Here is a 61,572-nt window from a genome sequence, read left to right as displayed (position 1 = left end):
GGAGTCAAAACGACTTCAATTGAAGAAGTCGTGCTCCCCCTGCACGACTTCACCCTGTTCATTTGACCAGAGTTGAAGTCGTGCACCCCAAAAACGACTTTAGGGTATGGTAATCGATTACCACACATCTTGTAATCGATTACCATACCGTTTTTAATAAAAAAATAAAAAAAAATTGAAATCGTAGGGGGGTTCACGACTTCAATAAGAGAAATCGTGCACCCCCAACACAACTTTACTTTCTTTTAATTTTTAACTTTTATTACTTAAAATCATTTACAATTTCTAAAAAATATTTTTAAATGTATTTAAAATAATTAAAATTATATCTAATTAATAATACATTTTTTTCAATATTATTAAATAAATAAATTTCATACTTTTAATTATTTTTGTAATTAAATTAAATTTTTTATAAAATAATTTCAATTAAATAATTTATAACTATAATTATCTAATTAAAAATTCAAAAAAAATTATATTTTATTATAATTTATTGATTTTAATTTTTATTATTATAGTATGTTTTTTTACAAAATTATAATTAATTAATAATAATTTCTTTCATTATAAACTATTTAAATTAATAAAATTATTAAATATAAACTAATTAAATTAATAAAAAAAATTAAATAACTATAAAATCGTGGAGGGGGTTAACGACTTCTTGAAGTCGTGCTCCCCCCACACACTTTCACTTTATTATTTTTTTTATTAAAATGATTTATAATTTTTAAATTATATATTTAAACGTATTTAAAATATTAAAAATTATATATAATTAATATTTAAAGTTTCTAAATATTATTAAATAAATAAACTTATTTTTGTTATTAAATTAATCACATTTTTTAAAATTATTTTAATTAAATAATTTATAACTATTATTATTGTAATTACATAAATTAAAATGCATAAATAATTTATAATGAAAAAATTATTATTAATTAATTATAATTTGTAAAAAAATATACTATAATAATTAAAACTAAAAAAATAAATTATAATGAAATATAAATTTTTTTGAATTTTTAATTAGATAATTATAATAATTATAGTTATAAATTATTTAATTAAAATTCTTTTATAAAAAATTTAATTTAATTACAAAAATGATTAAAAGTATAAAATTTATTTATTTAATAATATTAAAAAACTTTAATTATTAATTAAAGATGATTTTAATTATTTTAAATACATTTAAAAATATTTTTTAGAAATTATAAATGATTTTAATTAGTAAAAGTTAAAATTTAAAATAAAGTAAAGTTGTGTTGGGGGTGCACGACTTCTCTTATTGAAGTCGTGAACCCTCTCTACGATTTCAATTTTTTTTTATATTTTTTTATTAAAAACGGTATGGTAATCGATTACAACATGTGGTAATCGATTACCATACCCTAAAATCGTTTTTGGGGTGCACGACTTCAACCCTGGTCAAATGAACAGGGTGAAGTCGTGCAGGGGGGGCACGACTTCTTCAATTGAAGTTGTTTGGATCCCCCACGACTTTCCCATTTTCGTAATTTTGGTTGAATTTGTCCATTTCGGTAATATTAAAGGCAAATATGCCTATTTTGGTGCAAAAGCCAAAACCCATGAGTGTTTCTTTCTTTATCATCTCCATCCACTGTTTTGCTCCCCGCCACCGGCCAAAGCAAGCCGCAAGTCCCATGTCCAGTCAGTGCCGTCGGCGTCAATGTCGTCAACCATCAGAGGTGTTGCCAGCGAAGCGACTCTTCCTTCGTCTCCATCTTCGCGCACATCGCGGTACCAGCCTCAATATTACAGGCTCTCCTTATTACGGGCGACACTTGTCCTCTCTTTCTCTTTCGTCGATTCCTTTGTTTTAAGATGCATCATAAAACCTAAATCAGAATTAGGCAACCCCTACGACTCCACACCAGTCGACCAGAAGCCCAGCCACAGCCGCGATCCTATCGCCGACATCGTTATGTTCTTCCTCTTGACCCAGGCGTGGGTTCTCTGTTTGGGTCGCGATTCACAGCTCGGTGTGAGTTTGGAGAATGAAGATGACGCACAAGTTATGATGAAGGATGGCTTATGAAGAAGAATGGAGGTGGGTCTGGTTCTCCATCTTTGCGTATGCCTCTTTGTAAATTGCATTAGGATGAATGAAAATGGATACTAATGTTGAGTTTTTGAAGATGATGGTGGACGATACAGTTTGAGGATGATGGTGTTATGCTTGGGTTGGGATGAAGGAGTATGGAGATGTTGGTGAAGCCGAATGTACTGGTTCTTGTTTGTTCTTTCAGTTGTGTTGTTCTGGAAGATGGAGATCATTGCTTATATTTTTTTTTAGGCTTAATACCCTATTTTATCTCTAGTTTCGCTCGAAAATGTTAAATTAGTCCATCCTTTAAAAAATGCGTCAATTACGTCCTTACTTAATAAAATTTGCATTAATGAAATCTCTTCCGTTAAATCCGTACAAACGGCGTTAATTATTTTTTTCTTTCTTTTATTAATGCCGTTTGAATGGATTTAACGGAAGGGGTTTCATTGATATAAATTTTATTAAGTAAGGACGTAATTGACGCACTTTTTAAAGGATGGATTAATTTGACATTATCGAGCGAAACTGGGGACAAAATAGGGTATTAAGCCTTTTTTTATTGACAGGTGAGTATGGAAAAACATCGGATATTCATATCCGATTTAGCTACAATCAGAATTTCATATTCGATATGTTAATTTTTTTTATTCTAAATTATTTTTATTAATTATTTTTTTCTCTCTTTTATTAACGCCGTTTGTATGGATTTAACGGAAGAGATTTCATTGATATAAATTTTATTAAGTAAGGACGTAATTGACGCACTTTTTAAAGGATGGACTAATTTGACATTGTCGAGCGAAACTGGAGACAAAATAGGATATTAAGCCTTTTTTTATCGACAGGTGGGTATGGAAAAACATCGGATGTTCATATCCGATTTAGCTACAATCAGAATTTCATATTCGATATGTTAATTTTTTTTATTCTAAATTATTTTTATTAATTTTAATAAATTTATATAAATTAATTTATAATAATTAAAATTATATAATTACATTATAAATTTATACAAACTCATACATAAATTTAAAAAATATTAAGGAAGACAAAATATTATCAATTCAAATAGGATATAATGGATTGTAGGATTCCATTTCAATACATGAGAAATGAGGTGCATGAGAAATGAGGTGCACGGGTGTATGATTGGGAGAAAATGGAGTGTAGTCAACGGTGTAGAAATTGTCAACAAACATAAAATTAATAAATAAATTAAAGGTATTTTAGGAAATTGGAAGTGCAGGATGAAGTGCTTGGAGGTGTAGGATGAAACACCCAAAAAAATATTCTGATGCGCTGAAATGGGCTAAGTAGAATTGAAAAAGGATGTTGCTCCCTCCATCACCACCGTATACTTCCTCCATCTCCTCACATTATTTTAAATATAATTATATCTTTAAGTTAAAAAGATTTTTACTTTTACCCTATTTTAAATAATTTGAAACCCTAATTTTACTTTTCTAACACCCACCCACGAAACTCTCTTTCCCTTTCCCCATTTCCGTTTCACCTCCCCACCTCCCGCGCTTCCATTCCTTTTTCTTCAGTTTTACAAAATCATTACCTTTAAAAACTAATTATATATCACATCCAAAATTAAAAATTTAAATATAAACTAATATAAATATACATTATTAAAATACATTAAAAATATATTCAAAAATAATAAATCAAAACATTTAAATTAAATTATTAAAATATCTAATAAACTAATAAAACAAACCCTAAAAAAATCGAAACCTTTAAACGGAGGTGACATCCTTTAACGGATGTCAACATCCGTTGAAGAATGTCACCTCCGTTTAAAGGTTTGGGTTTTATGTCATGGTTTATTCGAGTACACACCTGGAGGAAGCACAACACACACACTACACCACTCCACGCACTGCACCACGAGAGCGACCCTGCACCACCACGAGAGGGGACTGCTTGATAATTCTTTCCACCACCACCACCAACCTTTGCAACTTGTAGTATCTCACAACAGACCAAAGAAAGAGAGAAACAAGTATAATGTTAAAATGAAAGAAAAGTATTTTACTCATACACGGTATTACAATAGGTTATTAGTAAAATAGGTTACGAAGGGGTAAAATTAAAAAATAATAACCCTAAAAATAAAATTTTATTGAGGGGCAAAATAGTAAAGGGGAGGTGGAGGAAGAAAGGTGTGGTGGTGGAGGGAGCAACACCCATTGAAAAAAAGCTTGGTGCTGGAGTTGGGCTAAAACCCTTTTTGCTAATTAAATGAAACGCAACGTTTCATGCTGGTTCGTCAAGGCAAAGTGGAGAGGGTTCAGAATCACGTTTCATTCTAAGCAGATAGGTTAAAATCGATTTGGGGATTTCTCTCAATCTTCTCAACCCTTAGAGCTAGGGTTCATCAACGAGGAGGAGAAGAAGATTGATGTTCAGACCAGAATCTTCTCACTGTGGACGAAGCCCAGAATGATGTTTAGACCAAACGAAGACAACCCAGAAGATTGATCGAACTGGAAGCTGGTTAGAGGCACATGCGAAGCAGTTGGCAGTTGAAGAACCTAGACAAAGTCGGTTGAAGAATGCTCGAGAAGCTTCCAAGTTTGTTTTCAATTCTTCCCCCTTTCCCCCTTTCTTTCTTTTTCTGTTTTTGAACTTCCCTATAAAAGGGAGGTCTTGTAATATAGAATAAATGTGCACTGGGTGACAAACGGTGTACTTAGATTAGATTTTCGATTTCTCATGCTTAATGTAGATTTTCAAAGCTTTCGTAGAAGTAGATACACTCTCTTCTTTATTGGAGTTCTTGGATCATTTCATTGGGTGACAGACAGTGAATTTCTGAGGACTCTGGTATTTTGTATTCTTGATTTCAGATTTTAATTCAAAGTTCATGTTTTGATTCGTTCAAGTTTATATGTATTTGATTGCCTTTTCAATTCAATTTACATTTCTTGCATCTGCCATTTTTAATTTTCTAGCACTGTTACTTTTGGATTCTCATTTTTTCCTTTATGTTTCTTGCATTTATTCTACCCAATTTAATTCGCTTTTCTGAATTTTAAGTTTTTGATGTTGCTAGTTCTTGTCTTATGTTAAAGCTATAATTCTGAGTTAGATGTGCATAGAATTGGGGGATTGAATGAGAATTGCCACTTTAAGTTCTGAAACATGAACTAAAAAGACCCCAAAGAGGTCTTACTTTTCATAATGTCTTTCTAAGAGTAATTGAGATTCTTTTGTCCATTCTAATGCACATGTGTCCCTGAATTTTGCTTTTACCTTATGTTTTAGTTTGTCATTTTTATTTCTGGTATTTCTGTTGAGTAGATCTTAGGTATGTTTAGTTTAAATGTTGAATTCCCTGTTTTCTTTTAATTGATTTTGTTATATGAAGATTTAGATTCATCTCATATAGATAGTGTGCATTAATTGATCATATGTTTCATGCATTATTGTTCTGTCTGCATTCATTCTCATATTTCAATTTTGATTTCTTTTGCTTATTTTAGTGATTCATAGATCTTGGTTTTGTTATTGCATTGCATGAGTAGTAGTGTTCATTAGTTTAGGTTATATTTTCTGCATTTAGTATAGGTATCATACATTACGTTAATAATTAGTTTCTTTCTTTTAGATTTCATTAATTTTTTCTTTTCCCCACCTAGTTTTAGTTTTAGTAAATAAGTAAATAGGTTTTAATTCTACAATTCTATTCTTAATAAGTACCAAGTCCTTGGATTGATTCCCTAAGTTTCCCCTATACTACATTAGTGGGAAATTTAGGTTTGTTGACTTTTGTGCGACCAAAAGCCTTTAAACAATATTCTTTTAAAGTGCAGAAAACTAATTATGAATCTAATATGAAAGGCTAAATGATGGCATACTATCCACTCATCAAAGTGTTTGAACATTATAGTTTAAGTGTAATTGGATTGTTTTTTGGTGTTGAGAGGAAATTGTGTTGTTAGGCTTTGATACTTGATGTTGGAAGTTTGTTTCATATTGTTTAGGAGTGAATTAGTGTTATGTAGGTTTGAAACTGTGTTATAGTTAACTAGAACAATGTTGATTATTGGGTTAAAGTTTTTTCAATTATTTAACTTGAGTTTGGAGTGATATATGCATGAACTATAGTGTGATAAGTTAATATTGAGTTGTCTAAGGTTAATTTGTACTGTAAAGTGGTGAAGCCAAGTTGTTGAGTGTGTTACTGAGTTGGGTTAGTGTTAGGCTGATCTGGGTTAATGTTGGGTCGGGATTGGTTGGTTGACCGAGTTAGTGTTAGGTCGGGTTAGGTAGTCGAGTTAGTTTGGCCGATTGGGTTGTATGGTTGAGTTGGAATGTTTGGTCGAGTTGTTTGTTTCAGTTGTTTTGAGACCTCAGTTAAGAGGTTTTGTAACTCGGTTTGGTTGATAGGGACAAGGTTTTTGACCTTGGCTAAGCTGTTTGTGATGTTTGTCTGGTTGTGTGGGACTTTGGTCAAGTTGTGTTGTTTTATTGTCAAGTTGTTATGTTGGTTTCCGAGCTATTTTTTTGCATGGTCGAATTATGTATGTTGGTTTCGAGCTATGTATGTTGATTGTCTAGTTGTGTGTGAGCATGACCAAGTTGTTGTTGTTGGTTAAGATATTGGAGGTGTGTTATGTCTTTTGTTTCGCTTGTAAGGCTTTGGGCTTAAGCATTGTATGGCTTATGGAAACTGGGGAAACAGGTCCTGACTGTAAGGCTTTGGGCTTAACCAGAGTATACTTGTAAAACTTATGGAAGTAGGGAAAGTGAGTATCTCCGTAAGGCTTTGGGCTTAAGCATAATGTTACTCATATGGATTATGGAAGCAGACAGAATGACTCTAAGGCTTGGTGATTAGTCAGAGGGACAATATGTTACAAGGAAGAAAATCTTTCTCTCTCAAATCTAAGAATCGCGAAAATAAGGCACTACAACCTCGTCATGCCGAGAAGAAAGTTGAGAACATCATTGGTATGGGATTTCTTCCTCCTTCATGTGATGATTTCCTGTTATTTTCATTCTCTGAAATAAACTGATTGAATGGTGATTGTTTAGGGGATGATAGTGTTCTATTGGTGGCATAATTGATCAAAATAGAAAATAAAAGAAGATGGAGGAGGGAGGAGGAAGAAGATGAACCAGATCGCGGTGTTTATAAATGGATTTTTTTGTTGGTAATTATCGACGATTTCATCGACGATTTTTTTCATCATCAATTAGCGATGAGAATTTTACCAATAAATTTTTTGTCATTGGTAAATCGTAGGTAATTTCAATTATTGAAGAATTTTAAATATTGTTGAGGAATTATGGTTGTCGATAATATTAATTTTTTCGTAATGAAATAAGAAGTCATTTTCCATTTTTGTCTATAAGCCCCATGTATAAAAGTACTAATATTTTTAGGACACGAGCAAACAAAGGAGAAAAATTTTATGGCTTGAGTGTCAGAAACCCACAAGATCTAAAAAATTAAATAGAAATAAGCATCTAAGGTTTCTGTATCAAAAAGTTCAAGTGTTTTTTAAATTCACTCGAGAATGAAGGGAATATAAGTAAATTTTCTTGGTTGATTAATTTCATTAAGGTCCAAGCTAAGCACTATGTACTATAAGGTCACCCGGTCAACCAATGACCGAGCAGTCGACCATCCAGCAAGAAAATGACCGACTGGTCCAGAACAATCATTAATTGATAATTAATATGGGCAATAATAACTATTAGTGGACAATTAAGGAAAATAATAGTCATTGATTGGAGATTAATAGGAATAATGAAAGTCATTTATTGGTGATTAATAAGTTAGACCTAATGGTAAGTTCATTATAATATTTATAAATATATGTCTAACGAAAAAGGGAGGTAATTTAACTTTGATTACTCATCTTTATTACAGGAATTATTGAGTAAATCAATAACTTAAGCGTTGAAGTGTCTTTAACAAGTACCCGCCCTTACAACTTGAAGAAGGAGGAGAGAGACCGAACAACGTAATTTGGATAATGTTGCATCATCATAAGCCCATCCGGTCTAAAAAACAATTTTGAATGCTTTGAGTAAGGGATCTCGACCCTTACCCGAAACATTTTGGTCAAATTTTGTAGGAACAAATTCTTAAAGATGAATTCCAAAAGCTAAAAGGTCTTACTAAACCAACTTACAAATAACAAAACTACAATATTCAAAGACTCACCACCCTTCAAGCATAATCTTAGTAATTAACAACCCATAAGGAGTAGTAGTAGAAAATATATACCTGCTAATTTTCCAATAACACAATAACCAACTTTGGTACTCTAGTAGCAATAGTAGCAATATCAACTGTCAATCTTCTTTCTGAAATAACTTCTCTTATTCGTCTCAAAACTTTTATAACATTGATTGACCTTCACATTTTCACATTAGCTTAAAGAGTTTGATATGGTGTGGTGGAGTATGAAACAAAGTGATATTACGTAATACGACATAAATAGTAAATTAGTCAAAATAGAGGGTGCTTGTTGAGATTAACTTTTGTATGATAAAATTTTAAACTTCAATATATTAAGCATAAGAATGTTACATTCATGACAAAATAGTACAATCACTTCAACTTTTGTGGCACTGAAGTACTAAACCAACTTACAAATTACAAAACTATAATATTTAAAGACTCACCACCCTTCAAGCATAATCTTAGTAATTAACAACCCATAAGAAGTAGTGGTAGAAAATATATACCTGCTAATTTTCCAATAACACAATAACTAACTTTGGTACTCCAATATCTATAGTAGCAATATAAACTGCCAATCCTCTTCCTCCAATTGATAACAATACCCAATGTTGGACCCAATGCCCCACATCCAGAACTAGCACCTAGTCACCTAATCTTGTTTAAGGAGTACCAACTTAAAAACATGAAATCAGAACCATTGTCCCTTTGAAGCAAAACTTTAACATATATCAAAAGTAGAAAAATAAAATATATTAAAAATCAAAACTGGTTGCCTAGTAGAGAAGATTAGAATATTAAAATTTGGAGCTTTTGGAATTCTCATCTCAATAAAAAATCTCATAACAATGTAACAACATTTTGCACACATAACACGCGAACCACAAAAAAAACATTCTATGCCAATTGCAAGAAAAGAAGAAAGGGATTTAGGGTTTTAGGATTTTATGAAATTAGGGATTTAGGGATGAACGAAGAAGATTCCTTACTAGCAAAATGAAGAACGAACGAACTTCAAAAGAACAAGAGTGGGTGAGCCAATAAGATCAACTTCTTCTGTGAGTCAGCACGAGAAGACAATGGTGAGGGCGAGAGAGAATAATTAAGGACGATAGTGAGTGAGTGTGAGCAGATGTTCTTTGTGAGTGAACAAGAGACAACATTCGCGGAAGGGAGTGCGAGCGAAGGTAAACATATTTTGAGTTTTAAATTTTAATAATTAATTATTTCTAAATCTATATGTAAAATCAATAGGTAATTTTTTTCACTTACGTACCGATAATATCCTTTGCAAAAAGTCTCGATCTAACGTGCCAAAATCACATACAAATTTTATATACGAAAAATTAGTAGCAAACTTTTTTGGCATTACCTACACAAAAATCCATATGTAACTCAAATGTTCAAATCCTTTGATAAAATCTGTATCTAAGAACTAATTTATCTATGATTTTTATGTAATTATTTGTAGATAAATCACAATTTTTTTTTAATGTAAAAATATCACAAAACATGTACTTAATCGTTGTCAAGGGATATAATTAGCTTGAAGGCCTCAATTTCTTAGATATATTCGCTCGAATTGCTAAACTTACAATAGTTCACTTTCCTTTTGTTGTTTTCTAATTTCAAAATTGGAAGTCACTTACAATAGTTCACTTTCCTTTTGTTGTTCTCTAATTTCAAAATTGGAGGCCTCAAAACAACTTGACGTGAACAATGCATTCTTGCTTGACGATCTTCATAATGTTCTTTATATGTTGTTTATGTAAGACATTCGTACTACTTCTTTAAACCAAGTTTGCAAATTACAACATTTTATTAAAAATAAAAAAATTAAAATGAAAAAGTATTTAAGAAATAGTATTTTTAAGTTTAATTTTCATTTTTAACTTCAGTTTCCTTATTTTTTTGAAAGTCTTAAAAATTGTAATATAATAAGAAGTTCATTAAGTTGATTAAAATATTTCAAAATGAAAGTTTGTCTAATGTTTTTTAAAGATATTTGAAAATTTTAGAATTTGATAAATATGTTTAAATAATAGAAAAAATATATCAATATTTGTGTATCATATTTTATTTGACTATTTTATAAATTTATTTTTGTTTTTCGTTGTGAAGGAATTTTGAAATATTCTTCTATTTTAACACGATTATTCTTCTATTTGTTTTTCGTTGTTTTTTGTCTTTTACGTCGGATTCGAGATCGACGTCATATCAGAAGACGTTAAATTGACGTTGAACATATAACAATTCGACGTTAATAAAATCAACGTCAAATTTTATCAATATTCAACGTTAATCAATTTTTTTATATTTTTTTTAATTAATTGTGATCTTTTTTTACAACTCTACGAGATCTGAAAAATAGAAAAGCAACAAATTTCAGTTTTTGATATTTTATAAAGCATGAACTATGAATGTATCAACAACAAACAATAATAAGAAACAACGAACAAGTTCAATCAAACAACAACAACAACAAATAGGTTCAACCAAACAAAAACAACAAACAAGTTCAAAAAAAACAACAAACAAGTTAAAAAAAAAACAAGTTCAACAAATAAGTTCTTCAAAACGAAAACGAAAACTAACCTTCAAAAGTGGGTTCGTCGAAATAAAGTATTGCCACCAGTGCGAGAGAAAGCAGAATGCGCCTATGAAGGACAAAAACACGAAAATAATCGATCAAAACAAATGAAAATCATACCTAAAGTAATTAATTAACATGCATTTGTGACAAATGAAAGAAAGATTACATGTGATGATCATCAAACTTTGTTCCAGAAAAGTTTGAGCAAAGAAGAATGTATCGCGCGCTAAGATAAAGTGAATGAATTTTCAATCTCCCGCTCAAATTTTTATTGGATTCACTAACCTTTTAACGTCTAACGTTGAGTCATTCGACGTTTTATATCCTTTTGACGCCAAATTCTCTAGCGAATTCGAGGTCACACGTAAATACATTTTTACCTTCGCGCCAAATATTTTCGCAAAATTTACCCAATATAACAAATTAACGTCGAATTACATTTCTAAAAAATATCACCGGTCATTTTTAACGTTGGTTATTCAGTGGTTGGACGTTGAACGCGTGACGTTATATGCTGTTTTTGCACTAGTGACATGATGAAATTGAGTGTTAAGTTTTTCTCTTAAAATTGCGTTTAATTTAATTAAGGGTTAAATATGTTTTTGGTCGTGAAAATTGGAATTAGTTTCTCTTTGAAATTTTTATATCCAATTTAGTTTCCGAATTTTAGAAATGTGTGGAGTTAGTCATCTTAAGTAAATTTTATTAAGTTTATTTGACATTTCAAACATGTTTCAGATTTTATTAAGTTTATTTGACATTTCAAACATGTTTCAGAATAATATTTGAGTTATTTTCGCTTTAATGTTAGTTGACAAAGAAAAGTGTTTGAAATGTCAAATAAACTTAACAAAATTTAGTTAAAAGAACTAAATTCATGTATTATTAAAGTTGACAAACAAAATTGAACTAAAGTTTCAGGAAAAAAACTAAAGCCGATTTTTATTAAAAATTAAAAAAACCAAAAACATATTTAATCTTTTAATTAATTAACAAAGTACCAATGGTGTGTGTCGATGTATATGTACATGAAATTTTATTTCTCTACTTTGATCTTTAAAATTATAATATGGGTTATCCACTGTAAAGTTATAATTTGTGAAACTTATAATTATGGTTAAACATTTTCAATATAAACATGTTCATGAAAAATTTCATGACAGTAAAATATAATACAGAAATGACGATATATAAAATACTTATCTTTAAATATATAAATATTATTTTAATTAATCTTAATTTGTTTCATAATTTTAAAACTATTTCCTTACCGGGGACAAATATGGAAATAAGCATAAAAGAGGACTGCTTTTTTTCCTGCACCCCATAATTTGTTGGTGCAGTTTTCAAAATTTTAAAACGAACAGTTTACCTTTTTATATCATAAAGGTGATTCTTGAATTACTTACTCTAAGCTTTTGAGAAGTTTTAAAATATGATTTCTGAAATGAAATTTCTAAAACAGATGTTTTAAATATAATTTTCGAAATGATATGAAATTTTCAAAAATGTATGAAATATTTTTTAAAACAACTCTTTTATAACAGAATGAATTTTCTGAATTGAACTTTTTGAAACAAACTTTCTAGATGAATAATGACAGTTTTTTCTAGAATGTATTTTCTTTCAGTTTCTAATATATATATTTTTTCTGTTAATGTGAAATGCAGTTAGTAATAATGGGGATGCAAAAAGGAAAAGCCTTAAATATTTAGTTATATTTCTCCTAGTTATTGCAATTGGATATTACCGACACAAAGGTAGGGTGTTGTAGCCTTTTCTATAATGAGGGAGTACAAGTAGGTAACACCTACAAAACAGGTAATATGAAAATATAGAAGGACTTTATAACTAATATGAAATCCTTGTTTAATGCATCCATTACTCTACTATTTGACCATTCAAACCATTTTCTATATTATAGAGAATTCAGTTACATTTCTTAATCATTTATGTCTCCATTCAAATAATATCATATAACGTAAGTATCACACAAACTTAATTAATATCACTTGCTAGTTGTTTTTATTGTTTTTATTGGAATTAGTCTTAGTTTCGAGATAGAATGAGATATTTTTAATCATCAGATATCTTTGATAAAAAATAATGTGTTGATAGGAGAAAAAAAAAAGTTTATCCGTAAAGACTTTTACATTATACAAAAATAATGTTCAAGAATAATTATAAAAGAATTCACACAATGAATTCTATATAGTACTTTTACATTATACAAAAAAGGTAAAATTTTGAAATGCTATCATTAAATTATCTCCAAATTGTATTGTGAAAAATGATGTTCGATTATTGTTGTGTGTGAACATCTTGTTTTAAATTAATGGGGTTACAATATTACATGTTACAAGTAACATAAATATCTAATACAGTGAAATGTGAACTTTGTGGAGACCAAAAGTAATGTAAACGGTTTTCTAGAATCTGTGATTTTCAATTTTTGTTATTATACTATACACTAGTTAAGCGCAAAGTAACTCAATTTAATTTTTACATTCTTCTTATTATATACATATAATGATTTATTCATTAGAAAATGATCTCTTCCGGAAAACAAGAGAGTAATACAGTTTTAATATTTATACAAACATAAAGATAACATAAATGCTTCGGGTATTTTTTTGCGTTTCGAAAAAAAAAAATTATTTGACACACCTAAATTTTTTTATACATTATCATTTTTTTTTTATTTTTTTTTTGAAAAAAATATAAAAATTTACACTTTTTATAACTATTTTATCTTTTTGTATTCTGTGTTTAATGAATATAAAAATGTGTCATATTGCTCAAAAATATCCAATGTAGAAGGAGATTCAATTGATCCGATAGGATTTTGGAAACAGATTCAGTCAAAAAATAATAAAAAATTTTTTAATTCAAAGTGGCATAAATAATATCTTCAACTAAAAGCTTAACTTGATAAGATTATAAATTATTTTACGTATAGATTACTTAACTTTCTTGTTTTTATTTTTTCTTCTTTTATAATAAAAACACTTTTTTGCAATAATTTGTTAAAGATAGGTCTAAAAATTTAAAAATCACGTTTGTTAGTACATTGTTCTCTGTACAACTATTTGAAAACAAAAAATACTAGAAATAAAATGAGAATTTTATAATAAAAGTTGATAATATATAAGAAATAGAAGTACAAGTTCTAATCCCAGTAATAAATAAGAAGCTATATATTTCAAATTGGCAGAAATGTTGAAGAAACCATATTAATTACATATCTAACCATCTCTAGCTGCACTTCAATGAATCCAACCTTTTGCATTTATGTTTTTGACGAATGCCACGGTTTTCAGAAGAACACAGAACCTTGAATTAAAGAGCACTAAAGTAGCCTCCTAAACTAGTAAGAGCTATCAAATCCTGTGAAAAAATGTTCATTATATAAACACTTGAACCCTTTGAATTCCTCCATCCACACATCAAAACCTAGCTACTTCTAAAATTTAGTTATCTCACCAACCCCACATTCAAAGCTTCATTTTCAATATGGCAGTCTTGTCAAGTTTTTCTCCTTTGGCCATTCTTAGTTTTGTTCTTGTAATTGGAATCATTGTGTCTGGTGCCGAAGCAAGGCCAAGGGCATTCTTTGTGTTTGGAGATTCGCTTGTTGATAATGGAAACAACAATTACTTGGCTACCACTGCACGAGCTGATGCTCCTCCTTATGGCATTGATTATGCTCCATCTCACAGACCAACCGGTCGTTTCTCCAATGGCTACAACATTCCTGATCTTATCAGTTCAGTTTACATATCCCTCTCTTCATTTTTATCTTAGACATTCCTCCTTGGTGTAATGTAGCAGAAAATGTCATAGTTTTGCATATAATATAACATAACAATGACAGTATGTATAACTATGTGGTCTGTGTTCAGGTCAGAAACTTGGTGCCGAGTCTACATTGCCGTACTTGAGTCCAGAATTAAGAGGAAACAGGCTGCTAGTTGGTGCCAATTTCGCTTCAGCCGGAATTGGAATCCTTAACGACACTGGAATTCAGTTTGTAAGTTCACTTGTTGCTATTTTCGTATGATGTTTTGTTGAAAACCTGAAGCTAACAGAATATATTGCAGGTGAATGTGATCAGAATGTACAGACAGCTGGAGTATTTTAAAGAGTACCAGAACCGAGTGAGTGGTATAATTGGAGCTTCACAAGCTAAGAGCTTGGTGAATCAGGCACTGGTTCTGATCACTGTAGGAGGCAATGATTTTGTGAACAACTACTACTTGGTGCCGAATTCAGCAAGGTCTCGCCAATACCCACTTCCTCAGTATGTGACATATCTGATCTCTGAGTACCAGAAACTTTTGCAGGTAAGAAAGAAAAGGGTTATGACAAAATATTAATAACGTGTTTTCATGAGTTTTTGTCTGATGGTGAATCATAAATGCCTACTGCAGAAACTGTATGATTTGGGAGCTCGCAGAGTTCTGGTGACAGGCACGGGACCCTTGGGTTGTGTTCCTTCGGAATTGGCTCAACGTGGCAGAAATGGACAATGTGCTCCTGATTTACAGCGAGCTGCTGCATTGTTTAACCCTCAGCTGGAACAGATGTTACTGCAACTCAACAGAAAAATCGGAAGGGACGTTTTCATTGCTGCAAACACTGGAAAAGCGCACAACGATTTCGTTTCTAACCCCCAACAATTTGGTAATACATCATCGTCACCATTATCAATCACCTCAACTATTTTTCTAATAATGCTCGCAATTCACGTCGTTAATATATATCAAGCCCCAACTATAGTTCTAATCATAAAATTAAAGATTTTTTTTTACTGAATAAACTTTTTTACTATAATAGAGAAGATAGATCATCACCTCCAACACAAAATTTTAATATTCCATTACTATTTATATATATCATTTAACTTTCTCATTTTCAGATGAAATTTTTAACTTATATTTAAATTCATAAAATGAAAAAATAATAATTTAAATATGTATTTTGAATAAAATAAATTAGTAGTTAAATGCGTGAAAGTACATCATTATAGTCATTGAGACCATTTTCTCAATTATTTCTTATAGTTGAGTTTCAAAGAGACCATTTTCTACGTACTTAAATGTAATTTTAAGGATAATTGATACTAAATAGAACATTATTGTATCTCTAAGCTACAATATTTAAGAATTATAATTAATGTGAATATTTTACATATTTAAGAACTAAATCAAAAGTTTTTATTTTTTAACAAATTAAATTGATAGTGTTTCATACATGAAAAAATGAAATACTCTTTTAGAATTAACCCCATCTATTTAAAAAGACGAAGACTAAAATCAAATAGCACAAAAACTTCATTGATCAAACATACATTTTCTCTTCCCTAAAACGATGTTCACCATTTTGATACCACCATGGCTGTCTTCAACTAAACACATCCTGTAATGGCTGTCTCCTTTGTCTTAAAAGTAAAAAATATCACCTCATTGAAAATATTAATAACTTGGATAAATGGTATTACATACCTTTTACTAAAAGTGGTATAAAATTAGAAGAAAATGTAAACAAAAGTATATCTATACGAGAATTGAATCATGAGATTTGGCATGATTTCTTTAAATGGTGCTGCCATAAAGAAATTATGAAGCAATGACTAACATTTGTGGTGTTAATTTATGTAGGATTTGTTACTGCAAAGGTAGCTTGTTGTGGACAAGGACCCTACAATGGTCTTGGATTGTGCACACCACTCTCCAACCTGTGCCCTAACAGAAAGCAGTATGCATTTTGGGATGCATTCCACCCATCTGAAGAGGCCAACAGACTTATTGTGGAGGAAATCATGTCAGGTTCTAAAGCTTACATGAACCCTATGAACCTTAGCACCATCCTAGCTTTGGATGCTATTGCCACATGAAGATATACAATAAATCCTAACACTTGTATTGGCCTTCCATGCTAGTTTGTGACATCTCTCTTTCTATATTTATAGTGTTGTAATTGTTATTCCTCTGTATAAGTGAGGAACAAAATTTAAGGAAGCAAAAACTTCTATTAAGTAATAATGGAGGATATGATGCAATCACTTAAAAGCAATAGCTTACGTACCCTCGTTCTTTTCTCCTTTCACTCAGCCACAAATTATATATGCTTCCCTTGTGTGTTGGGACAGGTACTTCCAAAAAGGACTTCTTGTAAAAGCAAAGAAAAGACAAAATATAAAGTTAATTAAGAATAACCGGTTGAAATATGTATGTGATTGTAGAAATAGTTCGCAGGGTATATCGCACGTTGTCGATTGTTCGTTTCAATTGAGTTAGAAAAAAAAAAGAATAAAAGATAAAATATAAACTTAACGAAGATTAATAGGTTTAAAACAAATATGTATGTGTCAAACTGATACAGGATATGAGTTAGCGGGAAAAAGAAACCACGTGACTCTAACAGTATACATTTCTTTCATTACCTGGCAGTAGCAGTGATGTTCGGGTTTTGTACAAGTTAAAATAAATAGTAATGCTTAGTTAGTTTCATGGATATTCATTCATTGGGTTGTAAGAAATCAGATTTCCCTGTAATTCTTATTCTTCACTAGTAAAAAAACAAGATTTTAACTCGCGCATTTGGCATCGGTTAAGTTGTAACCGAAGCAAAAAATAGCACGGTGGCATTTTTGTAGTTATCACAAATGAATATGCCTCGGTTCAAAAAGAACCGATACCTAAAACTGGTGCGGTGGCATTGTTGTAATTATCGCGCAAGGTATATGTCTCGGTTCAAAAAGAACCGATGCCTAAAACTGGTGCGGTGGCATTTTTGTAATTATCACGCAAGGTATATGCCTCGGTTCAAAAAGAATCGATGCCTAAAACTGGTGCGGTGACATTTTTGTAATTATCGCGCAAAGGTATATGCCTCGGTTCAAAAGGAACCGATGCCTAAAACTGGCGCGGTGACATTTTGTAATTATTTTTTTATTTTTTTGAGAGCGTTTAGGCCTCGGTTCTTTATAGAACCGAGGCCGTAGACCCTTATTGCCTCGGTTAAAAAAATAACCGAGGTAATAACATGTGTTTAGGGTTAAATTTCGCAAACAGAGATAGAAGTTGCGCCGCTCTTCTCTTTTCTCCCTTTTTCTTTTGTTTCCCTTCCTTCCTCTTCTCTGCTCTGATGGAGGCGCGACGAAGGATATTCAATGGCATGATTGAGGCGCGGCGAAGACGCAGTGGGGGCGGAAGGGCGGTCATTCTCGTTCTTCTTCTCTTTGTTCTGATTTGCAGGGAAGGAGGAAACTTCCTTCCGTCTCCTTTTTCTAATTTTGTTTGGGTTGTTTTATGTTTAATTGATGCTTTGCAAGAGTGGTGGAGTTTGATTCTCTGCAGGTGGTGGTGGGAGCACGTCATTCTCGTTCCGATTCGTCTAGGGTTCCGATTTCAATTTTTGGATTTTTGATTGGAGTTTCTGCTTGAGTTTTCTATTGGATTTTTTATTGGAGTTTCAATTTTTGGATTTTTGATTGGAGTTTTTGAGTGGCGGCAGAGCTGAGACCTCCAGGAACAGAGGAAGAGAAGCTGGTGGAGAATCATTCTTGTTTCACTGAAAATGTGGAATTGCGTTGTTGTGTTGGTAGCTCTGAAAGTGGGAAATCATGCTGGTGGCAGTGGAAGATGGGTGATGGCAGTGGAAGATGGGTGATGCATAAGAACAAACATCAACAACATCCTGAAGCTTAAAAAAAAAAAAAACAAGTTACTGCCTCGGTTACGTAAAAACCGAGGCATAAATCCTATTCTTTTTAACTCAGTTCACGACCGAGGCATAAAACCTACCCCTTTTTACCTCGCCGGTATATGCCTCGGTTGTAGAACCGGTGCCTAAAAGCAAAAGTAACCGGTGCAGTATCCTCTTAGTGTACTAGTGCTTTCAAATAAAATTGGAATTCACTTTTTAAACTTCTTGAATTCCTTTTTTTTTTTCCTTCTTGTTTATTTGAATATCCTATTATTTCTAGTTTCGTTTACATATAGAATCTCACCTTCCAATTCAAGATTTCATAGTTGATAATATCAATTTTCAAGCTGTAATACGCGATTGAGTCGTCTTGATTTTGGAAGATTTAGTGGTGAAGGTATAAAAAATTGGCTAGTTCATATGAAACTTTCTTTTCTGTTGACAACACCCTCAATGAGTATAAGGTGAAATTGGCGGTGATATGCTATTACTACCATTGGGATCACCAGTGGGGGAAACAACAATGGTTATTTTCGCCCATAGGCAACGGTTCCTGAACCGAAGCATATATAGGCGAGGCAAAAAGTCTACTCTCTTATGTTTCGGTTCTGAACCGAGACATAAAGGGGTAGAATTTTACCTCGGTTCAAAGGTAACCGAAGAAGTAGAGTTTTTGTTTTGTTTTTTTTTTGAACGACTTTACGCCTCAGTTCCTGTTGAATCGAGACAATATGTTTGCCTCTACTGCCTCGGTTGGGACCTAAACCGAGACAATAGAATGTTTTTTTTTTTTTTGCTTTTTCGTCAGACTTTTTGCCTCGGTTGTGACCTTAACCGATGGCATAGGGGGGCTTTTTGCCTCGGTTATGGTCATAATCGAGACGTATTCCCCTAATTTTTTAAAGAATAAGTCTGTTTCTACAATATTTCCAACTACAGAAACAGACCTGCATATAATTTTACAGCCAAAACAGTTCAAAACAATCCAGAAGCATATATTTTCAATAAAAATTATATTAAAAAATAAATGCATTCAATGTAATCATAAATCAACTTCTTAGAAGCATAAATAATTCAATGTAATCATAAATCAACTTTGAAGCATAAATCAATCCAATATACAAAGTTAAACTAATAATAATGTACAAAAGCATAAAACAATTTAGAAGCATAAACTTAGAACTTACTATATCCTAATATCTACTACATACTATTATATAGTTGAATTAGATATTTAGCTAGTGCTTTCCTCACAAGTTTAAATGACTTCTCTGGAATTAGAGTAGTCATATTGAATCTCTACATAAAACACAATGATTTCAATTAGTGTATATGAAATCTAAACTATAGAGAAAATAAAATTCAAACCTAAATATTACCGTTTCCCATCCATTGGTGTAATGTGCACGAATAATGGTCATCATCCAATACATGACGTAGTAACCACATTCATATGACTCGTTTTGTCTATTACACTACAATATATCATCATAATTATAAAATGTTAAGTAACATCATTGGAATGGTACAAAATGTAACAAAGTATGGACTAAAATACCAAACCTTAAGGGTCATCCATACAAGCTTTTTAGCTGTAGCAGATCTCCGAGACAACATTATATGCGCTGCAAGGGAACTATTAAAAAAAATTGCTTTAGCATACATTTATATAACAAAGAAAGTTGAAACATTGAGATTCTTACCAATCTACTACTTGTCTAAGAGGGCCGGAGGGGACTTCTACAATAAACAAAACCAGACAACAATGTTCTGTAGTAAGGAGATCACAAGTAGCTCCCAATGACGCCTGAAATTGGTAATAACTTAATTGTCATATACTAAAATCATAAGTGAAACATTAAAGTTAACAAACTTCACTTACCCAAGTATATAAGGGACAAAATATATCTCCTTCCCCATTGCAAAGTAGCTGGTGATGTATGCTTGCATGTCATCAAATCTATTTCCTTCATGAGTCATATAGGGGTCAATGAACCCATATACATCATTGAACCCCATCTTGTTATTGACACCAAACATATACTTGAAATGAAGAAATGATCTGATATAAGTAACTTGATAAATCAATTTTATATAAAAAAGTTCTCATAAACTTACATCATCCACAACTGAACTAGTGTAAAATTAATTTCTTCTCTCCCCGACGCAAGCTCCCTAACATCTTGCTGATGCAAGTACAATGGGATGTCAACATCTCTTCCAAATGTATTAAAATCTCATGGTACAATCATTGGCGCATCTGCAATGATGTTAAAAAGCTCGTCTAACGCACTAGGAGGATCGTCCTCAGATAAATGAGTCTTTTTCAGTGTAAGACTTCTCTCTTGACCTGTCTGCTATTACATGAAAAAATGGTTATGTTCTGACGTCAATAAGAAGTAAATATTAAAATTGAGAAGTATACAGTAGGAGTGTTTACCGGGGGGTCAGATACAACACCAACCATATGTCTAGGCCAGGCGACGAAGGACTGAAATGCATGTACCACAGTGAAAAACTCCTTTGTGGGCATAGGAAGAAGGGCATCTGATACGACAAATTCATCCACCGTGACCTTGACCTCATCTTCTACTAGCTCTACACCATGCACTACAATGGCTGCCTCATAGGTTGTGCCACATAGACCATTATATGTTTAGTTTATTAAACATATAAATTTTAAACAACATATCTAAAATTTCACAAAAATTTGCCAGCATTTCGCATTGGTCTTCAGGTTACACGAAATGAAAGTGATTATAAAATCACAATTAAATATGCACCCGAAGATCAATAAAACACAACTGCAAATTTTCATGAAATTTAAGATATGTATATTAAAATTTATATGTATTAATAAACTATGAAAAAATTATCACTTTTCTTAAACTGTCCAACTGGACAATTCAAGATTCAATACTTATAAATTATTATTACCATCTCTTTATTCATTTGTAAAAAGTACATTTGTTCAAAAAAAGTCTGGAGATAGTAAATAATTTTTGTATTGAATCTCAAACGGGAAACTAAGGCTAATTCACAACAACAATATATTCAAGCAAACAAATAATTACATAGGCAACATACAATATATTGAACCAAACAATATATTCAAGCAAACAAATAATAACATGTTCATATTAAAAGGAAAAAATTAAGAATAGGAACCTGGGAGCGTGAAAGCCGGTCAACAATGAAGAATGTTCCTCACCACAAAAATATAATATTTAGACAAAAACAAACAATACATTAATTAGCCTCATGATTCCTATCCTTCTTAAAGTTTATTTTATCACCATATCAACCAATGTAATACAAACAATTCAAAATATTATTCTCTAATTTGCATATCTTTAATTAAAAAATATAAACCAAAAATATATTCCCTAATTCTATATCCCTAATTTCTATATCCCTAATTCGAAAGTATCCTTAATTTCTATTTCTCTAATTTCTATATCCCTAATTTCTATATCCCTATCTTCAAAATTCTATTCACCTTGCATGGATGATCATTAACAAACACTACCATTGTTATTTTCCATCAATCTGAAAATGAAAAAAAAGAAGAAAATGAGCAAGCAAAGAGAACTTATTACGTGAAGAAAGGAGAACCGTGGCTGCCACGTGAAGAGAGGAGGCGCAACGACGGAGGCAGAGGTGCTGCGAGGAGGGAGCGCGACTGCAATGGTGTGGAGGCAGCACGCTGGCGATAGTGCGGAGGGAGCGCGACGGCGAGGCAGCGACATTGTTGCGTGGAATAAGGCACGAGAGGCAGCGCGAGACAATGTGAGGCTGAATCTTGCGCGAGAACACCGACGGTGTGGTGGCGGTGTGGTGGCGACGGAGCGACAGAGTGGTGGCGACGGAGACGACGCTGTTTCGAGGGCGGTTGGAGAACAATAGTGGGTCCCTAGCAAACCGATGCAATACTGTGCACTAGAGCGTCCCTCCAATTGGAATGTGAAAGCTCTTTCTGCCTCGGTTTTGTAGATACCCGAGGCAGTATCCTTGTTAATCAGAGAAGTTTCTGATGTGCAGCTGATTTATAGAGGACCTAATCTACAGTTTACGCCTCGATTCTGAGTGTAACCGAGACAATATATGAATTTCAAAAAGTATGTTAGCATATATAAGTGATAGCAGGGTGAGTTGGCAATACTTTATGCTTCGATTGCTAATTTAACCGAGGCAGTAGACCTTTCACGCTTCGGTTCCTTGTGAACCGAGGCATATAACTTTTCTAAAACTACGAAAATGCCACCACACTTTTATACGCTTCGGTTTTAGTGAAACTGATGCGTATATAACGTATTAAAAAACCTTTTTTTTACTAGTGGATGTTGCGATCTTGTATTAGGCATCAAATGTTTAGTTGCCTTAGGTGATATCACATGGAATTTTCATAAGTTGACAATGGAATTTATTGTAAAGAATAAGAAACATGTTCTTCGTGGTGCTTTTTTAGGGGGAATTAGAACCATTCGAAAACAACAATTACAAAAGACAATTTCCAATGCAGTACACTTATCCATGCTTAGTAATTGAGAGGTTGGCAACAATTGTATCTTGAATTCTCTAACTATACACATGCCTTTCAACCTAGCATTCATATAGAATATGAGAAACTTTTGCTTGAATTTGATGATGTATTTCAAATGCCTACGAAATTGCCTCTTAAATGACCAGACCATGGCCACAAAATTCATTTACTTTAGGGTGTTAATCCTATCAATAAAAGACCTTGTAGGTATGCTAAACAACAAAAAAATGTTATTGATTGGTTGATCAAAGAATACTTACAATCCAAAATAATTCAATACAATAATAACCCTTATATGAGCTTGATAGTCTTGGTGGGAAAGAAGGATGGAAGTTGGAGATTATGTGTTGATTATAGAGAATTAAACAAAGGCACAATTAAAAACAAGTTTTCAATCCCGCTTGCGGAGGACTTACTAGATGAGTTGCATGGCTTTTTCTGAAGATTGACTTGAGAGTTGGGTATAACCAAGTGAAAATGGAGGAGGAAGATGTATACAAGACTACATTTAAAACTCATTGTGGACAGTATGAATATTTAGTCATGCCTTTTAGACTAGCAAATGCTCCTGCCACTTTTCAATGGTTGATGAATTCTATTTTTCAGGATTTTTTAACAAATTTTTTACCTGTGTTTTTTGACGATATCCTTATATACATCAGGTCTCCTTCTGATCCTTCTATTCACTTGTCTAAAGTGTTACACATTATAAGAAGCAATTTATTATTTTCAAAAGTATCCAAGTGTTATTTTGATGTGTATAAGGTTGAATATTTGGATCATTTTATTTCAAAACAAGGAGTTTCTACTGATCTCTCAAATATAGACCGGTCCCTTAAACAATTACAAAGTTTTTTACGGATAACTGGATACTATAGAAGATTTGTGTCCAAGTATGGTACCATTTTTAAACCATTGATTGATATGTTAAGAAAGGATAATGAATTTTCCTGGAACACTCAAGCAAAGAAGGCTTTGCACCAGTTGAAACAATAGTTGATCCAAGCCCTAATACACTCTTTACCTGACTTTTCTAAGGAGTTTGTGGTTGAAGTAGATGCTTCTGGGTTGGGTATAGGTGTTATACTTATGTAGGATCATCATCCAATTACTTTCATTGGTAGGAGTTTTAACAAACAAAACCAATCATTTTCCACCTATGAGAAGGAACTTTTAGGAGTGGTGTTAGATGCTAAAATATGGTGACACTATTTACTTAACAAAGGGTTTACTATTAAAACTGATCATCGCAACCTTAAATACATTTTGGACCAAATACTTACCACTACTTTTCACCAAAAGTGGTTGGTCAAATTGATGGAATTTGATTTTCAGATTGAATATAAGCAATGACAAGAAAATGTACTAGCCGATGCCATATCCAGTTTGAATATTCCTCACTGTCATGCCTTAACTACTCACCAACCTGATTCTGATATGTACATTAAGATCCAACAATCTTGGCAATCTGATCTTTCCATTCAGAAACTCATTATAGATCTAGAATAACAACTCAACAACTCTTCTCACAAGCACTTCACTTGACAATAAAATAAACTCAGGAGGAAAGGTAGATTGGTGGTTGATAGAGATCTATAGCTCAAGAAAGAGATTTTATGATGGATGTCTGGTTCTATTAGTGGTGATCACTTAGGACGAGATGTCACTTTACAAATAATTAAATTAGTGGTTTATTGAAAAGGATTTAAAATACCTAAAAAACACTAAAAAGTTGAATAGTGTTATTGAAAAACTTTTCGAAAAAGAGATAATATATAAATGATATACGATTTTAAATAAATGTAAAACTATAAACTTGGAGGTGAAAAAAGAAAAAACTTGGAGGTACAGTGAGAAGTACCATTTTTGTAAATGGTAGAAATGTTGAAATATTGAGTTCTTGTTTTCACTAAAATTTTAGATGAAAATTTTGTAGTTTACTGAAAAGTGTATGATTTATATGTAGAGTTATGATATAGCTAGTATAAAATGTAACTTACCCAAATCGGCTTCTAGTACCCAGTTTTTTTTTGTAGTGATTTGAAAATTTTAATTAACTTCATTTTTAAAGGATTTAACTTTCTAATGATGTTAATTACGAGAAATTTACTTATGAATTTTTTACTGTATAAATGAATTTTTACAGTAGATAATTGTCTTATATTTTGTAGTATGTATAGAAACATGGCTTTATATAGAGCAATAAACATCAGAAAACAGAAAAATACAAAATAAACTAAAGGGTGCAAAAATAGAGTTTACATAACATACACAAGATTAAAATAGAGAAATTGCATTTTATAATGCATGCTGTATATGCTGATGGCAATATTTTATTTCATATTATTTATTTTTTCTTTAGAGGACAATAATTCTGTTAGTGGGCCTTGCAAATAAATGTTTTCGTGATACTGAATCAACAAATTTAACATTAGACTATCATTATGTGGTTTTTAGTTAATTTTTTATAAAATGTTATAAAATATTTATATTAGTAACATTTTTATATTGTTTCTTTTATAAAAAAATATTAGTAAAACTTTTTAGTAACAATTTTAAAATGTCTCTATTTAAAAAAAAATTACTAAAAGATTCATAGTAAAAATTTTATAATATCACTTCTTTACAAAAAAAAAAAAATTACTTAATATGATTTAGTAGCATGTTTTTAATATGTTATATTTTCATTAAATAATGTTATTAAAAGTATCTAGTAACATTTTTATAAATGTCTTGATGTGTAAAAATGTCACTAAAAGTCATTAGTAACATATGGCATAGTTAACATTTGATATGATGCTACTAAATGATATTAGTAACATTCTTAATTTAGTAATATTTTTCTATTGTTACTAATAATAACATATGTAGTAGTGATATTTCTAATCAAGCTCCTTCTCTATGTCTCTAGTGATCAACAAAACAAATAATAATTTAATATGTTTTATACTTTACATTCTTTTTGAAAAATTAAACAATAACGAACTAGAATAAAAAATAATATTTATTTATAGAAAAATTAGTTAATAAGATTTAACTAAAACACATGTGAGTAACAAACTCTCCACAACATAAGCAGAGATCAAAGGTTGGTATGTTCTTTTTACCATACATGTTGGGCCTTTTGATCTCATGTATATAAATTAATGTGTTAAGTGATTAATACTAGGTCATAGATGCATCTAGATTGAAGTAATGGAGAAGAATGATTTTACAAAGAAGGGTGAAATGCCAATGAATCTCAACATTGAGGACAAGCATACGATAGAATCCACTGACTCCAAAGCTCCAACAACACCTAAGCAACCTTTTTTCATTGGTAATAAATAAATAATATTTAGTGTTTTTTAGTTTTCAAATTTCTCTAACTTTTATTTTATTTTCATAAAAAAAAATAGGTGTTGCTGGTGGAACTGCATCTGGAAAAACAACTGTTTGTAATATGATAAATACCCAACTTCGTGATCAACGTGTTGTCCTCATTAGCCAAGTAAAAAATTCTCTATAATTACAACAAAAACAAGTTTGAACAGTTTTTTCGTGCTAATTTTATTGATAATTATGGCGTTGATTTGTCTAAATATAAATAATTTTTTGTTTTAAATTTTAGGTTATAATTCATTTACATGTGCTACAGGATTCGTTTTATTACCCACTGAGTGATCAGACACTGCAAAAGGTTAATGAGTATAATTTTGATCATCCTGGTGAGTACATAGTGAATCAAATTTTTGTTTTTTAGCACACTAATTTCGAAATTTGATACATAATTGATTTAAAATATAAACCAGCATGAGAATACTTGGTGTTGTTGAATTTTCAGATGCCTTTGATACGAAGCTTTTGCTCTCAACAATGGAGAAATTAAAATGTGGACAACATGTTGATATACCTAATTATGATTCCAAAAACCATAAGAGAATTGAATCTGCACGTCAGGTATTATTAATATGAATTTTGGAAAATCAGAAATATATAAAGAGATTTAATTAAGTGTTTAATTTGTTCTTTATAATTGTCAATTGCCTTATTGATATTGTGATTCATCATAATTACACTATATTGTTAATGCAAATCCTATCATGATGGATGCACTCAATGGGTTTACATTTCTTTCTCTTGGTCAATTAGGTTCATCCTGGAGATATCATAATCTTAGAAGGAATATTAGTTCTTCATGACTCAGGTGTTCGTAATCTTTTGAACATGAAGATCTTTGTTGACGAAGGTTAGTTATTTTTAATTCATTCTTAATTCATTTTACAGAATTTAAGTGTAAGTTTAACTTTCTTATTAGATACAAATACGAAAAGATAATCAATATAAGAATAAAACCTCAAAAATTCATACTCTTAAGATTTTGGATTGAAAGTTGGTTTGATTCTAAGTATGTGGAGTGACATTATTAGAGTCAATCACCATGCATATGAGATATTGTTTGCTTTCAAGCATGGAACTCCATCATGGTTTTATCCTTAAAAGGTGCCTTAAAAGGTGGAAGGAGTATTTAAATTGTCTCGACTCCTAAGCGATGTGAAACTATTAGATGTGGTAGGAACATAAACCCCTTACTTGAGGTCTAAGAAATGATTCATCCCCAATGGAAGGTATAAGGGACTCATGATTCATCTTAGAACCTTTTTATTGGTCCCATGGTGGACACTGATGTTTTGATCCCAAGTCTGTAGAGTGACATCATTAGGGTCAATCACCCCTCATTCAAGATATTGTTCACTTTGGATATTGGAGATCTATCATGATTATATCCTTAAAAGGCACCTCAGAGGGTGAAAGGAGGAAATAATATTTAAATTGGCTTAGACCTCAACTCCTAAGCGATGTGAGACTATTGGATGTGGAAGGAACATAAGCCCCCTAGTCAATTGGAGTGGTCAATCAAATGATGAGGGATGATTAACCTTAACGATGTCACTCAAGAGGGTTGGAATTGGAACATATGATCTTATCGGAATCTTGAGCGTGGATATGTGGACTGGTGATGAGATCCTAGCAGTGGCTTGAATGCTCTTGATGGTCAGGATGAAAAACCCTTGCTGCTTAGAGGAGGCAGATCCACCTAAACAAGACTCTTTGATGCTTAAATTAGTAAGAAAGTTTAGATCTTTGTGAATATTAATAAGTATGAGTGATTATCAAGTGAGTATTCCCTAGGAAATATTGGTTATATTTATAGGATTAGCATGGGTCATGGACATATGTTCTCATTGAAATAATACTTACCTTAAGTATATAATAACAAAATGACACCTGATCATAAATCATAACCATAATAGAAAACTACCGAGATTACATATGATATGTGGATAATGGCCGAACAAACGTAGGTTTAAGCTGCTTCATAATGAAGACGCTTAATAGACATTGTTGAGTCATGCTCTTTAGTATGTCTATTGGGTTGGGTAAGAACATAAGCCCCCCAATCTCGGTAGTTTGATTTGGCGTATTTGATCGTGTTCAATCACTTGGTTGGACTTGAGCCAACTTGTATAGTTTATAGGTGGATTGACTGTTCGACCGAGCTCACATGTAGATTGGTCATTCAGCTGATCTTGTAGGTAGATTTGTTATTCAGTCGATCTCATAGGGAGACTGGTCATTCGACAAAGCTTGCATGTAGATTGGTCATTCGACTGAGCTTTTAGGGAGAATAGTGATCCAATCAAGCTTTTTGAAAGCCCCATTTATAGATCAAAATTCAATTAAGCTAGCATGTAGATTGGTCATCTAGTCGAACTCGTAAGGGGACTAGCCATTAGACCAAGGTGACTTTAATTAGGCAGCCTTTATGGTAGGCTATCGACTTGGATAAACTCTATTAAGTGATGCTGACTTTAGGTAGTTTCTGCTTTCGTGCTGTCGTCTTTCAGTAAACTTTGTCTTGATGCTATCGACTTCGAGAAGGTTTCACTTTTACGCTGGTCTTCGAGAAGGGTTCACTTTAGCATTGCTAACTTTGGGTAGGTTCCACTTTGATGTTGCCATCTTTGGATAGGATTCTCTTTGATGCTGCCAAATGTACGAAAGCTTTGCTTTGATGATGTCAACTTCAAGCAATTTTCACTTTGATGTTGTCATCTTCGGGCAGGTTGGCTTTGTTTTAGCGCTACTAACTTCGAGTAGGTTTCACTTTAATGCTTTCAACTTCGTTCTTCAACAATTTTCCAACATTGTTTCTTATTTTGGCCGAGCTGACAAAGACTTAATACTTGCTTTTATATTGGATTTCATTCTTCGTTGTTACTTCACTTCGAGCGTCCTGTTTGAGCATTCTTTTTGCCACAATTCTTCAAGTCCTATTTTAAACTTGTCCTCTTGTTTTTTGTCATCTTTTTCGAATTCACCTACTGTTGAAGGAAGTGAAGGTGGCCTAGGTGAAGATCATGATGGAAAGCCTAATCGACTTGTGTATGGAGGTCAGCCAAAAGTTGACGAGCAAAGGTGACCTGACTGAAAGGGACCGAAGAGGAGTTCAAGGCTTTTCAAGTGAAGGCGGTTGAGGTGAAGATCGAGTGAGACAACTTGGTCGACTTTTTTACTAAGGTCGGTCAAAAGTTGAAATGTTGAGACCTGGAGTTGGCACAAAATTCCAACTGTGTTGTTTAGCTAACCTCTGAACTGCAACAACCAAGGGACGTAAAGACAACCTTGACAATAGAGGTTGAAAAGGCCAACGAGTGTTGGGACTCTTTAGGAGAAGGTTGATATTGTGAGTTTGGATGAGGAGAATACCAACTTTATGACTGGCGAGCTAGCGGCCTATGCTAAGAGTTTTTAGAAGGCAAAGAAGCAGGCTCCCTTCTTTAGTCCTAGTTTGGACTTGGGGTAGGGGATAACTCATGTACTCTGGTATTGGAGTGTTGAGTTGCTTTTTGTTCTCAGGCACTGAGCTATTCTTATACTCAGGTACTAGTAAATCAAGCTTCTCTTGTACTCTGGTGTTGGGATGTCGAGTTTCTCTTATACTCGGTCTAATACTTTGAATTGTCTGCTTATACTCAAATAACTTAATGTTTCTTCTTCTATTTTTTTTGAGTGACTTGATGTCTTGCCTCGCCTAGAGGGCTTTTAGTTGGTGAAGTAGCTTAGTGCCTTGTCTAAAGGTGACTTGGTGAAGTAGTTCGATTTTCTTGGTGAAGTAGTGCAATCTGATGCCTTAGGGCTTTTTTTATGGAAGTTATTTGGTGAAGTAGCTTGATTTACTTGTTGAAATAGCCTGATGTCTCGCCTGGAGTTCTTGTGGTGCCTTGCTTGGGGGGCTTTTGGTGCCTATCTTGAGCATGGAGGGCTTTTGGTGCTTTAACTGGATGGTTTTTACTGTCTTGCTTAAAGGGCTTTGGTGCCTCACATGGAGGGCTTTTGGTGTCTCAAATGGAGGGCTTTTAGTGCCTTGCATGGAGGGCTTTTGGTGCTTCATGTGGAGGGCTTTTGGTTCCTCGCTCAAAGGGATTTTAGTGTCTTACTTAGAGGCTTTCGGTGCCTTGCTTGGAGGGCTTTTATACATGTTAGAATCTCGTAACTTAAGTGTCTCGTTTGAGGGCTTTAGTTTCACTTTTGTGGGATTTTTTTCATGTTACAATCTGGTAACTTGGGTGCCTCATTAAAGGGCTTATAATGCCACGTTCGTAGGCTTTATGTGCTACCCGAGTAGGCTTTCTAATAGTGGATGTTTGTCCTTGTATTTTTGCAAGAGAAGCCTAGGGAAGGAAGCCCTCATTGCTTATTGTCTTTCTTGTTCTAGCAAGTTTTTTCGTCCTTCAAATATCTTTGTTTTTTCTTATATTCTTTATGGTTATTTTTGCAAAGTTATGCAGTGTGTGATTGTAGTTGTGGAATTACTAGTCAGTAGGCATTGTTAGCATAAAGGGGTAGAAGCGAATGACAAAAGAAATCATGGAGGACAAAAACAAAGTTTTTGGGAACATATTGTTTAGTTATCTCTTTGGATATTTGTCTTTTTGTTATCTTAATCATTTTATCAGTGGATGTTTGTCCTCACACTCATTTACACTTTGAAGCTACTTAAGGCGACCTTGGAGATTAGGTTTCCATTACGTTCTTTCTTGAATCTGAGTATTGTAACGCTGGGTTGGTGTTGCTTTTGTACTCGGATATTGCAATTGCCAAGTTTACTATTGTACTCCAGCATTGGAACGCCGAGTTGTTCCAATGCTTGTTCAATTCTTCCTATGCTTGTTCAATTAAAAATAATTCTAATGTTTAAGCAATGCAGATTCTGATGTTCGGCTTTCAAGAAGAATGCAACGTCTTGCTATTGATCGTGGAAGGAATGTTGAAAATGTGCTAGATCAAGTACGTAATCTTAATCTCTAGTCCTTGTTATCATCAATAATTGTTTGAATTCTCTCTATAGTGTTAAGTTTTGTAACATTTTTTCTTATTTTCATAGAACAATAAATATTTAATTTTTTATTTATTTTTAATTAAATATTATTTTTAGCTAGAAGTTGTATGATATTAACATTTTCTCATACTTTATCGATTTCTAATTTTTATTTTAAAGTTTTAGTGTATTTACTTTGTTTTCAAAATATACTATTTTTTTATTTTAAAATACATTATTAAAATATTTTAACATATAAAAATAAGTTTATTTTAAAGACATAGAGAGAAAATCTAACTTAGCATTTGATATGATTTTCCACTTTCAATCATTTTCAGACACTATTTCCCTATATGAATTTCTAAAAGTTAAACCACCTTCTTTTCCTTCTTTTACTAAACCAAGCAAGCATAAGTAAATAAGGCTGTGTATGGGAGTAACAAAATCTAGAAAAAAGAAGATATTTACATTATTTCTGTGTTTGAAACTGAGTGATTTTATACATCAAATGTTTATAGCTTTTTCTTCTAATTTAAAAATGTTTTGTTTGATTAATGAAAAAAAATCATATTTCAGTATTCAAAATTTGTAAAGCCTAGCTTTGAAGATTTTGTGCTGCCAACAAAAAAATATGCTGATATTATTATTCCAAGTGGAGGGGATAACGATGTAGCCATTGACTTAATAGTACAACACATACGTATGAAGCTTGGACAAAATGATTTATGCAAAATCCATCCCAATATTTTTGTTATATTTTCAACATTTCAGGTAAATTATCATAGTCCTTCTCTCTCTCCGTCAATATATATATATATATATATATATATATATATATATATATATATATATATATATATATATATATATATAATATTATCATAAGTGCTTAATGTTCTTATGTGTTTTTCTATGTTAGTGGTGTTCTATATTTAGGGTTTAAGTCTATAATGTGAGTAATTTTAATAGAGGCTCTATTACTTTTTTTATAAGATTCAAAATTTATATATTTTTTTAGTAGAACACTATTTAATGTTTTAATTGAATATGTTGTTAGATATGTTCACTAGTGCAGAACGGGCTATAGACGTCCGTTCTGTGGGTCTTTTGACGTCGGACCTCCAACGGACGTCTATGTGGGTGACGTCTATGTAGACGTCCGTTGTGTCAGGCCGGACGTCTATATAGACGTCCGTTGTGTCAGGCCGGACGTCTATATAGACGTCCACTGTGTCACGCGGACGTCTATATAGACGTCCGTTGTGAACCTCTCGGACGTCTATACACTACTGCAGAAAGGGCTTTATTAGACGGGTTATTTAGGGTTATTTACGGGTTATTTAGGATTACAGGGTTTGGACGTTTGTTTGTGCACTGCAACACGTCTGAAGAGCAGATTCGAAATGAAAATGGAGGGAGATGGAGGAGTAAACGACCTAAAACGTAGGCCAAAAACGCCGCCCAAGAACACGCTACAAACTGCACAAAAATGCACAGAAAATGACTTTTAATCGGTTCAAATGAAAGATATTTCATCACTGAACAATTTAATCGGAATAAAAGTAAGATTAAATGGTTCAAAACAGATAAAAACCAACCTGGAAATGCAAGGCGCAGAGGGAACTCTCACGGGTTCGCATAACTCCTCGCGGGTTCGCGTTTTGGTTAGTAAGTCCTTATTTTAAACGTCTTTTGAACGTCCGTCCTGGAGGGGGACGGACGTTTAATATATATAGACGTCCGTCCCCCTCCAGGACGGACGTTCAAGAGGCTGACAGAGTAGTTGAACCAGTCAGCCCCTTGAACGTCCGTCCTGGAGGAGGACGGACGTCTATATATATTAAACGTCCGTCCCCCTCCAGGACGGACGTTCAAGGGGCTGACAGGTTCAACTACTCTGTCAGCCTCTTGAACGTCAGTCCTGGAGGGGGATGGATGTCTATATATATTAAACGTCCGTCCCCCTCCAGGACGGACGTCTATATATATTAAACGTCCGTCCCCCTCCAGGACGGACGTTCAAGAGGCTGACAGAGTAGTTGAACCTGTCAACCCCTTGAACGTCCGTTAGAGGGGTCGGACGTCTACTGTATTATAGACGTCCGGCCCCGTCTAGGACGGACGTCTCCACACTCAATTATTTACATTTATGCCACCGGTCAATTATTTACGTTGGGATTTTGGTGGACGGACGAGGTGACGTTAAAGATCAATTTTGCACCAGTGGTTTCTTATAACGACTTCAATATCATCACTCATGGCAAATAATGGACTGTCCTCGTCATCACTGTTTATTGAACCGTTTTTGTTATTTAATAACTTTTTAATAAAACAATAAAAATCACTTATTATTTATTGCAATATCATTTTATATTTTATATTAATAATGGAATCTCACATGTAGAGATAAAAAAGAAAAATAACGAAAAAAGTAACAATTATCTCATCCAATTAACTAACAAATTAAATAAAAAAGAACTCAATTAAAGAGAAAAAAAAAGAATTTAGAGTACTTGAAACTTAATTAAACCTATAATATTATAGCATTTTAAAAATTACTCTCTTTAAATTTAAATTATGTTTCTGTTTGTTCCAAATTTTTTGTACAATTTGTGGTCTTTATAGCTGTTAAATACCAATGTCACGTCTGTAATACCACTACATCTTATATAAAATTAATCTAAATTATTACATTGATTTGTTTTTTAATTAGATAAAGGGAATGCATACTCTCATTCGTGATGCTAAGGCAACAAAGCATGACTTTGCCTTCTACTCAGATCGTCTAATTAGATTGGTAACAACTATGTGCAAATTGAAGTATTATTATAAATTATCTTAAATTTGAAGATTTATAACATTGTGTGAAATTTTTTAGGTTGTCGAACATGGATTGGGTCACCTTCCTTTTTCTGAAAAGCAGGTGATAACTCCAACAGGTAAAGTATTAGTAGAATAATCTCAGACAACTTTTTTGGATTAAGAATAATAGTACATTACAAGATTTATTTTTATTAATTTTAAATCAATTTTTTTATTCACAATAGCTACTTTAATAACAGATTCGATAATATATATATATATATATATATATATATATATATATATATATATATATATAATTATTCTTATATTATATTATAATAAGAATTTACTTTTACGATTGTTGTGAAGTAATTTCTGATTTTTAAGTCTAACTCATTCTTCCATAATCGGTTTGGATGATGAATTTTACATCCCACTTTATATATATATATATATATATATATATATATATATATATATATATATATATATATATATATATATATATATATTATATAAGTTTTAAATATTATTCTGATACCATAAATTACTTTCTAATAACATTACTTTAATTACTTTAACGAGGTTTCAAAATAACTCAATCAGGTTCACATGAATTTCTAAAAGTGACTCAATCTAATTATGTTTTCTTTTGTGAGTTAGATATTTTTAATCCTGTTGAATCTATTACATTTTGATGGGATGGTGAGTTGATTTATTTAAGGTTATTTCATTCTTCTAATTTATTTTATAAATTTGTTATAGTATAATCAAAGTCAATTTACTGTATTCACTTTCTTTTACTATGAGTACAATAAAAAAATTTACCATCATTAGTTTTTGAAAAATTAAATATCAAAACTATTAAAAATATTATTGCACAACATTATAATATTTAAAAAATTAAACTATCATCTATGTAATTAGAATTTTTAAATAATTATATTAAAAACCTTATAAAAAATAATAAAAACTTATAAATGTTTGTTATTGGTGGGTTACGGATTATCTTATCTTCAACCTTATACTCGAATTCGTTTAATTGTGAGTTATGTAAGTCCGGTTCAATTCAATCTCCAGAAAAATTGATTTTTTTTAATCCTAATCCAATTAAAACTTGTGTGGGCGAAGTTACATATTTATTATTCTATTCTTTTATATTTGTGCACTCCTCACAACCTGAAGTCATTAGAAAACATTTTATTCTTGAGAAAAAAGCAGAATAAAACAGTTTATGTATTTTATGAAGTACGTTTATTATGATACACTTGCTAATATCATCAACAAAAAGGTTGAAGTGGTATCTTATTGATGCAGGATCTGTATATTCTGGTGTTGTTTTCTGTAGTAGGTTGTGTGGAGTTTCAGTAATTAGAAGGTACCTAATTTTATAACTGTTTTCTTTAATCACCTTTTGAAATAAAAGATTTTGCATAAATAATTTAGTTAATTCTATATATTGCCAATAAATTTTCCATGAATTTGAGTTTAGAACTTGCTTTAATGAAGTGCATCTTGCAGTAAAAAGGGTCAAACCATGATGCCTCATAATTTGATCAAGTTATAAGTCTAAGTGAAACTGATAGATATTATTTTATCAGTAATATATATCTATCAGAAATTAACCATTTGTTTCAACAAATGTTAACACCTTCTTGACTTTAAATTAGACCTTGAAAATTCTTTCAGTCAAACATTGGAAAATATAGAACAATATTTTTCCTTAATTTTATAAATACTTGTGTATTACCTTATGGGAAATTTTTTATTCAACAGTTTTTCTTTAGGTTACATAATATTAAATGTGTTTATTGACAATTTTTATTGAACTCTTTCCTCATACTTTAACATTAGTGGAGAAAGCATGGAAAATGCATTAAGAGCATGTTGTAAAGGAATCAAGATTGGTAAAATCCTTATTCATGGACATGGCACAAATGGTCGACAGGTTAGTGGAGGGCAAAGAGTACATTGTTTTACATTTTCTTTTGGCATTTAGCTTGGATGTAAAGTGTGACAAATATAAATAATGAGAAAATGGTTTTTTAGGGGATCATTAGTGGATTTTTTTTGCTAAGGGTTTATTAGGAAGATATTAAATATATGTTATTTGAGTTCAACCTATATAAGATATTGATATGATTTTTGACTCAAATTTTCATGATATTGAATTTTGACTCAACATCAACACATTGAATTTGAGTCTTGTTTTTTTCTTATACGTGTTTAACTTTGTTATTTTTATTATATATGAAACTTAGACTCACACTTAGATTATTTCTAAGAGTCACACAAACTCATAATATTCTCTTAATAATATTATTTAAATCTACTTTTGTCAAAACATAATGACACCATGATTTCAATGTATTTATCCAACAAAGTGTGACAAATATAAATCATGAGAAAATAGTTTTGTAGGTGGTCCATCTAGTAGATTTTTTTTTGAAGGGTTTATTAGGAAGAGATTACATATGTTTTTTTAGTTCAATCCATGTAAGGGATTCATACCACTTTTAACTCAAAACTTCATGACATTGAATTTTGACTCAACCTAAAAACATTTAATTTGAATCTTTTTTTTTTCTTATATGGTGTTTAACTTTGTTATTTTTATCTTATGTGAAACTTAGACTCACTTAAATTATTCCCAAGAGTCACACAATGTCATAATGCTCTCTTAATAATATTATTTAAATATACTTTTGACAAAACATAACACCATGATTTCAATATCGAGCATCTCAAGGATCTACAAGGTTACCTATGTCATGAAGAACAAGTTCTTTTAGACTCATAGATTTTTACTTTCAAATAAGGTCTTGTTAGACATCACTATGAACTTTGACATCTCAAATATGCTGACACTCCTAAGCCCCACTGTCTAAGTCCATATATATGCTCTTCTCCTAGTAGGTAGATTTTCTGCTAAGTTTTGCACCAAGTTTATGTTTGTGATTTTTCCCATTCAAACTATTCCTTAGTTCACCCAACATTCCCATTTTTAGTCTCTAGTTTCCTAATTAGTTGGTCTTTGCAACTTTAAGAATTGAGTTATTGTCGAGCTTTGGAAATAAGTTCTTAAGAGTTGCTTCCTTACTCATTTATATTTCCATAACATAGAAAACTTAGAGAACCTTAGGATACATTTTACCACCATGATGTTATGGGCTTTTATCTCACATACAAACAATGTATTATTAACAAACTATAAAATATTTACTTTGATCTCACCAACCACCACTTTTACAATCTCGAACAATTGTTTTCTAGTTCTGTCTTATTATTCCTCTTATTTCCTTAGTTTTTTTAAGATATAGGAATAGAGCCAAATGACCTTCCTATCTTAACATTTAGGATTTAAATTCCTTTCTTGAGATTTGGTTTGTCAAAATCAAAATTGTGGAGGATTTTAGACATTTCTTAATCCATCTGATTCACTCTCCTTTTATTATTTAGCTTACAAACTACTACCTTACTGAATCACAGGCTTTTATGGCTTACATGGTATTGAAAATAATTTAAATATGAGTCTAAGTCGTCGGATAAAAATAATTAAGTTAAAGATTATCATATAAAAAAAACTCATAAACCTAATGTCTTTTAGTTTATGGTTAAAAGAGATATTAATCTCTTACGTGGATTAGGCTAAATCAAAAATATATAATTTCTTTCTAATAATGTCTTAAAAATCATCGTATAAATATTTTAGACTTATATAAAGATTATTGTTATTGGTACTTAAAAGAGAGTAAAGGACCAAAATAATAAATAATCACTATATATTGTAATATGGAGGTATTATTGGTATCCAATATTTTCAAATTATTTCTGACAAAAAATAAATGATGGTAATTTTGTTTCATTGGACTTCATAATGAATCAAATTAGGCAACTGTTTTTTCATGTTGTGTGTGATTTTTGTTTTTAGAAAAGACAATATATAGCCTATAATATTTAATTTTGTATGAAATGTGATGTTTAAGCTTATTTTGTTTTAAAGTTTGAGCTTTAGTTATTATTATTCTATGTTTGATAATAGGTGGTACTCAACAATCCTGAACTGTTGTTAGATTAATATAACCAAAGAAAAATGAAGTACTCAAACTTTTGCCGCATAATTTCTATAATTTTCATGAGATTCTAAACATTTTCAGATAGATCAATTGTCATTATATAGATACATTAACATATAAAATTCTTACCCATCTAATTATTTTGTTTATTATAAACTAAAACTATAAGATTCACTTTTTTTTCTCTCTACATAATATAATGCAGTTAGTATATGAGAAGCTGCCAAAAGACATTGCAAGTCGTCATGTTTTGTTACTCGATCCGGTTCTGGCTACAGGTTTTACATTATATACACATTTTTTAGTTTCCTATAATTTAAAATAACACTTTGAAAGTTGTTCACTTACTTTTCTAGAGAAATATTTGCCTAATAATGTGTTTGAACGAGTTAATTTAGTGAATTTGAATTTGTTTTTTTGGTGTAGAATGAATTGTTTAGATGAGGAAATTAAAAAACAATAATAATTGAAATTAAGAAATTTTAAGAAGTATTTCAAATAATTAAAGTAATAGAGTTTGAAATTTATTAAAAAGGTAAACTAAAATTTCACAACAAATTTTTTTTTATTATTAATAGTTATTAATTTGACCCATGACTCATTGGTCAATATCCCAAGCCACTCTAAATAAACTTCTATTTTACTGGCTTACCAAACGAGGGACTTTAAAAAGTTCATTCCCTAAACCTTTCTTTTAGAGTGGATTAAACCTTTCTTTTAGAGTGGATTAAGATCGAGACTTAAAAAATTCATTCGCTAAAACTTTCTCATAAAGTGGAATAAGATTAGGACTAATGTGAGTTTTATCTTATTATAAGACTTTAATAAACTCTTAAATACAAGACATTCAACCCAGATCAAAGGTTGAGCCCAGTCGACCTATGTTGAAGATTGAATTGAGTCAGCTTGAGTTAATGGTCTAAATGATTCGACTAGGCCAAAGGTCAAGAGGAGTCTACCTAGGCCACGAGATTAAGCCTTCAGCCTAGGATAGCTCGACTCTACCTTTTCACTCGAACTACCTCAGGCCAACTTTTAACCTAAGTCGACTTGTCTCAATCTTCAAGTCTAATTGGCTCTACTTGACCTTCGATTCAAGGAAACTCAACTTGATTTTGTAGTTGGAGATGACTTACCTCCACTATCTCCCCAAATTGGCTCAGCTAAAACTTCACTCCCGACTGACTCGCCTTACTTCTTCAGCCTGGTCGACTCAACTCAACCTTTGGCTTGACTGATTCAGCTCGACCTTTGTCCGAGCCAACTATGCACGACCTTCAGCTCATGCTAAATTTTTTTTATCATTAGCCGAGTTGACTCAACTTGACCTTTAACTGTGTAGGCTCAACTCAACCTTCAAACTGAGCTAACTTAGCTCAACCTTCGACTACTTAGGCTCAGGTTGGCTCAGATCGGGCTGACTTAGCTCAACCTTTGGTTAGGATTAGCTTAACTCGACCTGACTTTTGGCTTGTCCTAACTCGATTTGACTCTTTAGTTTGATTGACTTGGCTTAATTCTTCCATATAACTAACTCGACTCGATGTTCGACTCAGGTCAACTCAGCTTAATCTTAGACCCAGGCTAACTTTTGTTGACCAAAGTTAGTTTGTCTTGATCTTCAGCATAGCCGCTTATCTCGACCTTTGTCCCAACCCATGTATCTCAACCTTCAACCTCGATTGACTTGTTTAGAACTTTGACTTAGGTTAATTTAACTTAGCGTGAGGTGTATTTGACTCTATTCAAACCTTATCAATCTTGAGTTAACTTAAACACAACTTTATCTAAATCCCACCTGAACAACTTACTTGACATGGTCTTTTCCCAACTTTGTCTATCTTAATTTAAAACTAATGCATAAATCAATGCATTAATCCCACCTGAACAACTTACTTGACATGATCTTTTCCTAACCTTGTCTATCTTAATTTAAAACTAATGCATAAATCAATGCATTGATCAGGTCGAGGCTCATAGGACTTTTGTTATACCTTTGGTATTGTTAAATTTTTCTTATGTAGGATTGTTTGCCACATAAAGTTCCTTTTGACTTGAATTCATGTGGAGTAGGTGTAAATTTTTTTGGACTGAGCTAACGATAGTTTTACTATACATTTGAAATATATATTTTTAAAATAAAATTTTACCTTAAAAAATTATTTTTATTATTCTAAAATGTAAGATACTTTAATTACTTATCTGTATAAAATATTTTTAAAAAATAAAAAAAATTAATTACAAGTAATTCAAATATTGTTATTTTAATCTAATAAAATTATTGAAATATATAGTGAGGCATTTTATAAACCCAATATTTTTATTTAAAGGTTTTTATATTTTTTTTTTACTTTTCTTTCTTTCTAAAACGTAATTATACATTTAAAAAGAAAATAAAAATAGGTTTCTGAACTAAATAAATATTTAATTTTTTTTCTTTAAAAGAATTGAGTAAATTTTCAATAAAAATATTTTAATCTTGTTATATGTAACATTTTCAATTATGGTGCCTTCAATTATTTTCTCTCTAACTTTATAGCATTTCCTTTTTTCTATTTTCTGTAATTTTTCTTAGTTGCTCTTTCCAATTTATGATATTTTCTTATTGTATTTCATTTATCTATATTATAAAAATTATGATGGCTACTAATGATATCACAATGGTAACATAGGTTATCATATCATTAAATAAAATATGATCAAATATCTCATCATTAAATGATCATGTTATTATATGCTACACTATGTCATTAGGCATTAAAAATTCAAAGCGACATTGTCAAAATGAAAATAAATATATATAATAATTAAAAATATATATATTTTTATAGAGGGCTAAAGATTAAATTCAATATTTAACTTTGCACACCCTTTATATATAGTTCAATATACACCCATTTTCTTGTTTGTGTAAATTTTCGACATGATATTATAACAATGTTAAAATGTATATCCTTTAGATCAAGATACCTATATGTACTATCTTATATAAGAAATAAATTTACTTTTTGAATTCATATGACTATTTAAGTTATATTAGAAGTTGAATCACAAAGTTCAGCGAAGATGATGACATAATAAACCTAATATTTTTTGGGAACTAGAACAATGTAAGCAAAAAGATTATGTAGTTTTAATTAAGTTATGACATAATAATTAATGTTCATTGTTATCATTAATAATTTTTTTTAAGTTTGACACTTTTTGCTATTTACATCCCGTTCTAGATCAGACATAGATTCAAAAAATATAAATTTACATTTGTTATTTTAATAGATGCAAATTTATGTTTGGTACTAAGATAACATACGTAAATTTTGTATTTCTTCCATTTTAACACCCAAATTTATGTTTGTTATCCCTATAACATACGTGATTTACATATGTTAATACATTAACATATACAAATTTACGTCTCTAAATGTAATAATAGACATAGTTCTTAAACATTTTGTTGGTTTTGGCATGAAACCAAAACCTGAAAACTTGAAATAATCTAAAACAACATATATATTTTTCATACGACACTGATAGTACATTAACAGAGTCAAAGTACATATATATAATGAATACAAAAGATAAATAAATGAAAGGAAAAAACTACTTAAAACGTAATCTTCTTGTAAATGTTTGAAGAGATAAGTTTTCCACTCTCTTATTTCCAACGTGTCATTGTTTGGTATTGGGGAGACATCACCGAAGTCCTAAAATAGTGATACATTATTAGTATGTATAAAGTTCCTTAAACCGTACAATGCATGAACAAGTTATAAGTGTTTATATACATTTGTACATTTTTCAATGATTCTTTCCTTAACGATAGTTTTCATCTAATGCATGACATAATAACCACCATAAGAAAACAATTATGCATATTATACTAAAATTACAAAAGGAAAAATTAATATCACATATAACTTATATACAAAATCATTTATTTAAGTTATGATTCCTAACCTTTGGAGTTATAAATTGAAAATCTTTTGATCTCCTATGCAATAATTGGTTAGTTGTTGTCACAACTCTAGTTAAATTGAAAAGACACAACTCTAGTTAAATTGAAAAGATGTTAGTCATAATTGTTATATACTAATTGGATGTTATGAAACTTGTAAGATTACTCTTGTTGAAAGTTCTTCATGTCAGATTGGAATCTTGACTATTAATTGCCAGAAACATGTAATGAAGGAGAAATAGCTAGTTCAATAATTACAATAACTTAAAAATAAAATCTCACTAAGTAAGACTAACCCTTTAATGTACATAACCAAATAAATACACTTTCGTGAGGTGGTAATCCAATCTATCATATACTTTGTAACATGCTTGTATTGCCAAACAATTAAATGCTTTAGGGCTCAAAAATTTCATACACTTATGACTGGTCTAGGACCACACTTATTGCGTCCATATACCTAAGCAATGAATTATACATTAAATGCAATAATTTTAATATAGTAAATATATAAGACGTTAATACTATATGGATGATAAAAATATTTAATATCTTGTCTCCACCATACATCTTAATTGCATCAACAATAGCAATGTAAAATGGGCATGACATTTGAGCCCAAATACTGAAAATCCCATTGTATGGCTATTGGTATTCTCATTATCTTAGACAATATGTATACAAGTATTTGAAGTGGTTTATCCGCTTCTTTTGTCATTTTGTCATCTTCACAACAAGTTCACACACCTTCTTTTAAGGATGAGGGACCTGAAATAAATATCGATGTGTCATGTTAGTTCATGTATATGTAAATTATAAAAAAAGTGTTTAAAAGACAATGTAATTTTTAAAGTTTTCGAATTTCAAAATTCAAAACGAACTTTAAATCAAAGGATGAAATGACCATTTTAATATTAATAAGTGTAGAAGAAAAGTATGGGGTGCAAAAGGAAATGGCCAACTGTGAATACTCCCACTATCCACTAGTATGGTGATTGGATGTGAGATGCTTCAAGCTTCATGTGAAGGCAGTGGTAAAAGGATGAAATGGAGGAACTAGAGAGAATGGAGTGATAAGACCGTTGGGTGAGAATTACATCCATCTTAATTGAGAGACCTATTAGGATAAATTGATTTTGGATAAAAAAAACTTCACATGCTCTTGGGGTCTTAAATTAATAAGTATTATTTATCATAACAATAGAAAAACTTCATCACTTAGAACTCGCTAGGATAGGTTCTAATCATGGCTCTGATACCATGTTAGAAAATGGATTTTTAAGTCTAACTCAACCCAACAAAACCGGCTTGTAAGGTAAAGTTTGCACCTCACTTATATATTATAAATTGGTCTTATCTTTAGTCGACGTGAGACTTCCAACAGTAAATATTTTTATTTCTATCATTTTGACCATAGAGCTAACAATTGGTGTCACCTAATAAACTACCGTTGTATGTGCAAACTATGTTAGAGGATTAAAGTCCTGGAAGGTAGAGTACATTATGTACGTATTTATTTAAATATTAAATATATATTTATGGTTATTACTTTTAATTATTTTTCACTTATTTTGTAAATTCGTTGAACAATGTTGAAGATATATGTATAATATACCTTACAAAATAAAACAGTTTACAAATGTTTGGAATAATATAATCTATAACGATGAGTATTAGAACATTGAATCAAAAAGTAAGAGAATAGCTTTATAGAAAAAAAAAGTGTATTGAGATTTAATCAAAAGATATGTAACGGGAGTGTTTTTTTTTAAAAAGAAAGAATTGGAGTATTTTTTTATAAGAATTCAAAAATATTTATCATTATTTCGTTCAAAAATAATTTATAGGAAACAAAATTGAGAAGATTTCATTAATTATATTTAAGAATAATCGATTGTTTTATTTTATTTATTTTAGAAGCAACATAAATGACTTAATCAATGAGGTAATTAATTATTTATCTGATAAATTTTTTAATATATATATATATACATATATTCTACCTTCAGTTGAGTTGAATTGTTGCCTACTTAAATTTGGTTGAAGGAGTGTCTAATATTGGTAAGTATCAGGAAACTCTGCAGTGAAAGCTATCTCTCTACTTCTGAAGAAAGGTGTACCAGAATCTAATATCATATTTCTAAACTTAGTAGCAGTAAGTCAGTTTGATTTGTTTTCTTCACCCTTTTGTTGATGCAGTTTCCTTGCATTGTTATTAACAAGATTGCATGCATGCAGGCACCACAAGGAATAAATGCAGTGTGTGAGAGATTTCCACTGATAAAACTTGTGACATCAGAGATTGATCAATCACTCAATGAGAATTCTCATGTCATCCCTGGCTTAGGGGAGTTTGCTGATCGTTACTTTGCCACTGATGATTAGCACACCAACCAAATCCAACCAACTTCATTTCATAGAATCTACTTGCATAAACATATCTAGAACTATCAATAACACTATCAAAATATAACTTGCTCGTACATACTAAATATAAACATAATCTCTATAGCATTTTCATAGTTTTTATTAATTAATGAAATGGATAAACTTCATTTTAGCAACGACAAATCTATTAGCTTTTCTCAGGAGGATATTGGAAATATTCGATTCTATAATAGGTCATCAGCCAAATCATTTAAAAGAGTATGACACTGTCTTTAGTCTTCAAAGGCATAAATAATATAGGCTTCTGATTTTTTATTTTCTTATGAATTGTTTAAATTTTGTTGTGTGTTCAATATAGAACTAAAATTTATGCTTGGATTTTTAATATTTTTTGTTTTCCATGTTAAACTCGACTTACATGGATGAACTTACTGTAAGTTGAATTAAAAGTGAGTTAGAATAACTCGATTCACATTAAAAATGAGTTAGAGTAACTCGATTATTTTTTTAATTAAAAGTTTTATAATGTGATTCTATTCGCTATAAGTTGATGATTTAAGTAGGTTAACTCAATTAAGAATGAATATTTTCTTTTTCCATTTATTTTATATATTATTATGGTTCAAGGAAATCGATTCAATTTATTTATTTATATACCAATATAATTAAAAATGTTCACATATTTTATTAAACATTATTTTAAATATAATAGTTAAAAATTAAAGTATTAATATATAATTAATTAATTGGGAAAAAATTAAATATCCAAACCATTTAAAGATTATTACATAATATATTTTTTTAAAAAATAAATTGTCTCTTTATATAATTAAAATTAGTAAATAATTATAATCGTTCCTACAAAACCGTGACAGAATTTCATGTTCAGATGCAGACAATTCTTCATATGCATGGTGATTAATCCTAATGATGTCACTCGACAAACTTGAGATCAGAACATTAGCGCTCATCATGAGACCAACAACCAAGCTCTAACATGAACCATCGGTTGCCTTAAATCTTCCATTGGGATGAACCGCCATTTCCTTAACATTTCGATTGAGCAATTTATGTTCCTATACCACACCCAATAGTCTCACATCGCTTAGAAGTTGAGGCCTAAGACAATTTAAATATTCATTTTTCCTTCCATCCTCTAAGGCACTTTTTAAGGATAAAATTGTGATGGAGCTCTAGTCTACAAAGTGGAAAATACCTAAAGAATGTGGTGATTGATCCTAGTGATGTTATCTCAGAAAACTTGGGATCGGAACATTGGTACCCACCATGGGCCAATAATGAGGTTCTCTGTTAAACTGCTTTTCGTCGCACAAAAACAGAATAAACTAAGTTTCCCCACTAATGAAGTATAGGGACAACCTAGGTATCAATCCAAAGACTCGGCTAAAATTAAGATTAAAGTGTAGAATTAATTCTTGTATTTTATTTACTAACTACTAACTCACAGGTGGGGAAACGGAATTAAAACAAAGAAAATTTAAAAGAAAACAGTAAAGAAACGAAAACTGTTTTAAAAAGAAAAGAAGAAAAATAAAATGCAAGAAAATAAAACCTAAACTAAACTATAGAATCTATGTATAACAGAAGAGAACCTAAACTAAAATGAGAACTGAATGCAATTAAAACTAACCTATGAATGCTAACAGTTAACAGCACAAGGAAAACAAAACTAAAACTGAACCTAATCTATATATCATCAAATAGAAAATAGGAGCAGAAATCATAATTGAAACAAAACAAGAACAATATAACAACACTGAAATTGAATTTAATCTGACAATTATGAAGCTTAACATCTCTCAAGAAGACCTCTTGATAAGTCATGCTCACTATGGAGTCACATTACACCCAAAACAGATGTAGAAATGCGGATATTTTCCTTCACAAATCTCAAATAAAATTCAATTCCAGATTTAAAATCACACACAAAAATAATAGAAGAAAAAGAATAAAAACACAAAACTGAATGAGTTTTTATTTACTGGACTCATCTTTGGCTCGAGAAGACATCTCGAAAGTGAATGCTCAAAATAGAGTCATTTGATTCCAAAAGGAAATATAGAATGCAAAGAGTCACAGTCCAATTCGTTTATTCATTGAAACAACACAAGAAACACACAAGCACGAAACATAACAGAATATCAAAACACTGAACATGTGAAACATCAAGAACAAACTGTATTATTAACGAGAAAAGAAAAATTACAAAAATTGTACCGAATACATGCTCAATCAGAGTCACCGCGGCTGTCACCACCGTGATGTGCGCTCTAAAAGCAAAGAGAACGGAATCCTACTCTATAGAAAGTTGAAAATAACCCTAATCTACAGAGCTTAGAACTATGAACAGAAAATGTATCTCGAAGTGTGCAAAAAGTATTATTCTCTATTTACAAGGTGAAAGCCCTTTTTATAGGGTTAGAAAAACAAAAGAAAACGAAAGAGGGAAAAGGAAAGGGGGAAAAAGAAAAAAATGGGAGATGGAGAACCTTGCTGCGACGTTTCGAGCTCTCCACGTGGCAGCTCCGGTCAGCTCTTCTTTCTCACTGGTCAGCTCCAGTCGTCTTCTCCTCTTTATCTTCACCGGTCAGCTATCCAGGAAGCTCTTCTCCTTTGGGCAGGGTTGATCTTCTCGCTTCTCTTTGCTCTAGCTTCACGGGAGTTTCTGCCTAAGTGAAATGATAAAACAAGACCCCCCACGAGTGCAGCTGCTGCCCTTCCTCAAAACGCAGCGTTCCACTTAGTTGGAGCCCAACCCAGCGGGCCAAATTCATTTGCATCAGCCAATTCCCAATGCCTCTGCTGACCAAGAAAACTAGTCCAGTTGACGAGGGCCCAATCTGCAATTTAAGGATATAAAAGAGATTTTCAGAAAATATTAATTGGCTTCTTATTAAAATCACTAAAAATACCTTTAAAAATCTATTTTTAACTAAAATTCTATAAAACTAAAGAATTAAAGAAAAAAACTAAAACTAACCTAATTCTAAACAATTAAAGGCAAAAATACACTAACAAGGATTTCTAGACACAGAAAAAGATGCAAATTTGGAGAGTTATCACACCCCCACACTTAGACAACTGCCCTCCTGGGCAGGGATAAACTAAAAAGTAAAAGGAAAAGAAGGACTCAATCTAAAAAGAAAAGACTAAAGACACACTATAAGGAACACTAGACTCTTATCACATTCAACTCAACTCTGCTAATTAAACAACTACCAGCTATTTTTCTCTAATCAGAACTGCACAAACAGAATCACCAACTCTAAATCTAAGTTTCAGTAACTCTAGCAAGTAAATAACAGTTAAATTCAACCAAACCAAGCAGAAAATTACAATTCAGAGAAGTAGCAATCCAAGTTCAACCTCACAGGGTAAAGTGTTTCCCTCAAATCACTCAAGTGTTTAGGTCAGCCTGTGTTTCACTCCACATAACATGATAGACCACAATTCATAACTTTGGAAAAATTCTAATTGACACACTGCTTGAATCAAGATAACTCTAGATCACTAGGACTTTCATGGCTTGTAATGTAATGGAGAATGGAAAGGCCAGCTGGATGGGAAATAAAATCAGAAACTGGAATGGATAAGAGAAATGTGAAAGAGAGGACAACTAGAACTCACTGCAGGTATTGCATTCTTTTCTTGGCCAGAATCTTTTTTTTTTTTTCAGGTCTTTTTCTCAATCAATTTTCTCTTTTTCTCTTTTCCAGACCTTTTTCTTCTCTTTTTCAGATCAGATTTTTCTCTTTTTAGAGGTCTTTTTTTTTCTCTCTTCAATCTCACCTCTGACCTTACTCTTGTCTGCTTTTTGAGTTCTAAATTCTCCTTACTTCTCACAAACCTCTCAAGGTTGCTTTATTGGTGGTGAAAAAGTATGTAATGGATGGAAAGCAAAGAAAAGGCTAAGGCTCAAATGAGGGTACAATGGAAAGAAATGTGAATGGAAAGAAGAAAGAAGGCCTAGATCATCTCTAAAGTTCTACCAAGATCAAGCACACTCAAAGAGAATTAATACAAAATCAGAACTATGGCTACTATACATGCATGCATTCACACTAGAAAGAAAAAAAATTTGGCCCAAAACTCTCCAGGGTTAAAGATTTGTAAAAAGTGGAATTGCTACTCTCTATCCTGCAAAACCTGCTTATTTAGACTGAACTAACTGCAAAAACTACTGCTAGAGCTACATCTACTCAAATCTAGAGCTAAAGACACTATTGGCAATCTATCTTAAAGAAATAAAGCTAAGAAGTTAAGTAAGTCAGCAAAAAGTTAAGTAAAATGTGAAATAGAATCTAGAAATACCTGCACAACATTACCTAAAGCTATTTACAACCTAGACAAAGTAAAACTAAAGAGAATGCAACCTAAGATTAATTGTTGTCCTAAGACGAGATCAATCTTGATAAGGCCGAAGGGTTATCCATAATATACAGTACACCAACCTCCAATCTTTTCATGACTTGAAAGTATGTGAAGAACTTCAGTAAAGCAATAGTAGTTGGCCTTCAACTACCTTATCAAACATGATACCGACAATAGGTATTCGAAGTCATCCTATGGAGTCTTACAAATACAAAGAAAATTTGTATCTTTAGCAATAAACTTACAAGTATAGTAGCCCTCTAGTCTCGAGGAGCATAATGATGAAGATGTTTGTATGATGGGATGTAAGGTCTGACTAGATGTGAGTGATGAATAGTTGTCGATCAGGATGAATAGGAAACGAATTGAAGAGGCGGAAAGTTGCCTCTATTTAGTAGTCATCTCTTCCTCTTGCCTTTTGTAACTTTGATTTTTAGACTCACATATATGTAGTCAAGCATAACCCTCCTTTTGTACATTTCCCTTAATGACTACTGGAAAAATTCTAAGTTACTTTACTCATCTAAGGTAAGCAGCATACAAACCTCAGAGTTGTTCAACTGAGATCGATAAAGTAGGTGAAACGTGAGAGTTCTACAACCGAGGCCGACAAGGTAGGCGGCAAGCGAGGGTTGTTAATATAAGTTATTGATTCAAGGCCTGCACATGAGAGTTAGTTAATCAAGACCAGTTAGGTAGCCAACATGGAACCACTAGAAAGGTTCAACCAGCACCACCTAGGTAGGCGGCAAGAAACTGCTTGGAAGGTTCAACCAAGACCGCCTAGGTAAGCAGTAGGGGACTACATGGAAGGTTCAACCAAGATTGCCTAGGTAGGCGACAGAGAACTACATGGAAGGTTCAAGCAAGAACTGCCTACATAGGTGGTAGGGAACTTACTTGCCTTCTAAATAGTCAAATAAAAGTTTGAAAGTGACAATCTTTATTTTATAGATGAAGCGTCTCGTTAAAAGAAGTGAGTCATAGGTCAGGATGCTCTAAGCTATCTTAAGTCATGATGTTTCAGGTCAATATAGATTAAGATATGCTAGGCCACCATAGGTTGAGATGTTCCAAGTCAATATAGGCGGACATGTTAAGGTTGAACAATTGAGGCAGATACGTAAAGGGCGTGATGTTGAGACTGAGAAGTTGAGGCCAAGCTATAAAGATTGAAAAGTTGTCAGATTTCGCGGCATAGAGGTCAAGGCCGAAATGTTAAGGCCAAATGAGACTGAGTTGTTGAGGTCGAATGATGACGAGTTGTCAAGACTAAAAAGTCGATAGATTTTGGAACCGAGAGGTTGAGGCCAACAGGTAGAGACTCAGGAGTTGAAGCCCATAAATAGAGGTCAAGATGTTGAGGCCGACAACTAGAGGCTAGTATGTTGAGGTTGAGAGGTAAAGGTCGAGAGGTTGAGGTCGAGAGGTTGAGGTCGAGAGGTTGAGGTCGTCAGGTAGAGGTTAAGACGTTGAGATTGATAGGTAGAGGTTAAAAGGTTGAGCCAGACAGGTAGAGGCCAAGATGTTGAGGCCAAGATGTTAAGGTAGAGAGGTTAAGGTCGAGAGGAAAAGGCTAAGAGATTGAAGCCGATAGGTAGAAGCAGAGATGTTGAGGCGATAGGTAAAGGTCAAGATGTTAAGAGAGAAAGGTAGAGGCTGAGAGGTTGAAGCCGATAAGTAGAGGTTGGGTTGTTGAGATCGATAGGCAGAGGCCTAGATGTTGAGGTCGTCAATTTGAGGTCGACAGGTTGAGACCGAGATGTTGAGGCCGACAAGTAGAGACCGAGAGTTGTTGCGACCAAACATGACCGAGAGTTATCAATGTAAAGTGGTTGAGACTAAACAAGGTCAAGATATGGTTGAAGCCGAACAAGGCTAAGATTGCAAGAAAGTCCTTTTGCATTGCTATTAGCATGCCATGTCACTAGAGGAATTTGCAACTTCTCTTGTATTGTCATCTTACTTATTGTAGGCATCACGTAACTCTTTCTTCATAATTTATACCTTATCCACACGGTGGGTGCCAATGATCCGATCCCAAGTTCGTCGAGATAGCATCACTAGGATTAACCATTACATTCTCAAAGTATTTTCTGCTTTGAAAATTGGAGCTCTGTCACGGTTTTATCCTTAAAAGGTGCCTAAGATGGTGAAACGTTGAAAATGTATTTCAACTGTCTTAGTCGTTGATTCCTAAGCGATGTGAGACTATTGAGCTTGGTAGGAACATAAACCCTCTAGTTGAGGTGTAATGGTGTTACCAATGAGGAGCATTGGTGACTTGAAGATAATGATTTTGATGATGTTACAAAGTGAAGAATATGAAGACCCTTGTTGCATTAAGTTTAAAAGCATTCATGTATGTTGGTCCGCAAGGAAAACCGAACGGAGTACATCAGCTAGAAGGACGAACAATCACTAACGGATGAAGGCTGAATGCAGGCCGAACACAGTTGAAGACCGAACAACGTCAAACACAAGCCGAACAATATTGTGTCCGATTAACACTGTAGAAGAAAAAGTTAAGAGTTGGAAGGTATACGAGAATTGAGCTGAGCGGTGGAAATTTGTGAGAGAGATCGAGTGGTAGAGAGCATGACCGAGACCAAGCAGTACAGACCAAGCGGTGGAGGGCATGACCGAGACCAAATAAGGTATGATCGAGACTGAGCAGTGAGCATCGAACGATGGAAGGCAGTGAGGAATAGAGTCGAACAACAGAAGGCTGTGAGGGCTCAAAACTAAACGGTGGAAGGAGGTGAAGAATTGGAGCCGACCAGTTGAAGAGTTAATATCCTAATTGTTCTAAGTTTCGCAGATAATCGATTATCACTTACAATAATCGATTATCACTGATAGTTGGGAGATGTCTTTTCAGTTTCTAACTCTTCACGAACCAGGACTTATAAATAGAGGTCTTCACAACTCTAAAAAAAGAAGAACTTTTCATTTGAGAGTATTAGAGCTTTGTGCCTAAGGAAAACTCTCTGTGAGTGAAAAGGAGACTATGCCATTTGAGAATACAGTGTGTCTGAGGAAGTTCTCAAGTGATAGCTCTTGCTCTTGTCAAGTCTTGTGAATAGGAAAAGCTCGCGCTTTGTGCGTCAAAGGTCGGAGCTGTTCTCTTCAAGTTGGCAGAGTTGTTGCTTCTGGTTCGTTTGTCGAAGGAAGTTTCTTCCGTTCGTTTGTCGAAGGAAGGTTTTGCTATTCTAGATTTCTATAAACTATTTTGTAACTGTGAAACTGCTTTTAGTGAAAAGGTTAATCAATATTCATAGTGATTAACGACTGTAAGTAGAATCTTTTGATACGAACCAGGATAAAAATCATTTGTATAATTTTTCTACTCCTACAGTCTTTATATTTTTTGCACATCAACTGTTCGATAAAACGTTTGTAAGAAAATTAAAGGAACCCTTTTTTAAATTGACCGTATCACGCTTTCCGCTATTTTACTCCGCTGCACGACTCGACGATACTGGTTGTTTTAAACCAACAATGGGAATAAGGATTCATCCCTAATAGAGGATTTAATTAAGGGAACTGATGGTTCGTGTTAAAACTTAATTATCGACCCATGGTAAGTGCTAATGTTCAAATCCCAAGTTTGCTGAGGAACATTGTTAGGATTAATCACCGAATTCTTGAAATATTGTTCACTTTAGAGTCTAAAGCTTTGTCACAGTTTTCTCCTTAAAATACATTTAAAAAAATAGAATTAAGAAAGAATATTTTAACTCATAAACAAAAAAGGGTTATTGAGTATAGTAGGAACAATAATTAAAAAGTATAAAAATATGATAAAAAGATTGTTTTTATGGATTACAAATCAATCCACATTCTACCTTAACCTGTTTAATCAGTTAATTAAGAAAATGTTCAGTTTAATCCACACTTAGTTTTTTTTTCTAATCTAACCCACTATAAACCTATTTGGCTCACATATTTAAAACTATTTTAACTCCTCTGTTTTTTATTTATACTTAGAATGGAGATGAAAAATTGAAGTTTAAAGACAAGATACAATCAATAACATTTATTCAAAACTAATACCACCATTTATTCTACACGCTAAAGAAGTAACTACTTTACATCACATTCTCACATTTTGCAAGTAACATTTTGTTAGTGCATAGAACACCCAAAAAATATAACCATAGATAGATGGCTATATAAATTTGGAAATATACTTTAATAGGCAGACATATATTATCTCTTTCATTTTTATTATTTTTAAATTTTGACCAGACTAATCATTTCAAAATAAAAAACAATTGAATTAGTCTAATGTTTGATTTGTTTAAACCAAAAAAACTAATATTTTTTGTTTATTCTCCCTCACTCTCTACCCTTTCTCTTACAAACAATTCAACTTATAATTGCCTGAGAAGTGGGAACTGAATACATCATAACAAATTCATCGTGGCAAGTACTAAAATCAATCACGCACCGCAGTCTTAGCTACAAAAATTTAATTTTGTTCGACCCAATTACTCATCAACTTCAAAGGCTACAGTTAAACCATTAAAACTTCCCACCAAACAGTTAAAGTGGTTGTTATAACCATACTCTATAAACCTAACCATTGGAAACGAATTCCCTTCGTTTGGTTTACTATATATATAAATATATTTCAATTTTATTTATTTTATATTTTAATTTAGTATTATATTTTTTAATATATTTTAAAATTAAGTATCTTCCCGTTTTTGTTGAAATGGTAAAATTATTTAAGTCAACTTGTTTTAAAAACTAGAATACTAATTATTGTTTTAAATCTGTGTACAACATTCATAAATTGTGCTGATTCGAACTGAGAACAATATTTTTTTCAACATACAATTATTTTGACATTAATATTTCTCTTTTATGCAGCCGATAACGATTAAATTGTGTCCCTTCACCCACAAACATAGATACATACATCTACATCTATATATCTATATCTATAATATCAATTTTCAAACTTTGAAATACTTTATTATATGGAAAAAGTCTTTTTAACAATTTTTTTTTACAATTCTTTCACAATCGCTTACGTGATAACTCATGATTAGTCTGTTCAAAATGTACGGACCAATAAAACAGTGACACATAGTCTATTATCAAAAAATTATTAAAATATCATCGTCGCTTATTTTATTTGAAATTTTTTTTGTGAAATAAGTAAGTTATAATAGCTTTGCATATATATATATATATATATTTGGATTCTGTCCATCAAATAAATGGTACTAAGTCTTCTTATCTAGCTTGAATATTTGGATGATATTGACAATATCTATTTTGTATAATACGAATATATAAATTAATAAGACAATTATATATATATATATATATATATATATATATATATATATATATATATATATAACTCTATTAATATATTATAACTAGAGATTGTGAATTATATATAGAAAAAGATGTTATGAAAACCTTATTTTCTTTAATGTTTAGATGTTATATATTATTTGTCATTATAAATATAGGGTTGCTACAACCTGTACATGATCAACCATTCAAGTAATTCTTTTTTATTACCGTATATACAAGATTAGTAAACCAATAAGTTTAATATATTTATCAACCATCATAAAAGTAAAAATGAAAAAATGCTCATTTCAAAAGATAATGCCTTTTTCTTGATTAGAAACCAAAAAAGTTCGATTACAAATGAAATAATACCATTGTTTGAATATGAAGTCTGCATTGATGAATAATATTCCTTACATAATGCATAAGACTACAACTACTAGTTTCAATATCTCCAACTGAGTATCATAAAATAAAGTCTTGAGTAAAATCAAACCTATTGCATTTATGTTTATGATCAAATGCCAACAATTTCAGAAGAAGAATAATAACCATTATTGAGCTTTAATTAAAGAGCACCATAAATCAACCTCCAAAGCCAGTAAGATCTGTACAAAATCACATAAGAAAGGCTTGTTATAAAGCCTGCAGTCCCTCGTAATGCTGCATTCATAACCCAAAACTACTACTTCTCCATTCAGTGTTAACTCACCAACCCACATCCAAAAGGTTCCTTTCAATATGAGAACCTTCTCAAGTTTCGTTCTTAGTTGTGTTCTAGTAATTGGGATCGTTTTGAATGGTGCTGAAGCAAGGCCTAGGGCATTCTTTATATTTGGAGATTCACTTGTTGATAATGGAAATAACAATTACTTGGCTACCACTGCACGCGCTGATGCTCCTCCTTATGGCATTGATTACGCTCCAAGTCATAGACCAACTGGTCGTTTCTGCAATGGCTACAACATTCCTGATCTTATCAGTTCAGTTCACACATCTCTCTCTTTCCACATTGTTTTTCTTCAAGTTTTCATTTTATCTTGGACATTTAACGATTTGAATCCTTATTTGTAATGTATCTTTTAATATATTAAAGTGTGTGTCTAACTATGTGGTTTGGTTTGTGTCAGGTCAGCAACTTGGTTCTGAGTCTACAATGCCATACTTGAGTCCAGAATTAAGAGGAAATAAGCTGCTAGTTGGTGCCAATTTCGCTTCAGCTGGAATTGGAATACTTAATGACACTGGAATTCAGTTTGTAAGTTCACTTCTTGGTATTTTCATATGATGTTTTGTTCAAAAACTGAAGCTAAAACATTTTGCAGGTGAATGTCATCAGAATGTACAGACAGCTAGAGCTTTTTCAGGAATACCAAAACCGAGTGAGTGCTCTAATAGGATCTTCACAAACTAAGAGCTTGGTGAATCAAGCACTGGTCCTCATCACTGTAGGAGGAAATGATTTTGTGAACAACTACTTCCTGGTGCCCAATTCAGCAAGGTCTCGCCAATACCCACTTCCTCAATATGTGAAGTATCTCATCTCTGAGTACCAAAAGCTTTTGCAGGTAAAACCCTATTGATTAAACAAAAGGGTTAATGCATAATGTGTTGTGTTAACTATTTCTTTCATTTTGTCATGTACAAATTCTGCAGAAGCTGTATGAACTTGGAGCTAGGAGAGTTCTTGTGACAGGCACAGGACCTTTGGGTTGTGTTCCTTCAGAATTGGCTCAACGTGGCAGAAATGGAGAATGTGCTGCTGAACTACAACGAGCTGCAGAATTGTTCAACCCACAACTGGAGCAAATGTTACTACAAATCAACAGGAAAATTGGAAAGGACGTTTTCATTGCTGCAAACACAGGAAAAATGCATAACAACTTCGTTACTAACCCCCAACAATTTGGTACTGCACATTATTTTTCATGTTATCTATGTCCATGTCCTCTTTGTCAAGTTTTACACTGTGGTTCCAGTTGTGTTTCATGGTACTTGAAAGACAATGTAGTTGCCATCATAACTTTTAAAACCACGTTCTAACTAGTGGAGTAATAAAGCAACAATTAAGGTCTAAGGTTTGTGTTGTTTGTTGTTGCTGCTGCAGGGTTTATTACGGCAAAAGTAGCTTGTTGTGGACAAGGACCCTACAATGGTCTTGGATTGTGCACACCACTCTCCAACCTGTGCTCTAACAGAGGGCAGTATGCATTTTGGGATGCATTCCATCCATCAGAAAAGGCCAACAGACTTATTGTGGAGGAAATCATGTCAGGTTCTAGAGACTACATGAACCCTATGAACCTTAGCACCATCTTGGCTTTGGATGCTATCACCACATGAAGACAAAAACAATTCTCTGCATTTCTTCTAGTTTCATCACGCTCTTCGTTTGTTACTGTAATCGTGATTTAGTTTCGTATTCCTCAGTATCTAATTGGTAAATTAGAAAATTAGAGGAAGGAAGAAACTTCCCTTCTGCATAAACTTGCAGTGGAGAATTTGTCTGGTGGGAAGTACTCAATAGAAAAGAATGTTACTTTTACGCTTTGATTTTCTACATTCTCTTTTATACCTGTTTTCTCTCTATAAATACTAAAAAATGAAAGGAGAAAACTCACTCGTAACCTTTAATTGTTTTTCCTACGAAAAGAGGTTAAATAGAAATATATAGACAAATTTCTGTCCATATCTTTGCTAATATTAAAACAGCATACAAGATTAGTGCATAGTTAACGTGCAATATGTAACCTATATCTTTGCTAATATACATGGATTTATTCCAAAGAAAGAGAGAATGTGACAAATGTAACCTATACGAAAAATTAATACATTACTTTTAATTCAAAACTATTAAATTATGTGTTTGTAATGGTTTTTTCTATGTTTCTTAATGTTATATTTTTGTTTAATGTATGATTTTCGATTCATATTTATATTTTTAATCATCCTTTTTTTTTTTTCAAATATGAGGTTGGTTTTATCTTAAATCATTTTGTATATACTTTCTTCTTTTACTCTCTTTTTAAAAATAAAATTGTATTAGAGTGATAGGTTATTAGAAAATTCAATAACAATGAGCTTAAAAAAACGTAATAACTTATTGACTGACTCCAGAAATATCTACTCTAACAATTCGACGTGCTTTTGTACTCTCAGAAGGCTTTATGAATAAATTAATTTATTATCATTAGTATTAATAAATTATGATTTTATCCACATTCAACAAACTTTAACTGTTAATCGATTTTGCATTTGATTAATCGGTTTGTGCTAATTGGTAGCATATCTTGGGAGCTAAAGAAACATATATATATATATATATATATATATATATATATATATATATATATATATATATATATATATATATATATATATATATATATATATATATATATATATATATGGGTTTGTTAACGCGCGTACACCTGTTTTTCAGTTGATTCATTTTAGCCACTGTACCGGGTTTTAGTAGACAAAAATACTCTTCATGGATTCTAAGTTTTAATAATTTTCATTCTCAAGACTAAAAAAAAAAGAAAGCCTCAAAACCTTGCTCACCTCTCTCATTCCTCTCAACCCTTTTTCTTTCATCTCTCTCACTCCAACATTTTCTCTGTCATCTCTGCTGTAGCCCCAATTGAAAAAAATCAGAAACACTTCCATTAAACAAATTGTCTTTGTAAAGAGTTAAGTCATTGACATATTCACCTTCAGACAAAGGTTCATCCAAGATCTCTTCAATTTCATCATCTTCACTAATTTCTCTAATTTAATCATCTGTATATGTTGAATCATCATCTCTAAAAAAACCTCCAGGCCAATTACCAATTCCTTCGGATTCATTATGCTTGTGAAAATTAGATAAAATTATATACGACAAAAATTATAAAATGAAAACTCATTATAAAATCATTTTTTGTAAGAAATTGTTTAACAAGGAGTATTTCTGATTTTTTCCAGGCCAATTACCAATTCCTTTGATGTCATTATGGTTGTAAAAATTAGATAAAATTAGATAAGACAAAAATTATAAAATGAAAACTCGTTATAAAATCATGTTTTTTTGTAAGAAATTGTTTAGCAGTAAGTATTTCTGATTTTTTCCAAGTCAATTACCAATTCCTTTATGCTTGTGAAAATTGGATAAAATTAATAAGACAAAAATTATAAAATGAAAACTCATTATAAAATCATTTTTTGTAAGATTGTTTAAACAACCAGTGTTTCTAATTTTTTTCAGTTGGGGCTACCATAGGATGACAAAGAAAATGTTGGAGTGAGAGAGATGAAAGAGAAATGGTTGAGAGGAATGAGGGAGGTAAGCAAGGGTTTGAGGGTTTCTTTTTTTTACTTTTGAGAAAGAAAATTATTAAAATATCCTTAACCTTAAAACTTAGAATCCATGATATATAAGGATATTTTTGCCTATTAAAACCCGGTACACATTGCTAAAATGTACCAACTGAAAAACAGGCGTACGCATGTTAGCAATATATATATTAGAATATATTTGGCCCTTTAAAATTCATATGCACATATAAATAAAAAAGTTTTACTCCTAAAATAATTTTAAAGATGCATCAGTCATCTTTTAAAAGTTATTGCTTTCGTTACAAAGATATTTCTAATAGAATTTTAGATAAAACCTCATCTAGATATATACATCATCATTATAGATAGAGAAACTAACTTCAAAAGATATTATGAGTGTTCTCCCATATACTAGATGGTCAAAAAGATAATCTAATTGTTTGTGCAATAAAATTATATGTACATGCAAGTATCACCACAAAAATATTAGAGTTGCTGTTGGTAAACAATAAAATCTCAGGTAGAGTACATTAATCGTGTTTTGCAGAGATTCAACATGAGAGACACTAAAGTAATTAGCACACCTTTGGATAATCATTTTCGTCTATCTAAAGAGCAGTCCCCTCAGACATATTTTCGTCTGGACAAGATGTGGTAATCTATATCGATGACAGTCACTAACTGGCCTCAGGTCCTCGGCCTCCTAACAGAGGCGACTTAGAAGCGATGCCCAACTAGAGAACTCATTCTTTCAAGGAGAGTCATGGACAAAACCCCTTCGCATAATAAAATTATGTTTGGGCTTAGGGGGCTTGTGTACCGGCCCGTGCGTCCGACACATAGACCAAACGGTCCTCCAAGGTCGTCCATCCAGATCGACCATCAAGAACGAGTGTCCAGACTAGGACTGACCTTTGACCAACTGTACATAAAACGAGCGGTCTTCCAAGGTCGCCTTCATCCGGTCGGCTAGTAATAATATGCAGGCCCTGTATTAACGAGTACATAACAAAGCGATCGTCAGTAAGCGGTCGTCAACCTCCAAGACAGGACGATCCTGTCATCATGAAAGATAATGCCATTGAGGCATTCGTCGGGCACACGTCAATCGCCCTCAATAGCGGTCGTCTTAACAGCGATCGTCCGACACCAAGATAAGCGGTCGACAGAGTCCAAGGAAAAACGATTCTGTCATCCTCCCAAGGTCGCCTATCCAGGCGGGGACAAAACCCCTTCGCATAATAAAATTATGCTCGGGCTTAGGGGACTTATGTACCGTCCGGTCCTCCCCATTCATGAACCGAACGTCCATCCGGGTCGAACACCGAGACCGAGCGTCCAAGTTAACGCTGCCCGACCACACATGGACCGAGTGACCCTCCAAGGTCGGCCATTCCTGAACCGAACGTCCACCCAGGTGGGCAATTAGGACCGAGCGTCCAGTGTGACCAGACAGCAGAACCAGATGGCCGCCCACCGAGGTTGACATCCGTGGCCGACCATCCTTTCCAACCGACCCGCACTTGGTCGACTACACGGTTAAACGCTAATGACTCATTAAAGCCCTTAACGAAGATTAAGGTATGATTGGGCCGTTATCAGGCCCACGAAAGGTAAAAGCCCATTACAATCAGTATAAATAAAGGTTCCAAGTATGAGTTCTGGACAGATTGCTCACAATGCAATATATACATGCATTACAGACCACTTGGTCACGTTACTTACTGACTTAAGCGTCGGAGTGCCTTTGACAGGTACACGACTGCCCGGCTTGGAAAGCGAGGAGGGAGAGGACAGATACTACAACCAGGACTTGAAGACGAGAGCCCGTTCGGCCCTTCCCAGCGCGTCCAGCCCTCAGCCAAGAGCAAGTGAAAAGGCGTCCGTCCGATCCGTAGCATGCGATATCATCCGTCCGTCAGTCTTTACCGTTTGTGAGTGTTTTAACAGGGTCTCCCAGATCCGGTCGAAACATCAACAAAGAGAATTGCATCTTCCGAGAGAAAGTTAAGGATGTTTTACTTCTTGGTTTTAAGAAGTAGAAAATCAATAATATTTTAGAAAGCTTAAAAATAGGAAAACAAAGTGAATGAAGAATATTGCTTATGTGTACTTATAAATACATGTTACTTATTTTTTTTTGTAATTCATTCCAAGTAGAGAAGAAATATAGGCAAGAAATAAGTTAAGAGAGAAAAGTGAAATTGTAATTTTTCTTTATCAATAACATATTTGCATGATAATTTTAAGAGTTCTATTTTGAGTATTATTATTTCGTATTTATATTTTTCCCAAAATTATGATTAAGAGAAATTTTATGATTAAGAGAAATTTTGCATAATTTCATAACTGGAATCACGGATAGCTTATTGTCGTGACATCAGAAAGGCTAACACAAAAGAACAAACCGTTTAAACAATAAAAGAAAAACAGCAAAAACAAGTAAAAGTAGGTGCAATGGAGATCCTCTCAAAGTGTATCACTCGTGATTGAAAGAAGCACTCAAGTGGTATATATGCAGATCAAAGAATGCTTCCTATGTTGAGTCCAGTCTCTTAAGCAGACAACTCAAGTGTAACACTGACGTGGCATACAAAACCAGAGAATGATGAAGACAAACAAGAAAAAGATTAAAACGAAAGAAAGCTATTCTAAACAGAAAAGACAGGATACTGGACAGAAAGAACCTAAAAAATCAAGAAAAGCACAGATAAAGGCTCACTAGAAATGCTTGCTTTAAATCAAGTGAGGACAAACTCAACCAAGAATGTAGTAAAACAGAGAAGAAAGCAGACCTACAATGGACGAACACAATTTGTCATGCCTC

The 61,572-nt window shown here is 32.3% G+C and overlaps 3 protein-coding genes and 1 long non-coding RNA gene across 4 annotated transcripts; all 4 read left to right on the top strand.

The window, feature by feature from the left end:
- Positions 1 to 4,331: 4,331 nt before the first annotated feature.
- Positions 4,332 to 7,440, top strand: LOC148200353 (uncharacterized). The gene is made up of 2 exons (XR_015785756.1): positions 4,332 to 7,045; positions 7,130 to 7,440. It is a non-coding gene; the product is annotated as an uncharacterized LOC148200353 (long non-coding RNA).
- Positions 7,441 to 14,313: 6,873 nt separating this feature from the next.
- Positions 14,314 to 16,984, top strand: LOC124838788 (GDSL esterase/lipase At5g33370-like). Its single transcript, XM_047314474.2, has 5 exons — positions 14,314 to 14,647; positions 14,784 to 14,911; positions 14,982 to 15,224; positions 15,312 to 15,564; positions 16,542 to 16,984. Exons 1-5 carry the CDS (start codon positions 14,395 to 14,397, stop codon positions 16,775 to 16,777), a joined length of 1,113 nt encoding a protein of 370 aa, XP_047170430.1. The 5' UTR covers positions 14,314 to 14,394; the 3' UTR covers positions 16,778 to 16,984.
- A 9,378-nt stretch (positions 16,985 to 26,362) lies between these two features.
- On the top strand, positions 26,363 to 44,717 carry LOC124827091 (uridine kinase-like protein 5). Its single transcript, XM_088113653.1, has 14 exons — positions 26,363 to 26,453; positions 26,533 to 26,624; positions 26,772 to 26,841; positions 26,958 to 27,073; positions 27,266 to 27,362; positions 31,386 to 31,465; positions 32,073 to 32,267; positions 34,210 to 34,293; positions 34,375 to 34,435; positions 35,619 to 35,679; positions 36,156 to 36,249; positions 38,583 to 38,655; positions 44,405 to 44,487; positions 44,571 to 44,717. The coding sequence occupies exons 1-14, from the start codon at positions 26,363 to 26,365 to the stop codon at positions 44,715 to 44,717; spliced, it is 1,344 nt and encodes a 447-aa protein (XP_087969779.1).
- Positions 44,718 to 55,107: 10,390 nt separating this feature from the next.
- LOC124827094 (GDSL esterase/lipase At5g33370-like) lies at positions 55,108 to 56,988 on the top strand. Its single transcript, XM_047300077.2, has 5 exons — positions 55,108 to 55,410; positions 55,559 to 55,686; positions 55,754 to 55,996; positions 56,085 to 56,337; positions 56,536 to 56,988. Exons 1-5 carry the CDS (start codon positions 55,170 to 55,172, stop codon positions 56,769 to 56,771), a joined length of 1,101 nt encoding a protein of 366 aa, XP_047156033.1. The 5' UTR covers positions 55,108 to 55,169; the 3' UTR covers positions 56,772 to 56,988.
- The last annotated feature ends 4,584 nt before the right edge of the window (positions 56,989 to 61,572 follow it).

Source organism: Vigna umbellata, chromosome 4, assembly GCF_029865625.1.
Source record: "Vigna umbellata cultivar VRB3 chromosome 4, Vumbellata_1.0, whole genome shotgun sequence".
Classification (NCBI taxonomy): Eukaryota; Viridiplantae; Streptophyta; class Magnoliopsida; order Fabales; family Fabaceae; genus Vigna; species Vigna umbellata.
The sequence above is the reverse complement of the archived record's forward strand: the minus strand, read 5'-3'. Positions and strand labels throughout refer to the sequence as shown.

Bases quoted from the DNA above. Each gene is read 5' to 3' on its own strand.
- LOC124838788 (XM_047314474.2), top strand. From the start codon at position 14,395: ATGGCAGTCTTGTCAAGTTTTTCTCCTTTGGCCATTCTTAGTTTTGTT. The intron at 15,225-15,311 runs GTAAGAAAGAAA...TGCCTACTGCAG, and splicing joins AGTACCAGAAACTTTTGCAG to AAACTGTATGATTTGGGAGC. The intron at 15,565-16,541 runs GTAATACATCAT...TAATTTATGTAG, and splicing joins TTCTAACCCCCAACAATTTG to GATTTGTTACTGCAAAGGTA.
- LOC124827091 (XM_088113653.1), top strand. From the start codon at position 26,363: ATGCCAATGAATCTCAACATTGAGGACAAGCATACGATAGAATCCACT. The intron at 34,436-35,618 runs GTAAAGTATTAG...TTATTGATGCAG, and splicing joins GCAGGTGATAACTCCAACAG to GATCTGTATATTCTGGTGTT. The intron at 35,680-36,155 runs GTACCTAATTTT...CTTTAACATTAG, and splicing joins GGAGTTTCAGTAATTAGAAG to TGGAGAAAGCATGGAAAATG.
- LOC124827094 (XM_047300077.2), top strand. From the start codon at position 55,170: ATGAGAACCTTCTCAAGTTTCGTTCTTAGTTGTGTTCTAGTAATTGGG. The intron at 55,687-55,753 runs GTAAGTTCACTT...AACATTTTGCAG, and splicing joins ATGACACTGGAATTCAGTTT to GTGAATGTCATCAGAATGTA. The intron at 56,338-56,535 runs GTACTGCACATT...TTGCTGCTGCAG, and splicing joins TACTAACCCCCAACAATTTG to GGTTTATTACGGCAAAAGTA.